Source organism: Gigantopelta aegis, chromosome 6 (assembly GCF_016097555.1).
Source record: "Gigantopelta aegis isolate Gae_Host chromosome 6, Gae_host_genome, whole genome shotgun sequence".
Lineage (NCBI taxonomy): Eukaryota > Metazoa > Mollusca > Gastropoda > Neomphalida > Peltospiridae > Gigantopelta > Gigantopelta aegis.
Window position 1 is genome coordinate 77874523 of NC_054704.1, and position 72089 is coordinate 77946611.

Sequence of the window (72089 nt, forward strand, 5' to 3'; positions counted from 1 at the left end):
TCACTTTAAAATACTAGTGTTAAAAACTAGGGTCCGTCTGTCACTTTAAAATACTAGTGTTAAAAACTAGGGTACGTCACTAAAATACTAGTGTTAAAAACTAGGGTCTGTCACTTTAAAAGTCCATATGAAAATTATAGTACTCCAATATTTCTGCTCATTACGTGCTTTATAAAAATCTCGAATAAAAACTAAATTAGCTTATTTTGGTGATCCATTACTCTTATTAAAATAACAGACAATAAATATCAAAAAGTTGCTTTTAAGTTGGAATTGAGAAACTACCATATAAACAGAATATGCTATAAAATCCCTTATAAACATATTTTTATCCATTCAGATCACTGTTATTCTTGTACATGTTATTGTATGTGTGTTTTATATCTGAATTATATTAAAACGATAGCAATATATGTGGAGACCCTACCTGAACAACTCTCAGCTTATTTCGATGCCTGCATTAGATGGGCTAATTCTTTGATTAGTCCTGGAGTCTTGTAAAGACAAAAATAAATTACATGATACCATTAGATACCATTTATCTTAAGTGTTGTTTCAAAAAGTATCTAATGAGGAAAACTGATTTGAATATGTTCTTAACGACAAATTGTAACATAAATGGTATCTAACATAAATGAGTGAACTAGTTTTCTATTCCATAGACAATGACATCATCAAACATCAGGTGGAAATGAAATTAAAACGTCTTTTCCAACTAAAACTGATTTACAGAGTTGTGCTTGCAGTTAACTATACATGCTGGTCACAGAGCAATCAGTTTCAAGTTAACTTATACATGTTGGTCACAGAGCAATCAGTTTCAAGTTAACTTATACATGTTGGTCACAGAGCAATCAGTTTCAAGTTAACTTATATATCACAATCAATTTTTGGTCATGCTTATTTTATTGCATTTTATGGCTGTGGTGACTGGGTCATCACCATGGTGCAGTCAATCAGATGTCATCAAATCAAATTTAATGGGAGATCGCAAATGTGATATGTCAAACGGATATATAAACTGAACTGAATATAGGAATATTGTAATTAATACTGAATATATACTTCAAAGCACATGTATTTATTCTTAACATTGTTTTACAAAAGACACTTGAATCACAAACTGAATCTTTAAATTTTATTGAAACAGTAATCTGTGCTGCCACATTTGGTTCACGGAGAATTAACTAGGTCTAATCATGAAGATTTAGAAAAATGCAGATAAACCTAGTTAATTCTCTGCTGCTGATCTGTCCAGAGATCAAGGAAAGACCAACGATTGTTCGTTTTCAGAGACCTGTATCTGGTCTGTAGTCCATTCAGAACACACTTATCATCATCTGTCAACAAGACTTTTCATCATATACGGTCCTTCAAGTTCATATCCAATCTTCCGATAATAATTTCTCGTGCCAACTCCTGAAGAAGAAGAATGATTTTTATTACATACCTATTCAGTCTTACTATAGTGATAAAGACATTTTAAAACTGTGTGATAAATTTATATGTGTGATCTGGACCGGAACTTTTTAATGGAGAATTCCCTTTTTATTTTTACTGCAGTTAGCACCTTTTATTTACCGACTTCATATATGATTTACAAATTACGTCAATTAGTATTTGAAACATTATACAAGGCTGCCACAGAGTAAGATTCTTAACATTAAGTAAATTCATGAAAGGAGTTTTGATCATAGATTTAACAAAGTGTTGTTATGACGTTAAATTAAAAACTGTTTTTGTAAAACATAAAAGAAGGTATGTAATAAATACAGAACTTCACATATATTGTTTTCACTTCCTATTTATTGCACTCGTTTATTTTGAGAAAGAACATACCACTCGACCGCTACGCGGTCTCGTGGTATATATTCTTACGCAAATAATAAAGTTTTGTATATGTGCTCTAGTGATGTCATTAAACTAAACAAAAATTCGTTTAAAATATCAAGACATGCAATAAAACAAGATGATTGTTAGATTTTGAAATATTTTACTGAACACAGAACTAACCGGCAAATATGATATCTTATGAGGTGTAAAATATAAACATTAATCTCAGCCTACAACAAGATTTTAATTTTTTTGTTCTGTAAAACATATCAGTCACATGGCAGTCCCCTAATTGCTTAATATTCCAAACTCTTCTCTTTTTTTTGGAGGGGGGGGGGGGTTTGCCTACCTCCTCTCCCCGTGTAACCTATTCTGAAACGGCCCAAATTCAAAGTTGTGTACAAAGAATACTGCTTTAATACAGGTAAGACATGTTTATTCTGTTCAGAACGGACAGAAGTTCCTTCAGCTTTGTGTCAGGTCCCAGAATGACCCAAACCGAGTCATTCTGCATCAAGGACTAACAGTTCTAATCATTACAGGTAAACAAGTCTTACTGTCAGGTCTGACAAACTATTTATGACTATACTATTCATATGGATGCTGAAAGGATTTACCCATACTCCAACACTAGTACATCATTACCGTTTATTGTACAACATTACCGTCTATTGTGTACCGTGCAATGGTTTTGTAATAAATTATTGACCCTGTACAGTGTTTCTGCCAGAAAGAAATTTTTGGGTATGGCGCTATGGAATTGAATATTTACAATGTATGTGCTGAATGCAACCACAGTCGACAGAAAGAAAATGAGTTAATTTTAGGGTTAGGGTTAACAAAATCATACAGTAATGATCAACAGTTATTAATGTTGTCAATATTGGAAAATTAGGTGGATTCAGAGCTTCCACCAATCCCAGATGCTGGGTTGGAAGTGTAACATTATCTATATCGCATCCTGTTTATGATTACAACAGAATCCTAATAAAAATCCATAAATTCAATATCTGCATTATATTGATATCAGTAACAAGAGTGTCTTACATGGCATCAGAGGGTTTAACAACTGAACTTGCAGTAAAAGCTGATGAGAAATGACAGGCACTTCTTGTAGTTGGAGAGACAAGGACTGGGACGTGGAGATGGACAGCAAAAGACATTGAAAAAGAAGAGCTGATGGTAGGAAAAAAATAAAATGGAATTCAAAAAGAAAAGACAAGTGGGCAGTTGAGTGGGTGAGTTGACTGTCCTGTACAGCTGCCTACTACTGCTACTTAAAACAGGTACATTTGTACTATATTAGAATCTGAAACAATACGGTGGCCTTTCAACAAATGGATGTATAACATTAAGTTGTTTCATTGGACATTAAATTTGTACTTGACCTAAACAACACTGAGGACCTTATACCTGAAATAACTGCCAGTTTTTGTGAACCGTGTTCTTCTCGGGCGATCCGTTCAGCTTCCTCCATCAGTAGCATTCCAAAACCCTACAAGATAAAAATAATAAAAATGCCATTACCATATATCTCTCTGAAAAACATCATCACAAATTCAAATTATAATCAGTCAAATTCTAATGATGCTGATGCACTCAACACATTTTATTTACGGTTATATGGCATCAGACATATCGTTAAGGACCACACGGATATTGAGAAAGGAAACCCACTGTCGCCACTTCATGGGCTACTCTTTCCAATTAGCAGCAAGGGATCTTTTATATGCACCATCCCACAGACAAGGCCATAACTCTGTTAAAAATTGGTAAATCGCCATGAACGTCAAACTTGATCTGTAACTGCATGTGGTAAACCTATACACACAATCTCAACTCAATATCTAAAGGTCTTCTGAAACAAAAGTCCGGAATTTTTTTTTTTACATCTCCTATGAGTCCTAAATTCAAGGACCATAACTAAATCGTCATGAAAGTCAAAGAAAGAAAGAAATGATTTATTTAACGACGCACTCAACACATTTTATTTACGGTTATATGGCGTCAGACATATGGTTAAGGACCACACAGATTTTGAGAGGAAACCCGCTGTCGCCACTATATGGGCTACTCTTCCGATTAGCAGCAAGGGATCTTTTATTTGCGCTTCCCACAGGCAGGACAGCACAAACCATGGCCTTTGTTGAACCAGTTATGGATCACTGGTCGGTGCAAGTGGTTTACACCTACCCATTGAGCCTTGCGGAGCACTCACTCAGGGTTTGGAGTCGGTATCTGGATTAAAATCCCATGCCTCGACTGGGATCCGAACCCAGTACCTACCAGCCTGTAGACCGATGGCCTGCCACGACGCCACCGAGGCCGGTTGAAAGTCAAACTTGATCTGTAACAGTACATGATGAAAGTACACACAAAATTTTAGATCAATATCTCAGAACCATTCTGCAAAAAACATTCAGAAAACATATGTGGGACAGATGGATGGACAGACGGACAGACAGACAGACGGACGGACGGAGATGAAACCTATAGTCCCCTCCGGTTGGACCGGTAGGGGACTAATATTTTTTTATTTTTTTTACACATAATCTTTCTATTAATTCTTTAGCATCAATTTATGATTGCAATATTACCATTTACAACAGGCACAGACCTATTGTAAATAGTGATTGTAACGTATGACAATTGTAAGCTAAGATTTTAGTGCTAACATAGCTTTGTAAAACATTGAAGTATGTCACTCAACTGGTTTCTTCTCTCATTCTCTACTGCAATTACCACATTAAAACACCTATTAGCCACTGATTAAACAATGTGCCAGGATTCAACAAAACAAAACATTAATTTCTCAGCCTTATAAACAATTGTGACAGTACTCAGCAGTGCCCATGTAAAAAGCTGTTTCAAAAGTGTTTTATAACAGCATTTTTATCATTATACAGTATTTACTTAACCCTAAACTTTTCTTTCTGTAGGAGGCCCCCAATATCACCTGTTGACTGTGGTTACATTCAATTCCATAGTGCCATACCCAAACATTTCTTTCTGGCAGAAACACTGACAAGATACCAAGGACAGATTACCTGATGCTGGAACTTGGTTGGATCACGTGCACTGACTGGCACGACACTGCCGTACACGTGCAACTCACGGACAATGGAACACCCGCCCTTCAATTCGGGTCGGAACGTGTCAGCGGAACACTTCCTCAATCGAAGCAGTCCGATGAGAATGTCCTGTTCCGGGTCCTCATAGGACAAAAACGTCTCCCAGCCACCGTTAGCGGCATATTCCCGTCTAATGAGTTCAGCCTAAAATAGAAATAAAGACATCTTTAAAGCAAATTTTCTCCTCTACCATTATTTACTGTACCCCACAATGGTCAAGATAAATATAAAACAGTAATACTTACCCATTATAACGAATGTCAGCTGCTTACACTTCTAAATAGTTAAATAATATAAATGTATTCAATATTGCTGCTTTTGTTTTGTATGTTTTGTTTCTTACTATTACCAAATACTGAAAGTTTTATTTGTTTAACGATACAGCTAGAGAATAATGATTAATTAAACATCATTAATCATCTGAATGTCAAACATTTGATAATTTTAAAAATCAACATGAAGTCTTTACAGTGAGCCTACTACATTTTTCCATTAGTAGCCAGGGATCTTTTATTACATGCACTTTCCCACAGACAGGATGGCAACATATCACCACACAGATACACATTTGTTTTAGACCATTTTGAAAACATTCTAGATTTTGAAATACTATATATATATATATATATAGAGCAAACTGTTGTAGCACACGCCTGTCATGGGCACAGGTGTCGACTTGCGCCGGCACCTCCGTGCAGGACAGGATTTTATAAACAATAAAACTTGCATTTGTATAGCATTATTTTGCAGTCTACAACAATTTAAATAATATTTATTTCAATTAAATGTTATCCATAGTAATTTGAATGGAACAACAATCATGTAGAATAACAATACAACTGTCACAACAGTTACGTATGTTCACCTCATACGGCTTCACTTTGTGATGAATCTCCTGTATTCCCACCTCTCGCGTGCGCACGTCTCGACACTGAGTGCCGAGGTCCTTCATTCGGGCGAGAGCCAGCTCCCGCAGGTTCCCATGTTCCACACCAGATGTCACCAGCGGCATCGGGATGTCTCTACATATAGAGTAGACAATGTCTGACCAATCAACAAAACAAAACATTGACAATTGTTAAGTAAGCAATGTTAGGCGTACTTCACACAATGTAGATAACCAGACATAACATAATGTCCAAATAGGAGACCACATACAACATAGATAATGTCCAAGTTTGTTTTGTTTAATGACACCATTAGAGCACATTGATTAATAAATCATTGGCTATTGGATGCCAAACATTTGGTAATTCTGACTAATTCTAAACCCGCTACATTTTTCCTAATACAGCAAGGGATCTTTTATATGCACTTTCCCACAGACAGGAAAGCACATACCACAGCCGTGGTCCAGTTTTGGTGCACTGGTTGCAATGAGAAAAAACCCAATCAGCTTAATGGATCCACCGAGGTGGTTCGATCCTGCGACGCAAGCACCTCATGCGAGCACTCAACCAACTGAGCTAAATCCCGCCCCATAATGTCTGAGAAGAAGACTATAACTACTATATACATATTACTGTAGGTTTAAAAAAAATTAATAACAGGCCAGTATAAACAGAACAAAAAGCATGTTTGAAGATAGATGTTACATTCCTTAATAAATTGACTATAAAGATTTAACAGGTATGTAAAAGGCCATGATATGTGCTATTCAGTTTGTGGGAAAGAGCACATAATATAACAGATCCTTTGCTGTTAATGGAAAAATGCAGTGTGTTTCTTCTGAGACAAAATATCAGAATTATCAAATGTTTGACATCCAATAGCCAGTGATAAATAAAGCAATGTAGAGGTGTTGTTAAAGAAACCAACTTGACAATGTACATCTAAACTAGATTTACCTCTGCACTCTGTACACCCTCGTCCATGGAGGAACCAAGGCAAGGATTCTAGCAACGAGGTCAATCAAAACTTGACAATGGACATCTAAATTAGATTTACCTCTGCACTCTGTACACCCTTGTCCATGGAGGAACCAAGGCAAGGATTCTAGCAACGAGGTCAATCAAAACTTGACAATGGACATCTAAACTAGATTTACTTCTGCACTCTGTACACCCTCGTCCATGGAGGAACCAAGGCAAGGATTCTAGCAACGAGGTCAATCAAAACTTGACAATGTACATCTAAACTAGATTTACCTCTGCACTCTGTACACCCTCGTCCATGGAGGAACCAAGGCAAGGATTCTAGCAACGAGGTCAATCAAAACTTGACAACGTACATCTAAACTAGATTTACCTCTGCACTCTGTACACCCTCGTCCATGGAGGAACCAAGGCAAGGATTCTAGCAACGAGGTCAATCAAAACGCTGGGAGGATAACTCTTGTATCGGCCAGTTTTCCACAACTCATACAACCCTGAAGAACAGAAAAACTAAATTCAATGTTGAACAATGGCAATTGATTACCTGTGTTTTGCATTACAATTCAATGTTTAAGAATAATATTTAAAAACACAAACTGTTGATCAGCAGGATTCGAATCTTACTGCACTGATTCACATGGCATTTGACAAGGTATTTAAACTGTTATGGTTCAGAGCTTGAAAAAGATCATGTGTTGTTTTTCAAAGAATAAACTATGTGGATGCAGCTAGTGGAAGGAGGTTTTGAAAAAAAAAATTGGTCTTGAACTTGAACCTGTCACTATAATAGATGCTATGGGACCATTATGTCCTATGACCTTGAATAACATCATTCATGTAATAATAATTACCCGTTCCTCGGATAACCAATGTTGGATACAACTTCAACCCATCAGCTCTGAAGGCAGGATTTTCAAAAAATTCCTACAATGAAAAGTCAATTCCTGATAATACAAAAATTCTTTACTTCCCTTTAAAAGGTTATTTTTCATTGCAACGAGTTGTATAACTGGCATGTCAAAGGTTGGGGTATGTCTTATTCTGTCTACGGGACAGTGCAACAAAGATCCCTTGCTGCTAACTGAACAAGTTACTGATCAGTTACAGTAATATTTTGGACCTAATTCGATTTCAAAAACAAAATCACAGAATAAGACATCAAGACCCTGACTTGTGTCATGCCACAGCTCATGTTTAACACTGTGTCGGTCTGTTTTTACATCGACGTATGTCGCATCATTTGCAGTGCAGCCAAGCATTGTTATTTCTTAGGCGCATTCATTTCAGTAATGCCATTAAACACTAATTATTACTTTCATTTTACATAATGAAACAATAATTAAAAATTAATTATTAATTACTTAATAATACTGTGTTTTTAATGAAAACATACAATTGTTTTTTTGTTAAATGTTTTTACCGGAAGTAGTAGTATTTTGTATCAAAATATTACAATTTGAACCGAGTGTATAATTCGGAATGTTTCCGAATGAATGCAGAACCTAATGAAACATTACGAAAGGTACCAATAATGTTCACTTCGCCTATTTTTATAAATTTTCTCCTCTTTCTCCAAAGAAGTGAAAAGTCACTTCTCCGACTTTTTTCAATTCTTTATTTAGTTCCAAAATTGAAAAGAATGAAGTAAAATGAAATGTACAGGTACTTACTATAAACTGTTCTACATCTCGGTCCCAGCCAACATTTGGCAGGTCAGGCATCATGTGGACAACGACCTTGAACCCCGCATCTTTAGACATCTGAAAGGACTCGCAGACGGCCTTCACAGTGTGACCTCTGGAAAGACAAGTCTAAAACCATCAGAAACATAACAGCAGTATCTAAAACACTCAAAAACAAGATGTCAATATATAAACCTATGAACAACATGGCATCAATATTCAAAACTATGAAAAACATGATACCAATTTAATTGCCATATTTTTAATAATTATTTTAATTCAACCCTTATTTTTCTTAAATATAATGAAAATCAGTTTTAAAAAACAAACACAGTATGTATAATACAAATGTGAACCTTCTGTACAACAACTTGTGAAAAACATTACTTTCTGCACCAGATGTTTGTTTGAGGTTTTTAATATTTTCTGTACCCAATGTTAACATTTTGATCTATCATGCCAAAATATGTAATACAATTTTAACACAACCTTTGGCACCAATATTCCTTTCTTCATGGTAAACTCATGTACATGTATGAAGATTGGTTGACCTAGCAGATATACTTCACGAGAAAAAAAAAGAGAGCTAAATACAAAATATTTACATCAACATAAATGCAAAACAAGTTGATGCAGTAACATGTTCAGGAAGATGAGCATTTATAAGTTACACTATAATAAAATAAATATTAGATTTTCATCCCCACCCGCCCTGAACATACCCCCCATTTTTTTTAAACTTAGCCATGTACACATAAAAACATTTGGATGAAAATCTAAAAGTATTTTTATTATGGCTTTATAAAATAAAAGTTATGAATAAAATATGAATAAACTCAAACTGAACCTGTTTGTGTCTCTTGCGACATCTTCATAAACACTCTGCACCCCGATCTCCAAACGTGTACAGCCATATTTTAACATGTCACTGAAAAAAAAAAAAAACAATTGAGAAACAAAGTTCTCATTAATAATTCCATTCCATTATTCTAACCTTAATTTTTAAGAATTCCTGATTCTGTAATTATTATGCCATACTCATGGGTCAGCTCAAGGCACGGTTGCAAACCAGATAAGGCAGCGTGGCAAACCAGTTTCATGTGTAAAGCACTATGGTGGTTTTTTGCAGTCAACAATGTCCAATTTTCGGGACACAACAGCAAGTAAGGAGGGCAACCACATTTGCCATCGTTGAGGTGGTAAAATTCTGAACCTGTCATGCATCAGACAATGGCTTTACATCTGGGCTACGTTCCAATCCCCTCCCCCTCAGATAAAAGGAAGAAACAGAACAAACCTGATGTGTTTTCTTAGACAGTAGTCTGGTCGAGTTTCAATAGTGATACCGATACACTTTGTGGTACTTTTTTCAGAATATCTGAAAAGCAAAAAAAAAAAAGCTGTCACCATTAAAACTACTACTAAATAAGATTAATTTTAAGACATGAGTGTAGATAAATTAATTATTAAAAAAAAACCCACATGTTAAAAAGATAATCTTTAAAACACAATAAACCAGCAATACAGAATACAGTGTATTTTGAATTTTAAAACCACATTTCAGAGCAGTGACAAAAAACCGACACAATTTTATATTTCAAATAATAACTGAGCTAACAATTAAAACAATTATGTACAAGACAGAAGTTTGTTAACAGCAAATATGTTTGCAGAAGACAGCATGACATTGTTTTAAAAATGTATTTTCCATTTTTCAAAAATAAATTTCATTATTACAGTCAAACCTTTTTACAACGACTGTCGTTACTATGACATTTACACCATCCGACCACAAATTGTCGGGAACAAACGTACATCAGTATTATTCTGTTCATTACACCAGAATTCACACCTTCCGATGCCGACAGAGCAAATTAGGAACAAACAGGCATCCGATGTCTGAAAACATCTCTTTACAATGACATTACATAATCACAGATACCGTAGCACGTTGGCAGTACACACACAGCCACTTAGAATCCTTGATCTCGTAGTAAGCCGACTGTGTCACAAGTAGACATGTATTGCTTTTGCAAATAAGCCTTTAGTTAACCAATTAAAGGATTAACTTCGAACAATAAAATCTTCTATTTTTATGATATTTTGTAAATGAAACAGGTACCAATCGTAGATGTCTTGATTAGACTGACGGTGAATGTGCTTTTCAGCATGCAGCCAGACTAAAATCATGGAGGAAACACAGGTCTAACAGCAAGAAAACACTGACATAACCAATCAGTGACACCGTAACAAAACACTCACTTGACTGCTTCCTCCACTGAACTACTTGTATTTCCAGACAGGGCGTCATGAAGGTTTCTGATAAAATAGTCCCTGTATTCGTCCGACAGTGACATGAACGTTCCACCCATCACGATAAACTCCACTTTGTCTACACTGTGGCCCAGCTGTTTGAGCTGTCAAATTTTAACAAACTGTTAAATATATACGGCACAAATAGGATATAAGAATATCCTATAAAACAGGTTGTAATAGTGAAAAAAAACTATTGTTTTAAAACTGAAGATAGTTTCTCCAAAACTGGGTCTCTCAGACTTTTCATAAATAAATTTGAAGCAATGTTTTTATCATAAATAAATTTTAATAACTTTTTTTTAATGTATCTTTTGGTATAATATTTTAATGACTTAACGTGGAGTGACAGAAAATAACACTGACCTGTTCTACTCTGTGTCGTGTCTGCAGATATGGGTTATATCTGGCTCTAATTGCCCTCATAGATGTTGGCTAAAACACAAAGAAAAACTACGTACAGAGATCGTACATAATTTTAAAATTATGGTTTGGCCTTCCTGAAATGTGATATAAAAGGTTGCATACCACTATTCAATTTGCATGAAAAATATACCAATATCCACAGGTCTACATGACTGCTGTTTTTAGGAAGTACAATGGCTTGATACCATGAAAAAACAAAATCAATATAGGTTGACCATGATATTTTTTAGCTATCCACCCTTAAGCTGGAGCACCACATCATTTTGCTGTTTATAAGTGACAGCATACCACATGCAAAGTTGTTATCATTTAGAAATAAAAGTAACCAGTAACTTCAAACCAATGGGTTATATAAATACTGCAAAGGTTAAACTACTTGTGATCATCACATAAAGGTTTTTAAATGCATTTTCGTATTCTATAAACATATTTTAATCAAGACTATTACACTGCTTCACAAAGTAACAACTCGAGAAATTTGTGGTGTGGTGCCTAAATAATAACCTCTAGCCAGAGTTGGCATCTCCTTTAATTAATCAGGGCTTCTAGATTATGGTAGCTCCACTCCCATGTCTAGTGATATTCAGTGTTGGGCTAGTAAATAATTACTGTAACTAGCCCGGCGACTAGTGGGAAAAAAACTTGTCAAATGCTGTACTTCAAAAGGATTTTTAAGCTCAATCTCCCTCTTTAGGTGACACATCTGATTATTACTATTAGTCAAATTGTATTTATTTAAAGTAGGGCTAGTGAATTTTTATCATGGCTAGTAAATTTTTAAAATCACTGATCCCATGGCTAGTGGATTTTTATAAAATTCTAGAAGCTCTGAATTAATGTCCACAATGTCTAGAATGTTCAGAAAGGATATCCGAGTTTATCTGCAATCTAGACTAGTAACGATGGTATTAATCTGAACACCCACCTCATATCCTGTGTACGACTGTGTAGAGTATATGCAATCTAGACTAGTTAGTAACAATGGTATTAATCTGAACACCCACCTCATATCCTGTGTACGACTGTGTAGAGTATATGCAATCTAGACTAGTTAGTAACAATGGTATTAATCTGAACACCCACCTCATATCCTGTGTAAGACTGTGTAGAGTTTATCTGCAATCTAGACTAGTTAGTAACAATGGTATTAATCTGAACACCCACCTCATATCCTGTGTACGACTGTGTAGAGTATTCAAAATCAGAGTCAGGACCACCTGGACAATATCTAAACAAACAAATATCAGTGTGGACATCATATATAAATTGTATACCAATAAAAACATATTTCCAAGTGAGAAAAACCTAAAAAATAAATAAACGTTGGGTTAAGTTATAACATGGCAGCTATGTTGTTTTGGGCTTTTTGTTTATTTGTTTGTTTACTTTATTTGGTTTTGTTTTTTCAGTGTGGGGGGGGGGGGGGGGGGGGGGGGGGGGCTTGGTGTGTGTGTATGTGTTTTAATATTTTAAAAGTAAAGTAAAAGATCAATCAACTGATAACTTAAATTCTGAGGTGGATAAGACAAATCTACTTTTCTTTTACGTTGCCTGTATGTGCAGAAACTCTTCCTATGAAATAAAGCCCACCAGTGTACAATATTTCATGAACCGCTCAATTGTTGGTTAACTTTAATTTTTAATTGTATGGAAACTGACAAATGGTTATGTGTAGATATGTTACATTTTCCGAAATCAAAAGCTGCAAATTTTAGAAGGTTACTAAATTGAATGCAAGTCTGAGGTAACTGATTAGGTTACACAAATATAATTCATAACAGAAATATTTGTTATCTAGAAAATAATTCACATGCACCAAACGTTTGACATCCAATAGCTGATGATTAATAAATCAATGTGCTCTAGTGGCACTTTTCTTGATCCAGTAGCAGCAGAGATGGTTTGCAAATATTTATATATATATCATTTTGTATATATATATATATATATATATATATATATATATATATGTGTGTGTGCTCACGCCCACCCCCACCCCTCACACACATTTTTTGGCACCTTCCTATACCACTGAGTGGTGTCATTAAACAACTCTGGTCTACTTTGTAATACTCTGGTCTATTTCCTAAATCTCATGTAGTTGAACAGCAATAAAAATGTCTTTCTTATTTACTTACACACAGATATTTCCTGTCATGGCTATGTGTGGACAACGGTGAGGTTTACACATCACTGCTACAACTGCAATCTGAAGAAAAAAAAAATAAGAAAAAAATGAAAAATTAAAAAAATTGTATTCTTCAAATAAAATCACATACCTGTAGCAGCTTATTTTTAAACTCTAGTTCATAAGTTTAGATTAGCGGGTGCAACAGCTATGAACAAAGTGTATGCTAGACAATCTAATTCTCAATTTGTTTAACACATGTCAGACCTACTGTTTTCAGTAATCAGTAAATGCAAAAACTATCATTTCGTTCGTGCGTCGCTCGCACAAATCTAATTTTGCTTATCCCATTTTTCATTCACACATAAAATTTAGGAAACCATTTACAAGGTCAGTTTATGCAAATTTTTAATCCTCAGTGGTCTGCAATAAGCATATATAAATGTATATATTCAGGAATAAAAGAATGATAACTTACCCCACTTGCAGTTCTCACGGGTTTGGCCCTTAACTTTGGTAACAATACCTACAATAAAATAAAAACATCTTGAATGGTTCCATGTTTAACAATATTTATATCTTACTGTTGCTTATCTTTAATAAAAAGAAAAAAGAAAATGCAAGTGAACTGCCACAATAAGTAAAAAACAACAGAAGGAAAGGTATATTTTAATAATAAATGAGCATACTGATTAATGCAGTTATAAGGCATTAAAAATTATTATTAAATGAGACATCTGACATCACAAAAGGTTACTCTCTCCAATTAGCAACAAAGATTTTTTTATCTGCACAGACAGGAAAGCACATATTTATATTACTTTTCGTGCTTATATTCAATTACGGTTCAAACACATTGTCCTAGACACACACCTACACTATCTGGACTATCTATCCAGGACAGTGGATTAGTGGTTAGTAAGAGAGAAGACAGTGTAGTGGCCTTACACCTACCCACTGAGTTGTTAGTGAGAGAGAAACCAGTGTAGTGGCCTTACACCTACCCACTGAGTTGTTAGTGAGAGAGAAACCAGTGTAGTGGCCTTACACCTACCCACTGAGTGGTTAGTGAGAGAGAAACCAGTGTAGTGGCCTTACACCTACCCACTGAGTTGTTAGTGAGAGAGAAACCAGTGTAGTGGCCTTACACCTACCCACTGAGTTGTTAGTGAGAGAGAAACCAGTGTAGTGGCCTTACACCTACCCACTGAGTTGTTAGTGAGAGAGAAACCAGTGTAGTGGCCTTACACCTACCCACTGAGTGGTTAGTGAGAGAGAAACCAGTGTAGTGGCCTTACACCTACCCACTGAGTTGTTAGTAAGAGAGAAGACAGTGTAGTGGCCTTACACCTACCCACTGAGTTGTTATTGAGAGAGAAACCAGTGTAGTGGCCTTACACCTACCCACTGAGTTGTTAGTGAGAGAGAAACCAGTGTAGTGGCCTTACACCTACCCACTGAGTTGTTAGTAAGAGAGAAGACAGTGTAGTGGCCTTACACCTACCCACTGAGTTGTTATTGAGAGAGAAACCAGTGTAGTGGCCTTACACCTACCCACTGAGTTGTTAGTGAGAGAGAAACCAGTGTAGTGGCCTTACACCTACCCACTGAGTTGTTAGTGAGAGAGAGAAACCAGTGTGAGAGAGAAACCAGTGTAGTGGCCTTACACCTACCCACTGAGTTGTTAGTGAGAGAGAAACCAGTGTAGTGGCCTTACACCTACCCACTGTTAGTGAGAGAGAAACCAGTGTAGTGGCCTTACACCTACCCACTGAGTTGTGAGAGAGAAACCAGTGTAGTGGCCTTACACCTACCCACTGAGTTGTTAGTGAGAGAGAAACCAGTGTAGTGGCCTTACACCTACCCACTGAGTTGTTAGTGAGAGAGAAACCAGTGTAGTGGCCTTACACCTACCCACTGAGTTGTTAGTGAGAGAGAAACCAGTGTAGTGGCCTTACACCTACCCACTGAGTTGTTAGTGAGAGAGAAACCAGTGTAGTGGCCTTACACCTACCCACCGAGTTGTTAGTGAGAGAGAAACCAGTGTAGTGACCTTACACCTACCCACCGAGTTGTTAGTTAGAGAGAAACCAGTGTAGTGGCCTTACACCTACCCACTGAGTTGTTAGTGAGAGAGAAACCAGTGTAGTGGCCTTACACCTACCCACTGAGTTGTTAGTGAGAGAGAAACCAGTGTAGTGGCCTTACACCTACCCACTGAGTTGTTAGTGAGAGAGAAACCAGTGTAGTGGCCTTACACCTACCCACTGAGTTGTTAAACTCACTCTGGGTGGGACTGGTACTGGGAGGTGAACCCAGTACCTACCAACCTCAAGTCTGATGGCTTAACCATCAGCCCGGTGAGGCCTGTGACGTGCACTGTCTTTAATATGTCATCTATAGAGGACAGGTTAAATAAACAAAATAACACACCGATAAGGTTTGATGCTGTGATCCACTGGGGTGGCATTTAGCTCAATCTATAGATTGTGCACCCGAGATGTTTGGGTCAAAGAATCACTGCATTTTTCTGTCCCAACTGGTATATCACAGGCAATGGTATGTGCTGTCCTGTCTTTGTTAAAAGCAGATATGAAAATCCCTTGCTGCTATGGAAAAATGTAGCAGGTCTCCTCCAAAGACTGTCAGAATTACCCAAAGTGTTCCACATCCAATAGATAAAGCTTAATTAATCAATCTGCTCTAGTGGTACCGTTAATCAAAACAAACTTTAATTGTGACCCACTGAGACATGTGCTCAGACTCTAACACTGTGCTACAAATCGGGAAATTTTAATATTGGTGGTCGAGTACTGACATTGACCCTAGGATTAGAGTTGCACAATGGTCTGAAATTACAGCCTTCATTCATAATATGTGCAAAACATCAGCCGAAACCATATCATAAGTTTTGGATGGAGAATAAGGAAATCTTGGACAAACAGCAGAAAACCTGGAAACACTGTGGAGATGATTAAAAATCTGGAATCCCTGATAAATGCAGAAAACTTTCATCTCTGCAGTTTAAATACAACGTAGTACCTTTTTGTACTGCTGTGGTACTGCAGCTATGATGTCTACAAGTCGAGGCTGACTTGGCATACAGTATTTGCTGGCGATTTTCGTCTTCAATCTATATCAGAGAGTGTCACATAAAAATATTTGAATTAAATATATGTATTGAGTTAACAAATCTGTAGAAATACATTTATATGAATATGTATGGTAGTACAGGATGAGGTGGGATTGGGTAGGTTGAGTTGGAATGTGTGTGGTGGGATGAACAGAAGGGAATGATGGATAAGTGGAGGGGAGAGTGGTGGACTGGAGATGTGGTAGGATGGTACAGGATGGGATGGGGAGAGGATGGAGTGGGAATTGCTAGAGATGGGATGAGATAATGTAGAAATGTTGTGACATGGGGACAGGGATGGTGATGGAGATGGAGAGGTGTGGTATGTCTTGAGATGGGGTGGGATGGGTTGAGATGGGATGGGATGATGTTGAATGTTATAAGATGGGATGGGATGGGATGGGATGGTGGAGAATGTTTTGAGATGGGATGGGATGGGATGAGATAAGATGGTGTGGAATGTTTTAAGATGGGATGGGATGGGATGGGACAGGATGGTGGAGAATGTTAGAGATGGGATAGGATGAGATGGTGTGGAATGTTTTGAGATGGGATGGGATGAGATGGTGTGGTATATTTTGGGATAGGATGAGATGGTGTGGTATATTTTGGGATAGGATGGGATGGTGTGGTATGTTTTGAGATGGGATAGGATGGGATGAGATGGTGTGAAATGTTTTAAGATGGGATGGGATGGGATGGGATGAGATGGTGTAGAATGTTTTAAGATGGGATAGGATGAGATGGTGTGGTATGCTTTGAGATGGGATGAGATGGGATGAGATGGGATGGGATGGGGGGGGGGATGGGATGGGATGGGATGGGATGGGATGGGAGGGAGGGATGGGATGGGATGGGATGTAAGATGGAATGGAATGGGATGGGATGGGATGAGATGGTGTGGAATGTTTTGAGATGGGATGGGATGAAATGGTGTGGTATGTTTTGAGATAGGATTAGATGGTGTGGCATGTTGTACGGTGGGATGGGTTGGTGTGGAATGTTGTAAGATAGGATGGGATGGGATGGGATGGGATAGGATGGGATGGGATGTTTGGGATGGGATGTTTGAGATGGTATGGGGTGGGATGGGATGATATGGTGTGGAATGTTTGGAGTTGGGATGATATGGTGTGGAATGTTTTGAATTGGGATGAGATGGTGTGGAATGTTTTGAGATGGTGTGGAATTTTTTGAGATGGGATGGGATGGAATGTTTTGAGATGGGATGAAATAGTGTGAAATGTTGTGAGATGGGATGGAATGGATGAAATAGTGTGAAATATTGTGAGATGGGATGGAATGGGATTGGATAAGAGATGGGATGAGGGATAGGCTTAAGCTGGAGCAAATCTACTCATTTGGGGGGAAAAACAAGGGAAATACATGTATTTGGGAAAAATCAGCTGGCCTGAAACCTTTTCACCATGTATTTCCATCATTCTACTCACAATATTAGTGCTAACCCATGTAAAATTTTGTAGTGATTAATCTGCAAATCTATATCTTGCTGTTTGGTACTAATGCTAATATAAATAAATGTTGTTATCCAGATTCTGACATTTTTATTTAATTTGGGCCAAAATTAGCCTGCCCATCTACAAAAATGGGACCTATGGAAATAGAATGAGTGTTAGGATGGGATGAGATATGAATGGTGTAGGATTGGATAGGATTGAAAGGATTGATAGGATTGATAGGATTGGAAGGCAGAATGGATGGTATGGTATGGGATATGATGGGATGCTAATGTTTTACCTTATACTGTATTATAGTACTGTACCATTCATGTTTTATGATAACTGATAATTATATTACTATTATCCAGATTCCAAAAGGAAAACTGCCATATGAATATGTTATGAATTTGGTGTCTGGCAAAAAAGGGACCTCAATAAATTTCCCCACCATGGCACTGATAATGTTCAAAAATTGAAACTAAATTCTAACTGAATAAAATGAGTGAATGTTTAACAACCCCACCACAAAGAATACAACAAAGGTACGTCTAGATGAATTTGAGAATACCAATCATACTGAAGTTACTGATGTATAGTCTGACATGAAAAAATTATGAAAATCTAGTTTTTTACACAAACTCTTACCGATTGAGATCAACATCTTTCCCATCTTGGTGAGCTTTGATGAGGGCACTTACAATCTCCGTCACAGTCTTCACCATCAGCTCTTCCTTGGAGGCATCGGACACTGAAAAACAAACACAAAATACAAGTACAGTGGCAATTCCAAGCAGTCCCATCTGCCTCGTATGTGGCAAAATATTATGATTAAATCAGGGCTCACCCTGGATCAAAAATACCTGTAGCCAAAATATTAGCCAAATGGAATTTTTATTTGCCATATTGAAAATGCTTTAGCCAAAATTGTTTTACGCAGTACTGTATAGAGTATTTATATCTGAATATGAAAATACATCTTTTTCAGCTAATTATGTACAAACTAGAATAAATCTAAAATAACAAAAACCTCAATGGTGGTAGGGGCAGTTAATATATTACTTCAATTTTTCAGTGGGGGGGGGGGGGGGAGTGGGAGTGGTTTCTCGTTACTGGAAGACAGAAAATGGCTTAGCCAAAATTTTAGCCACTTGCAAATTTTATTATTACCACTATTTCTTGTTCCAGCCAGTGCACAACAACTGGCATATCAAAGGCCATGGTATGTACTACCCTGTCTGTGGGATGGTGCATATAAAAGATCCCTTGCTGCTAATTGAAAAGAGTAGCCCGTGAAGTGGCGACAGCAGGTTTTCTTACTCAATATCTGTGTGGTCCTTAATCATATGTCTGACATCATATAACCGTAAATAAAATGTGTCGGAGTGCGTCGTTAAACAAAACATTTCCTTCCTTCCTACCCACCCACACCTCCAGATATTGTTCCTATGGGTTTGCATTGGAACTGGGATAATACTTACTCAAATATCTTGCATGTCTCAGTGCTATAATAAATGCCAGAGCATTCTATGGATTTCTTAGTTAAATAAATTCAGGGATAGCTCCAGCACTCACCAAATTAGCCAACGGCAAATTTTAAAAACAATTGGCGAATTTTATTTTAATCTGGAGAACAAATTTCATGTATTAATTGATATTTTGTTATAATTAAATTTCTGTTACATTCATTACAATGTAACGTCATCCCATTGGTCCAGACGTAGCAACGGGAGTTTGTTTGTTTTTCGATGAACGTAAAAATTACGTTGTCAAGGAACGTCATATGTGATGACGTCATTTTATATGGGCAAGTTATCTTAATGAGCGTTATTGTTTATGGATAAGAAATAATTCAAAATAAAGTATGACGGTTTAGTGTTATTATTAGCATGTATGATTCAAATTTAATTATAAGTATTGTCTGTTATTTCTTTTACGTTCATCTGGGTATGAACAAAAAACAAAAAATCTGCAAACTTATGTGAGAATGGCTTCGCCGATTCACACAGTTTACGGATGATTTTTTTTGTTCATACCCCGATGAACGTAAAAGAAATAACAGGCAATCCTTGTGTGTCAAACAACTTGTTATCTATAAAAATTCGAAGTTTAAAAGATAATTAGGCAAAATTTTCTGCTGACCCTGAGCTAGACCTGAAATGTATTAATTGAGAACCCTTTGCAAACATGTCTGCTACTGCTAGCATTACTGGAACACAAAACAAGGGGAATGCAGTTCAGTAGTGGAGCAACTGCCCAAGATATGACGTGGATATAATAGGATCATTTAACACATGTACAACACTCACGGCTAGCTCTGGCACTTGTCAAATTAACCAATTGCAAATTTTAAATACAACTGGCAAATTTTATTTTAATTTGGCAAAATAATTTCATTAAATAATTGATATTTTGAAAGAAAATAACTGGTTTGGTGCAAGTTTTTAACTTTATTACATAATTTGGCGGTACTTTTTGCTGATCCAGAACTAGCCCACACACTGGCTGGAATGAATTAATGAACGATCAAGCAAAACAATTAACAACACCCTACACAAAGTAGGCCTCTGAGAATTAAATATTTGTGTAAACTATTTAATTATAGGTTAAGCAAAAATAAATTCAAGTATCCTGTTCTCTTTTTTTGTGTAACCCGTTATGTCCATGTAAATGTAAAGTGCTAAATTTAAGGTGCGAATGGAAAATAGATTACGCTAAATTAGATTTGCTTAAACAACACACGAATGAAACGATCGTTCTCACAATTTTCAGAGGCCTGCAAAGAAGGAACTGTTTTATTTAATGACACACTCAACACATTTTATTTACAGTTATATGGCGTCAGACATATGGTTAAGGATCACACAGATATTGAGAGAGGAAACCCACTGTCACCACTTCATGGGCTACTCTTTTTGATTAGCAGCAAGGGATCTTTTATATGCACCACCGGCCTCGGTGGCATCATGGTTAGGCCATCGGTCTACAGGCTGGTAGGTACTGGGTTCGGATCCCAGTCGAGGCAAGGGATTTTTAATTCAGATACTGACTCCAAACCCTGAGTGAGTGCTCCGCAAGGCTCAATGGGTAGGTGTAAACCACTTACACCGACCAGTGATCCATAACTGGTTCAACAAAGGCCATGGTTTGTGCTATCCTGCCTGTGGGAAGCGCAAATATAAGATCCCTTGCTGCCTGTCGTAAAAAGAGTAGCCTATGTGGCGACAGTGGGTTTCCTCTAAAAAAAAGAAACAGTGTCAGAATGACCATGTTTGATGTCCAATAGCTGATGATAAGATAAAAAAATCAATGTGCTCTAGTGGCGTCGTTAAATAAAACAAACTTTACTTTTTATATGCACCATCCCACAGACAGGATAATACATTCAACGACCTTTGTTGCACTGGCTAGAATAAGAAATATCCCAATGGGCCCACTGACGGTGATCGATCCTAGATTGATTGCGCATCAGGCGAGCGTTGTACCACTGAGCTACATCCTAGGCCTGCAACAATCTAATTAAAATTAGCTCCACTATTACATGTGGATCTAACACCAGCCAGTTGGAGCTCATGTTCACCAATCAAAACCTTACTTGCAGAATCCTGTCAGTGATTTAAAAATAATTTGAAAACATTCCGAATTATCCTGAGGGTATACGATATGTTTCATGTGAATTACGAATGCCTTATTTAGACCAGTAGAAATAATTTTATTCAGATTGCTAACAACACTGAGTAGTCCCCAATGTCCAGGTAACCTTTCATCTGTAAATAATAATTTAAATATTGACCAATCACACTTTGCCTTTTATAACGTTATTTGGGAGCATACAAATTCTAAAAATATCGGGCGAGTCTATTTTAGTGGCCGCAGTACAGCGAATCATACCAATACGTACGGGTGGGTTATCAGTCTTCAATTTTACATTAAAAATTATTTATTTATTTATAAAAAAAAAAAAAAAAAAATCAGTCTTACATTACAAATTATTTATTTTATAAAATAAAACATGTTTTATTTTATAAAATAAAACATGTTTTAAGGCATTTGTAATTCACACGAAACATGTCGTATACCCTCAGGATAATTCGGAATGTTTTCAAATTATTTTTTCTGCAAGTAAGGTTTTGATTGGTGGACATGAGCTCCAACTGGCTGGTGTTAGATCCACATGTAATAGTGGAGCTAATTTTAATTAGATTGGGCCTGCAAAGAATACATCTGCTTTTGGGTGTTGAAGGTGAGTATATAAATAAAAGTTAAAATTTCAATATAATACTATATTTATATTAAAACAGTGTAGGCCTAAAGAACTAGAATGGGAACAGACCAAATGGGGTCATTGGTTGACCTTTCTACGTCCAATTAGGACTAGGGTCATAGCAATCCATCACTTTTCAAACAAAAAGAGTTCTGCCTGTTTCCACCACCCACCCCTTCTCTCAATCTTATCCTCTAAACGGGTGGGGGGGGGGGGGGGCTGTGCAACCACCTGCCAGCCCACACCCATCCCACCACACCCCACTTAAATTACGAACCTGTTCTAGCACATAGGAACAACATCTTGGTTGAGTGGGGAAGGGGGCACAATCATTAGTGGAGGTCTCTAGTGGGCACTGTGGGGGGGGGGGGGGGGCACTGGGGGGGGGGGGGCACTCGGGGAACACGTGTGGGGGGGAAGCTGACGTTTCAAGCGTTTTACAATGTTTAGTTCACAGGGCCGTAGCTAGCGGGGGGGGGGGGGGCAACCCGGAAAGCATTATAGAAACTTAAAGAAAATTCTCTTCTTAACTGTTTAAGGAGTTTTAGACTATGGTATAATATCCGCCCGGTCCCCTCCATTATTATTTTTAGTTAGGGTTAGGGTTGGGGTTATGGCTGGGGTTAGGGTTGGAGTTAAGGTTAGGGTTAGGGTTTGGGGAAGGGGGGACCGGACGGATATTTTTCCTAGACTATTAACTACTCAGTTGCCTGTCCCCCCCCCCCCCCCCCACCCCAAACAAAAAATCCTAGCTACGGCCCTGGTTCAACCTCATTTTATTGTCGTACCATATAGTCTAGTTGACCGTTTGTATATTTACTGCCTTTAGCTTTTATCTATTGAATTCTACTGTTTATATTCAATCATAGACACATACAAACCTTTTTTCTTGGGATTACCCATACTGTGTTCTTTTACTTAGTGTATTTGCCCGTCAAAATACGCATCTGCAATAAATAAGCGGATTTTTATTCAGCAACAGTCTATAATGTATGTTTTGCTTCTAAAGACACGTGTATCAATGTGTTGTATATTTGTATCTGAATAAATGAATTCACGATAACTATAAACACTCTAAATTAAAAACTGATTTTGTGACTTAGACAAACATTTATGACAGATATGTTCAATGCTTTATAATATCGGCAATATGAAACAATTTTATACATCTGATGATATTCAAAGTGGATACCTAGGACCAGTCAACGATATTTTCATTTCCGGGGATAATCGTAAGATGGCATGTTTTGCGATTTTGAGGACTTGATATTAAGTTAATTTTATTTGTTGAAAAGACGTTTGTTCACAATAGTTTGAGTGGTGATCGGTAGCAGTAAAAATAAAACAAACATGTATTGTTTACAGTGGCTCATACCTGTTCTTTTAATACCAAAGCCCTTGAACCCAGCTTTTATTTATAATCATGCCATGTTTATTGTGTTGTATTTGACAAGTTTTTTCCTTGTAAGGAAACCGTGTACAATATGCAGTATTGTGTTTCTTGCTGCTGTTTGCCTCATATGCTACAGCTGCGTTGGTAACTGTATTCTCTGGCACTGTTCCAAGGAGGAATGTGAAGGGGCGGGTTGTCAAGATGGATGAATCGAGCTGGAGTAAATCAGAAATTTGAATTAAAAGAAAATTTGAATGAGATTAAACACTGCTACATTCTTGAGTTCATCATCATCATCATCATAAACCAATTCCATGCAACATAAACTTTTGTGATGATTAGGTGCTAGGAGCGAACACCTTCAGGCACTGATAATGATATGCAGAAATGACAATGTGGTAGGATTTATCTTGTGATATTGCAAATATTGTCTTTCAAACACAGACACATTCACTAGTCCAAGAAAAGAAGAAAAGAAATGAAGAAAAAGCTTGAGCAATATTAGAATTAACTATTTTTGGCAATTGAGAGAAAATTGGAATGTGATCAAGAAAGTATGTGACATGGAGTCTACTTTGAATGTGGAATATTTATTACCAATTTTAATCTAGCAATAAAATTGTTATCCATTTTGACCCAGCAACAGTAATTTATGTTTAAAAATGCATATTTTACTATATACATTGCTGATATATGGATATGCAAATATTGTTGGTAATTTGAGAAAAGTGCTGTTATTGTTTTTTATGAATGTATAGATTTTAAACTACATGCATATTGTATGTTTATTACTTTGTACTGTATTAAATACATGTATTATTAAATGTATAGGGACAGTATTGTAATAATTTGTATGTTGAGCAAATCGCTAAGATGTTGAGTCGATTATGCAGATTGTTGAAAACAAGTGCTCAGTACATTGAACTACCTGTAATGTCTTATAACCGAGAGGTTGAACGATTGGCTCATATACCATTACTTGTTAAAACTAAGCTAAAAAAAAAGGTGACCAAAATCTTCTGGTCCATGGTATTTCGACTTCTACTTGTATAGAATATATACTGATGGAAAGAAATAAAGAAGCATTTTATTTTATTCACTACTAGAATATATAATACAGAGATGTAATTGTGGGATTGCATGTCAGCATTGTGCTAGTAAAAGAGTTAACTTCCTGATACTGTGGATGATGAATGTTTTGGTTGCAGTCAGTATTTGCTGTTTGAGTGTTGCCTTACTTTTTTTCGTCAGTATATTATGGTAGTCTTGGTACTTGTCAGTCGAATCTAAGGCCCGTTTTCCATATATGCAATTCCGCATGACGAATGATTTTTCCCGACAAGCAAGTTTTTCAGTTCGGTGACGTCATAATGTGAAGCATTTACTTTCAGCTTAAAGTACACACTGACAACATAAAATTTTCTAAAATAATCCGCTTGCGAAAACACATGTGGAAAAGCACATTTTCGTTCATGCAGAATTGCGTTAAGGGAAAGAGGGCCTAACATGGAATCGGATACTAATGTTGTTTTAATGGAAAATTACCTGTATGTGTAAATGGGCAGCTGTTATAAACAGGTATGTTCTGATTCTAAATGATTTTATTTTACAATTGTTTTAAGTATTTAAAATTTATCAGATATCTGTTGGGCACTATCAATGTACACTTTAGTATTGACAGGACAGGATATACATACTTGTACAGTATAATTTGATATATATATACAGAACTTCACATACGTTGTTTTCACTTCCTATTTATTGCACAAGTTTATTTTGCGCAAGAATATATACCACCAAGTGGTATGTTCTTTCGCAAAATAAATAGAAAGGGAAAACAACATATGTGAAGTTCTGTATTTATTACATACCTTCTTTTATTACCTATTTAAAAGTTCAGGTTCATATCGCACATATATGCGATACAAAATAAATTTATCACACGGTTTCAAAATAAATTTATCACTATAGTAAGATTGAATAGGTATGTAATAAATATAGTAGTCATAAGGCACTGGTTGGGATGGGTAAAATCAACCAGTACACAGAGTGAGATTGATCCTATGACTTGTTAGCCTTGGGTGAGCGCACTGGTACCAGGCTATATCCCACCCTACCATTTGGTACCATAAGAGTATATGTGGTGGGAATTATTTAACCATGTGCCTTTCATGAAATGATTTCCTACCCTGTGACTTTCAGGGATGGAAATTACATTGACAGAAAATGTGGAACATTTTGCAGGGTATTGAAAGTTGGACAGTTACTGCAAGGACACTTTTTACAAACATGTAATGCTAATAGTGTTTTCCCTAGAAATTTGGCAAGGCATGGTAGACAAAGTACTTTGGGGGGGGCAATTTTGACCATTTTCAGGGAACATTTTTTGCATTAAAGACAAAAACAATAATTGAAATAAACATAAATGTAATTAATGTTCTTGCTTTAATAAATGAATGGCAAAATATATAACAGATATATTTTTATTAATTAATAATACATTTTTTAAGTCTTTTATCAAGGCAATTTTAGAATTAATTATTAAAAAAGTTTTTTTTTAATCTCAGTGCAGCATGGCACTGATTTAAGGCAAGGTGATGCTAGACTAGTGAGGCATGGTGCTGCACCATGCTAAAACAAGCTAGGGAAAACACTAGCTAACAATTAACATCTGGAATTCAGTGGAAAGTTTTGAAATTCCCAAACTGTCATTTACTTGAATTCTTCCTAATTATACTTGTGTAGATTTGTACATGTATATATCCAGTTTAACCTCTTCAACAATAAAGGAAAAACACAGTCCTGGTTCCAATAAAACCTGTAGATGATCATCTGAACATCTGAAGTACTTGCCCCCATCCAGTGATTTTTTTACAGTATGTCTTTTTGGGTAGGTGTACGGCCATTGCACTAATTTCTTTCAAACTAACCTCTAATACTTAAGATAGCTGATAGCAGGACAGTGTGCTTGAACCTTAAATTGATGAATTAATGAAAAATATTTATAATAGGCCTCCATCCCTCATTAAGGGGCGAGATGTAGACCAGTTGTATAAAGTGCTCACCTGATACATGACTGATCTAGGATCAATCTCCATTGATGGGTCCTTGAGGCAATTTCTCATTTCAACCAGTTCTCCAAAAGTGGTGTACCAAAGGCTATGGTATGTACTGTCCTGTCTGTGGTGCATATAAAAGATCCCTTTCTGCTAATCAAGAGTAGTAGGCTTCCTCTGACACCATATAACAGGAGGCGGGACGTAACCCAGTGGTAAAGCGTTTGCTTGATGTGTGGTCGGTCTGGGATCGATCCCCGTCGGTGGGCCCATTGGGCTATTTCTCGCTTCAGCCAGTGCACCATGACTGGTATATCAAAGGTCGTGGTATGTGTTATCCTGTCTGTGGGATGGTGCATATAAAAGATCCCTTGCTGCTAATCGAAAAGAGTAGCCCATGAAGTGGCAACAGCGGGTTTTCTCTTAATATCTCTGTGGTCCTCGACCATATGTCAGATGCCATATATAACCGTAAAATTCCATCCTTCCATATAACAGTAAATTAAAAAATGTGTCAAGTGTAAATTAAACATTTCCTTCTAGGAGTGATTCCACTTGAGATGGTAGTTTTGTTTGGGATCGTTTTTTGTTTGTTTTTTTATCTTTAAATGTCCGACACCCCAGCATGGACAAAGATGTTTGGTGTCAAAGGTAAATGAATGAAATATTAATATTCTTTTATCTGAGGTCAGACTCCACTTTTACCCAGGTTAACTTTAACTCAGGTTTCGTTTTGTTCCCATGTTAACCTGGGTTAAATGGTTGTCTTGATTCCATTATCAAGACTGGTGATTCCTTGTTAACCTGGGTTAAATGGTTGTCTTGATTCCATTATCAAGACTGGTGATTCCTTGTTAACCTGGGTTAAATGGTTGTCTTGATTCCATTATCAAGACTGGTGATTCCTTGTTTGCGCCCACTTAAAAAACCCACTAAACAATAATATAAAGAAATAGAGGTGATAAAGAACTTTAATGGAACAGGACCCCGTAAATGGGTCTGTTTGGTTTTAATGGGTGTTTTGTTTGTTTTAATGGGCCTTTTGTTTGTTTTAATGGGTGTTTTCTTTTTGTATTTTTGAAAACAAGTACTGCTAATATGTAAAGCAGTTTTCTCGCCCAAACTGTTCATACATCATATAGACACAACTCTGATTTAAGCTGGGTTAATGTAGATGCAGTTACTTTTCAGTATAAAAATTCATTCCATTTCATTGCTCGATACGTTATATCAATAACAATGGTATGTGCTATTCTGTTTGAGAAAGTATTTAAAAAAAAAAGATTCTTTTCTTTTCTGATTAAATATGGTGTCAATATCCTATCTGTGGGATGGGTGCATATAAATGTAGCAGGTTTCGTCTCTAAGACTGTCAAAATTATCAAATGTTTGACATCCAATAGCCAATTATTAATAGATCAGTGTGCTTTAATGATCTCATTAAATTAAACAAACTTTGACTTTCCATTGTGTTGAGTTATGTTTAATGTCAAGAATTTTAGGGTTGAAAATTAACATGAAAACCATGGTCGCCATCAGGGCCAGTTGAGGAATTGAGGAAAAATCTTACTGGCCCTTCTCAAATTCAACTGGCCCTGCAATTATCACATTGAAATTTAACTGAAGAGCCAAAATCAAAACTAGAATGTTTTTTTTTTTTTTTAATAATAACCATGTGCTCACCGTATATAGTCCGTTTGCATCAAAATAAAACCAATGAATTGGCATTTAACGTCGTAATGAATAAAGTTAAAATTCATATAAAACATGTTATTAAGTTTTAAACTCAAATAAAAAATTGAAAAAGAAATCCAGTATAAATAAAAATGTTACTTTACAAAGTACCATTAAATTATACGTATTAAATATCATTTTGAATACAGTGGTGTAGACAAAATGTTGGAACAGCCAAGGTATGCTGCTTGACTTGCAACAAATGATTTGTTCGGGAGTAATGTTCTACAGAAGAGACACTAGATGGCGATTCATGGAATCATCCACTATTTTGCCAAATACCCATTCGACTTCGCTTTAATATGAATTTTATCTTTATTCATTATGGTGCTATCAAAATATAGATCATGTTCTATGTCTTCTACTGTCAGATCTAGTGTTTTGTCACATTCGATACTGTATCGGTGTGTTTCTCTTTTAACTAGTACCATACTCACCAGACCCTGATGCTAATTTTTTTAACCCTGGAATATCACTTAAGTTTAGACTCAAATTAGTTAAGAGCTGTCCCAGAATTTATCACGTGGTGGGGCATTAACAAATTCCCACCAATTAAATTTTATTTAAACCAATGATACCAAAAAAATAGTGGTTGCACCACCAAGCAAAAATTAATTATGGTGCTTTTCCACCTCTTGAGGCCTCTAATATGATTGGTTCTAGAAAGCCCCTTATGTTGGATACTAATACAAGTTGTGCACAGATTGTACATTTGAGATGGTTTACCCATCTATGTAAATATTTATTACAACCGTCATGTTAAAGAGTTATACTAAACTAATGATGCAATGTTTAGAAATGTTCAGATTACCATTGTTTAGGCATGAAGTTGCGTTTTAGTTGTATATTGCCTAGAAAGCTTACTAAATTATTGCTTTAATCATTTTAAGATCAGTCATTGTTTATTATTATTACTATTACTATTGACTGGTAGACTGGTGCGACTATCCTAGTTATCAAATTGATCCACTGCCAGTGTTAATTCATACCGATATATCAGTCATGACTCCGTAGACTGGTAGATTAGTGTTTTGGTGCATATCATTTATTTTTCTCAAATTTTGTCCATTCTGGGTGAATAAGTGTTAATTGTTGATGAATATGTACATATAATTTGTGTCAAATTTGAGACACGGTGTACAAATATTTAAATTAGGTTTACCACTGACAATAAATGTGCCATTTTGTAAATGTCTTATGTTTTGTTTGTTTAGTCAAACTGAAATATCTGCATTCCCTCTTCGATTTTCCACTAAAGATTATTTTAACAATTTTTTATCCCAGCCATGAATGTAATCTAATTGGTTTAGAAAAGTCAGTCAGTCACATTCTTCAAAATACAACCAAAAGATCAATCTAATCATTCAAATCCCCACTTAGCTCTAATGTACACCCCTACACAGCTCTCCAACCCAACCCACAAAAATCCTGCATTCTCATTTCTAATTGAATCTACTACCATTCAAATCAGGCTTGAAATGGCTGCTTGTAATATTAGCACCCCCAACCCAAATGTGACCATTCTGAGCTTTAGTTCTATTATGTAAATATTAAATTCTATGGAATCCAACCAACTGTCAATGGGTAGGTGTAAACCACTTGCACCGACCAGTGATCCATAACTGGTTCAACAAAGGTCATGGTTTGTGCTATCCTGCCTGTGGGAAGCGCAAATAAAATATCCCTTGCTGCTACATTCCCAGTCTGCAGCTCGACGTGGTAAGACGTGTTTGTTTCGCTTGTGCACACTGCACATGCTTTCACTGCTCGACTTGGGGATCCTTTACTTTGTTGTTTTTGTCAGCGAAGTGAAGTTTTCTATTGGGATGTATGCAGCCATTGGAACAGATTGAACGCTGGAATGCTTCTCGTTTCGACAGTCTGCACCACCAGGTTGGATTCTTTTTTAGCGAGATTCCTTGCCTCCACGTCATTTCTCTGTCTGACTATGTTGACTTTTTTTTTTCGTGACTTGTATGACGGCCATTCTCCAGAACGCCACGGTTGTTCGCGTTTAGTCTCTACATGTCTAAGCCTGTCCTAGCAGCACTGGAAGATTGACAGCCCCACTCTAAGAAGAAATAGTAAGCAGGGTCGGCCCCATCTACTCTTTTCTAGACTTTACTTTGTTTTATTGTGATACTATCTCGTATCCTCCCGAGTCGGGCCCGTCCGCACCACTATACCAACCCATGACGACTGGACTATACCCTAGTCTGATTCTCTCTCTCGTTCAGACGGATCTGGCTTCTCAAAATCTGTATTTCAGCACAGCACTACACCTTCAACGTGTATTGACTGTCAATCTAGGGGTTTTCTTGACGGGATGCAGCCCATCTTGTCCCTACAAGCTGTGCACCCTAACGGCCTTAATGAGGCCACTCACGTGGACATATAGATCGGACTTTAAACTTTTAGACCTTCATTCAAAAGTTTGTCGAAATTACTTTCTTTTTTTAATATTATTAAATAGTCTGATGCTCTCTTCTTTATTTATTTTTGGACTATCCTTTTAAAATGCTCCAACTTATATAAATATTCGACCGAGCAGTCAATTCTTATTATTTTTTGGCTTTTAACGTTGGTGTTTTCTTTATTTTCTTTATTAATTATATTAATTAGAGATGCACATCAAAATTTTAAAGGCCCACTATTTAATTTTTGGATGTAAATTTCAAAATTGTCCACATAAATTTGTTCTGTCCCGGGACAAGTCCCTGGCTATCCAGACAGGCCCTGGGACGGACATGCTCGAAACTCTAGTGGTATAGAAGCATGTAAAAATGATTCACTCGCACCCTTGCTGCTAATCGGAAAGAGTAGCCCATGAAGTGGCGACAGCGGGTTTCCTCTCAAAATCTGTGTGGTCCTTAACCACATGTCGGATGCCATATAACCGTAAATAAAATGTGTTGAGTGTGTCGTTAAATAAAACATTTCTTTCCAACCAACTGTAGTAAAGTTGCATAATTTTCTCCATTATGAATACTTTACCTGGCCTCAAACTAATAACATCGTCCCCCTGGAAATGGACTAAAAGTCTGAACATCAAATGGCTTGGTTTAAAATCTTCCAACAAGTCCACTGCTTTCCGTTTCGATCACATGATTAAATTTTCCTTCTTTCTCCTTTGCTGTAACAATCCTTTGTTTTTTCTTTTGCTCCCATAATATCTAAGCCATCATTGTTTTTTTATCTTTTTTTTTTTTTTTTAAACTGATTTTTTTTTTACCCCACCTAATGGGACGATTCTGGTATGGAGTATAAATCCAGTACCACTATCTTGGTCTAACTTCTAATTTTAGTCAGTGGACCAAAGGTAGTTCCTGTAAATTTTTTGTGCCCACACCACGAATTTCCTTTTAGAGCACATTGATTTGTTAATCAACTATTGGACGTCAAATATTTGGTACATTCTTCCATTAGTAGCAAAAATATCTTTTGTATGCCTCATCCCAAACAGGTTAGCACATACCATAGCCTTTGATATACCAGTCATGGTGCACTAGCTGGAACAAGAAATAGCTCAATGGGCCTACCAACAAGGATCGATCCTAGACCAACTTTGCATCAAATGCTTTACCACTGGGCTACGTCCCACCTTTTTCTTCTTCTTTTTTGAAAATTCAGATTGCAGCATTATGGGACAAAATATACAAATAGTGAATTTGACTGAAAGCACTTTCAAAATAACAAATTGTATTTTTAACAACCCATTAAACAACTTATTTGAACATCTGTACCCTCGGATGGACACTGAATAGTTTTTTTAAAGTACCACTAGCAGTCTAAATACTAAATATTAAGAATACTTATCCACTATTCAAGTAGTACTTGAACAAAAAAGCCAACAAAGTGTGTTTTAAAAAATAGGGTTTTTTTTTATTTCAATAATATTCTTAAAGTATTGATGCTCTGACAAAAAAGCAACGAAACCTGCTCTGGCTGTGTTTATACATACATGTACACCTAAAAGACAAGTCTCTAGTAAAGTCTTGTCCATACAAATAACAAATAGTCTTGACTAAAGTTTTCAGTCTCAACTTCAGTTTGGTAAGCAATCTTGAATAGTTTTCTTTAAACAAATTTCTTTAATAAAAACAATAAAATTGCTTACAAATACTTCTAAGTGTAGTATTAGAATAGGGACAATATCACTGTTTCGTTCTTAACTATAAAGATTTATCACAAAAAATTTGTCCACTAAATCCACATTTTGTGATAAATCTTTATAGTTAACAATGAAACAGTGATAATATCCCCTAAATGAATGAATGAATGTTTAACGACACCCCAGCACAAAAAATACATCGGCAGTTGGGTGTCAAATTATGGTAAATGCTAAAGTGATGAACCACATAAAAATAAAAATTTAATAGTTAAAACACAGTGTAAAGAACTGTGCAAAAAATACAAATATCACAGATAGATGAAATTAAAATTTAGAAAAGTCAGTACCACGAAGAAATTGCAACAAATTCAGGATGAAAATGAACGGATTCCATCACATTTCTTTGACTAAGTATATCTTTTCTAGTTTCTCTCGGATGATTACACTCCACCAAAATATGACACACTATCGGAGTACATCTCACTCTTCTTCAAGATAAATGAATGAGTCAAGTATGTATGACCGATACAAGCATGACTGAAAAACAGTTCATAGACAATGTTAATTCTGTAATTATTGCACAAGTATGTGGTGCACTTCACCACGAAAGTAGACCAGGAAAATAAAAGCTTAATTTAAATGTGATAAAATGCAATAAGCAACAAAGAAAACTAAATTAAATCAAGTGAAGTGAGAGAAACAGAGTTAACAGATTGCATTAAACACTCTAGCTTAGTAAAAACCAAATGCAGCTACAAAAGCAGTCGTGGCATTCACATCATTTAGGTAAACATGGCAAACGAACATTTTACGCCATCTTCACTATGACTAGCGTACATCTGTGTGACTAACTACAAGTCATAAATGTAAAAGAAATAGGATATTTAAAACTAATATTTCGTACTATAAGCATTTAAGTAAATGCATTAACTGTAGTGTGCAGACTTTTAATTGGAATAAAACTGGAATTATTTTAGTTTTCATTGATCCATTACAATCAAATAAACTGCCACACTGTAGTAGTCTACAACACTACTTGTCTCACTTCATAACAAATTTTACTAAGATACTGCTAATATTTATGCAATGTGGCTACCTGATTTACTATTTGGCTAGTCACATTTAAATTAGCTTTTTAAAATAATTTTCAAAGGAATAATCTACATATTTGAACACTGGCCAAAACTAAATTCTTTCCAGCAGGAACCCTGCATTACAGATGTCAGGCATTGCATGTGACAGTCATAAAACACTGCATGTTACTAGTGTGATGACAGCCACCTATTGTCGGGTGACCTGCCAGCTAGTTTTACAAACCTAGACTGGTATAATACTTGTAGGTGTGACATTGTTTATAGGAATATATACTGATGGAAAGAAATAAGGGAACACATAGTAAACAAAACCAGCAAACAATGACAGCAACCAGAACCCTCATCCATAGTATAAGGAAGATAACTGTGTTCCTTACATTCAATTCACATTACAGACAGTCAATCCCATATAACATATTTGTGTTATACAGACATTACTATGCTAGTAGTGAACTAAATTTGGTCTACAATACATGTTCCCATATTTCTTTCCATCAGTATTTATGTACTATATACACATACCATATACACGACTAATTTAATTAAGATCGTCTTGGATGCTAATCGAGTTTGACAGCATCTCAAACACAACCCTCCTCAACACAAAAAAAAACCCCTTCAAATAAAGGCATATAAATTAATTAATACAAATGAATAACTGTATTTATTATCCACATAGTTCAAGATATTCAGGGAAATATAACCAGTATGACCCATGTGTGTCATAATGATTTCATGTGCACAAAGAATGACATAATTTTGTGAAACGACGTCATCACTTTATGCGGTTTCTTCAGTGTAAACGTTTATCAAAATGACATCATTTCTGAAAATGACGTCGTTGCGTAGTCTCTTTTTAGTTACGTTTGAAACGTTTTGACATGGTCCTCGCTTGTTCTTCATGAAAATAATATTTTGGATAATGCGGATAATAAAGAAATTATTACACTGAATTATTAGTGTGAATCATACTGATTTTACGAAACTTGTGTCAGGATTCATGTATTACCCGAGCGAGATAATCCTGACACTTGTTTCATAAAAACAGTACGACACACAAGCTCGTATAATAATCTCTATATATATATAGGTGTAAAAAGCTGATCAGACATATATACTGGTAGTTACCAAAAAAGAAGAAGAGTATTTATGAACAATAGAATAGAATAGATGTTTAACGACACCCCAGCACGAAAAATACATGGGCTATGTATGATGATAAATACATGGGCTATGTATGATGATGATAAATACATATATTACAGATGTCTTAAATACACATTACATGAGTCTTAAAACTGATAGAAATGTGTTATTTCTTAAATGTTTTAAATCTGTGGTTTTAAAATCACATTATATTAAAATGTGACAATATTGTCACACTATTCACATCCTATATTTAACAGTCTGGTTTCTTCCGGTGAATCTGGTGACACACATAACCATATAGACTTTTTCCAATTGTTCAGACAACCCACAAACAGATCTGGTGTAATGATCAATCTGAAAAATAAATGAAAAAAAGAAATTCTGATGACTATTCTTAGATAATATAGTAGTTTAAGTTACATGTATTCTTATTTCAAAAAAAAAGAAAAGAAAAGAGCTAAATTTGAATAGGGATAACCTACTTTCTTAAAAATGTCAATTTTTACAGGAAATTATTTCACTAAATTAAAATAAAATTTGCCATTTCCAAAATTGGTAATTGGCGAATTTGGCGAGTGCCAGAGCTAGCCCTGACTGTGATTATACTACCATAAATGTTTTGTTTTATTCGCTCTGCTATTGTGAAAACAAAGAAATTAAATTTGAAATTTAACAAATAGTAAACAGTGTCGGATTATCCCCCTAACTGAAAGTTACTTATGAAAATTTAAAGTAGCAATATCCAATACAGGCCTCAGGACTACTGGGGACAGGACGATCTAGGATTGATCCCCGTCGGTGGGCCCATTGGGCTATTTCTTGTTCCAGCCAGTGCTCCACAACTGGTCTAACAAAGACTGTGGTATGTGCTATCCTGTCTGTGGGATGGTGCATATAAAAGATCCCTTGCTGCTAATGGAAAAGAGCAGCTCATGAAGTGGCGACAGCGGGTTTCCTCTCAATATCTGTGTGGTCCTTAACCATATGTCTGATGGCATATAATCGTAAATATTAATGTGTTGAGTGCATCGTTAAATAAGACACTTCCTTCCTCAGGACTACCATAAAGTTTTTTGGTTCAAGCATGAATGCATAAGTTCAACCATAAGCCAAGTTACAATGACCTGGGACTTAACACAGGTATTACAATGATATTACAATGAATGTTTTAATGTGTGCATTGTGCACTTTCCATGGCATGCAGACAGTACAGTACATACCGCACATATAACTGGTTGGTTTATGTGGTGTATATGTGTGTGTACATAGATAAATAAATACTTACAAGCGATCATTTATGGCTCTTTCCTCAAGAGTGGAAAATCCATTCACAACTCCACAAACCTTAAAAAAATATTTAGTCCTTTAAATAAATGCCAAAATATTATTGAAAAACATTGTGTAGGAGTGATATAATGAAGGTTTGAGAACTTTGCAACACAAACTATTTTTTGTCAATTGTGTTCATCAAATAATTTATATGAAAGCTTAGCTAACATGAATGAAGCAATGGATGAATGAATAAAAAGTATTGTTTAATAACACCACTAATTATTAATGTATTAATCATGAGCTATTGGATGTCTAAGAAAGATGGAATGAATGAATTAAATATAACTGGCTAGTGACAATGGAAATGAAAGAATTGTGATTTTATACCAACATTTAGTGTGATAATGTGATTATTTCAACACTTGGTCTGCTACATCCATGCCCATCAAGACAAAATACATGCATATAATCCTGAAATTAATTTATTTTTAAAAATAAATTACAAATGCTTACAATTTAATGATCAGTCTTGTTGATGCATTTTCTGGAGAAAATATGTTGCAATAATTATGCCAGAAAGTGCCAAGATCTGTAAAAACAAAAATTAATTAATTACACATACGACTCATATTTAAAAGCATTACAAGACAACAAATTCATTTTCACAACTCATTTGTACATTCATGCTACATGAAGTTTTGTTCAATCTCAGTTATCACCATTCCAAGCCTGTAAACAATTTTTATATAGACTTATTTATTAGCTGGTCCATGTCAAACCATGCCTTTTGACAAATTATGGACCCTTGTTTGCAATCATTTAAATTAGCAGAATATTTGTGTAATTATGAACTTGTTTCATTTTTTATTATTTTTATACAATTGTAATTATTTTTTATGTACATGTGTACATCTTTTAAAATTAAAATGAAAACAGATATTTTCCTACATATATACAAATACTAATCTTAAACAGATTTGGTTTTAAAGCCAGTTACCATAGTTTTCAAACAATTTGTTTTTGTTTCTCATAAAACAGTTTAAACAAATACATACATCATTGAGAACTTGATGAATGTTGCCAGCCTGTCTCAGTGGATTGCATCACGAGTTTAGATCACTGAGGACTTGATGAATGTTGTCAGCCTGTCTCAGTGGATTGCATCACGAGTTTACATCATTGAGGACTTGGTGAATGTTGTCAGCCTGCCTCAGTGGATTGCATCACGAGTTTACATCATTGAGGACTTGGTGAATGTTGTCAGCCTGTCTCAGTGGATTGCATCACGAGTTTACATCATTGAGGACTTGGTGAATGTTGTCAGCCTGTCTCAGTGGATTGCATCACGAGTTTACATCATTGAGAACTTGGTGAATGTTGCCAGCCTGTCTCAGTGGAGTGTATCACAAGTTTACATCATTGAGGACTTGATGAATGTTGCCACTATCTCAGTGGATTGTATCACCAGTTTAGATCAATGAGGACTTGGTGAATGTTGCCACTGTCTCAGTGGATTGTATCACGAGTTTACATCTTTGAGGACTTGGTGAATGTTGCCAGCCTGTCTCAGTGGATTGTATCACGAGTTTAGATCATTGAGGACTTGGTGAATGTTGCCACTGTCTCAATGGATTGTATCACGAGTTTAGATCATTGAGGACTTGGTGAATGTTGCCACTGTCTCAGTGGATTGTATCACGAGTTTACATCATTGAGAACTTGATGAATGTTGCCAGCCTGTCTCAGTGGATTGTATCACGAGTTTAGATCATTGAGGACTTGGTGAATGTTGCTACTGTCTCAGTGGATTGTATCAAGTTTAGATCATCCACAGGTGATCTTTTAGTCCGACCATTTTAAACACATTCCGATTCCCCTAATGAATTGAAACTCTAGCATGAAAAATACACACATGCTATAACAAAGCCTTACAGTAACTATATGAATGAATAGATGATTGATATCAATATAAAAATTCAGAACATAAATTACAGACCTGTGAAAAACAATATAACAGGTACAGTAAATATTAAAATTGACTTTGTCCTAAATTAATGAATAAATGAATGCCCAAGCATGAAAAATACATTTCATTTGTTACTAGGTGTCAAACTAAGGTAAATGTGAAAATGTGTAAGTAACATGCATGTAATACTGTATGCGATATTGTACATGTACAAACACACGTACATTTTTTTTTTTACATTTATCTATTTATGCATTTATCCACTACTTTAAGTTCACAAAACATGCTCTATTTGCTCAGTATACAAACACAAAATAATAAATTAAATGATAATATCGAGTAAGGAGAAATTAAAGTGAGTAAGAAAAATGTTTATGTCAAAAAACATGAAATTGTAAATCAGTAAATAGGGCTGTGATAAATATTAACAATATTACACACACATATTTAAATAAAAACCAGTCTCCAACAATGTAATGTAAAAAGAATTGTGTGTGGATTTAAAAACATTCCACATCTTATTTTCTCCCATCCCTAGCTATGCAAGACCGACCCATTCCACAACTTCAGCCCTTATGGAATAAATCGGTCTCGCATGGGCAATAACATCATTGGTTTCACATGGGGAGTATTATGTCACTGGTAATATATGACATCATATTAATGCAAGTTGATTTGTAGTGTTAATTTGTGGTGTTAAATTGTATTGAGTGCAATCATGAATGAATGAATGTTTAATGAGACCCCAGTAAAAAAAACCTAAAAAAAACCCACCCGAACAATTCAAACAACTGTTGGGGTGTTCATTTTAAGCAAACAAGAAAAGATATTTAGTAGGAGAAATTCTGATGTTTTGAAATTTCTCCAAGATACCAGTTTGTTTTCTTTAACAACATCACTAGAGCACATTGATTAATGAACTGGTTATTACAAAATGTCTTAGAGAGGAAACCCGCTACATTTTTCATTAGTAGCAAGGATCTTTTATATGCACTTTCCCAGACAGGGAAGTATATACCACGGCCTTTGACCAGTTGTGGTGTACTGGTTTGAACGAGAGAAAACCCAATCAGTTGAATGGATCCACTGAGGTGGTTCGATCCTGCGACGCAAGCATCTCAGGCGAGCATAACCAACTGAACTAAATCCCACCCAAATTTTATCATAAACTATGATTTTACTTACCTGAGATATTCGTATTTTTTGCACAGCTCTTTACATTGTTTTAACTTAAAACTATTAAAAAAGTCTACTGATGACATCAAAATATGTCTAATCAACTTGCGATAATGCATACGTAACATTTTCCTGCACAAAGAATTGAATTAATGGAAAGTGGGTCTACCAAGCTGTGAAAACATACTAATATTAATATCATTGGCTTCCTTGGAACTACATGTATACTGACGTCCAAAAGAAACTACACACATAAATATGACTAATTTGATCATATTGTTGCTCATCGAAGTGCATTGTGATGTGTAGATTTTGAACTTTGTGATTTTTCATATACCACCATACCGTTTGTTGGTTATCTAACAGAATTTCAAGCCCTGCCAAGTTTCTTCAGGAAGTCAGTATACATCTCATTTCTACCACCAAGTTACATCTCATTCCCTTAAGGAAGGAATGAATTAAATGAAGGAATATTTAATAACACCCCAGCATGAAAAATACATAGGCCATTGGGCATCTCTCATGATGTGCTCTACCACTGAGCTACATCTCTCATGATGTGCTCTACCACTGAGCTACATATCACTCTCATGATTGAGCTACCACTGAGCTACATCTCACTCTCATGATGTGCTCTACCACTGAGCTACATATCACTCTCATGATGTGCTCTACCACTGAGCTACATATCACTCCCATGATGTGCTCTACCACTGAACTACATATCACTCTCATGATGTGCTCTACCACTGAGCTACATCTCACTCTCATGATGTGCTCTACCACTGAGCTACATATCACTCTCATGATGTGCCCTACCACTGAGCTACATATCACTCTCATGATGTGCTCTACCACTGAGCTACATATCACTCTCATGATGTGCTCTACCACTGAACTACATATCACTCTCATGATGTGCTCTACCACTAAGCTACATATCATTAGTAACGTTCTCTATCACTGAACTACATCTCACTCCCGTGACATGCTCTACCACTGAGCTACATCTCACTCCCAGGATGTGAGCTACATCTCACTCCTGTTATGTGCTCTACCACTGAGCTACATCTCACTCCCATGATGTGAGCTACATCTCACTCCTGTTATGTGCTCTACCACTGAGCTACATCTCACTCCCATGATGTGAGCTACATCTCACTCCCGTGACATGCTCTACCACTGAGCTACATCTCACTCCCAGGATGTGAGCTACATCTCACTCCTGTTATGTGCTCTACCACTGAGCTACATCTCACTCCCATGATGTGCTCTACCACTGAGCTACATCTCACTCCCAGGATGTGAGCTACATCTCACTCCCGTGACATGCTCTACCACCGAGCTATATCTCACTCCCATGATGTGCTCTACCACCGAGCTACATCTCACTCCCATGATGTGCTCTACCACCGAGCTACATCTCACTCCCATGATGTGCTCTACCACCGAGCTATATCTCACTCCCATGATGTGCTCTACCACCGAGCTACATCTCACTCCCATGACGTGAGCTACATCTCACTCCCGTGATGTGAGCTACATCTCACTCCCAGGATGTGAGCTAGGGCTACATCTCACTCCCATTATGTGAGCTATGTCTCACTCCCATGGTGTGCTCTACCGCTGAGCTATGTCTCACTCCTGTGATGTGCTCTACCACTGAGCTACATCTCACTCCCTTGATGTGAGCTAGAGCTACATCTCACTCCCAGGATGTGAGCTAGAGCTACATCTCACTCCCGTGATGTGAGCTACATCTCACTCCCAGGATGTGAGCTAGAGCTACATCTCACTCCCATTATGTGAGCTATGTCTCACTCCTGTGGTGTGCTCTACCGCTGAGCTACGTCTCACTCCCGTGGTGTGCTCTACCACCGAGCTACGTCTCACTCCCGTGATGTGTTCTACCACTGAGCTACGTGATGTGAGCTACATCTCATTCCCATGTCAGCTACATCTCATTCCCATGTCAGCTACATCTCATTCCCATGTCAGCTACATCTCATTCCCATGATGTCTAAACCACACTGTTAACAAATTTTTGCCTATATTTTTAAAGAAATTGTTATTATTAACATGTTAATATTATTTATTAATTTGTTGTGGGTGAAGCAGCTTCATGCATGGGGAACATTTTTTAAAAATTTGGTTATCGCTTAGTATTCCTATTTTCGTCTAGTTTGTGCTAACCATTCCAACTTGGGGAAACATTTCCGGATGATATTCACTGTTGATTGGGGCAGCCTCTGAAGAACCTTTCAAAACTAAGCAGCCTCTGAAGAACCTTTCAAAACTAAGCAATCACACAATGCGCAAAAGTTTCCACAGCACTTGTTTGACACCCTCTTTTGTCATTGGTTAATTCCTCACTCACTTTTTGAATGCACCAACCATGTTGCAGTATGGTGCACACTTGTCCTAGTTGGCGCAATTCCATCACTTTTTGAATTACCTAGCTCACTGTTACACGTATCTCACAGCTGAGAATTGTTTTATATATACTGAATTAAGACTACACAAAGCCAAGCTCTGTTATGCAATTGGTGAACAGTGTGCAAAGACTATGGTGGAAGTTAAGACCTTTTTCCGATTGCCTGCTTGATACATTTTGATGGACAGTGAAGAGAAAAAGACTTGAATTCTACACGACTCGGACGACAAATGATGCAAAGGCAATGTGGGTATGCCTGGACTGTTCAGCCATGTGTGAAGGCTGCTTGTTTTGCGAGCTGGAACAATTCTTACCTATGTGCACATTCGGTCATGCATGTGTATCACTCCAGCACATGAAGCGTGAAGAAAACCGACCATCGTCGAACTGGAAACATGAGCGACTCTGACGAAAGTTTCCACGAGTTGTCCGATGTGAACAGGATAAAATTGTGGGGGCAGAGAAAAAACTTTCATGCAACACTGTCACAAATTTTAACATTGGGCTTCGATTCCATGGAAGCCCTGGCTCTTCTGACCATAGATGATTTGGCAAAATCAAAAATGCCTGTTGGCCAGATAAAACTGTTGCTGAGGGCAATATGACGAAACAACTTCTGACACAAAGTCTGAACTTTTCCCCCTTTTCTGTGCAATGACCCATATATATATATTGATTTATTTATTTGTTTGTAGACTGGAGTTTTTAGACAACTGTCAATCTGCTGGGGTACAAGTAGAGCCAGCATATGAATTTAGTATGACGCTATCACCAAGCAGCTCATACAAGGACCTTCATGGTGGGGAAACCCAGAATATACCTAATGTCACTGTTGCCAGACTGAAAGAGTATTTGGACCAGTTTAGCAAAAATCTGGATGAAAAGATCAAAGATTTGTACAAGGAGAGGTAAATAGTTGGCAAGCACTTAAAATGTATTATATTTATAATGTGAATGTATTTATTATTGAATTATTTATATTTGTTTTTTATTGCTATTGTGCTTAATGATATATATTGAAAATATTTCGTTTCTTACATTGTTACACAAACATTAAACATTTGGCACTCATTTGTGTGTGTGTGTATACATACATACACATACACACACACACACATATACATGTACATGTACATGTACAACTAGTTATAAAATAGTGGAAATGAATGTTGTGCTTATACTGTGATACATGCATGTGCTCTTATTTGTTATCGTAATGTGGGATTCACCATAGTAACAATACTTGTATAACATACATTTTAGGTTCTTGAGGTGTTTTCGAGTTGCTCATGATGAGCAGATGCTGTTTGTATCCTCGACAGTCTGGGCCGAGATGAGGAAGTCAACTTCCTACAAGGTGGATGTATCCCTCAATTCAGATGGAGTTATCCAAGAGGCTCAGTGCGAGTGTGGGGCGGGACAAGGACCTGCTGCTCACTGCAAGCATGTTGCTACCGTGGTGTTTGCCCTGACCAATTTCTGCCAGACCGAAGAAATATTGACAGAACTCACTTTCACTCAGGTAAATGTTTGAATAATTCATGTATAAACCAGTAAGCGATATAGCTTCTTGTATTCTGAATAATGGGTTGAATCTATAAATTTCTATAGCCCATAATATTTTCACTTATTAATAATTATACAATTTTGTGATTTCTGTTCTTTTTTACCGTACTCTTTATATTGTGCTTTATTTTATAATGTTTTAATAGTGATTATGTATCATTCCTAATTTGATTTACCTTTCATGCCCAATTACTGGTACAGCATCACTAATTAAACCCTTTTTTTTTTTTACATGTATTAACAATTATTCTTTGTTTTATAATGTTGAAAACAATTTCAGGTACTACAAACAGTTCACCAAACCAAAGTATTCAAAGGGAGTCCCTTGAAGTCATCTTAACTGCAGGCAATTAGAAGTACCAGCAAGGAACCAGCACAACTGGTGTATGACCCATTAAAGGCATACTGTCACGGATTTAAGGACCTTATTTCTCTAAAAATGGATAATAAATAAAAATTACATTAATTGTTGGAAACCAAATCTAGCTATCGCATCACCGTAACTGAACCATGATGGCCATAATTCAATAAATTTTACAAAGTATTATTTATAAATGGAGTATGGTTTGGTTATGAAGATGGTTGAATAAAGTACATTTTGGGACAAATCAAATTATTTTTGTTCAGGTAATACTTGTTCGACCATTAAATAGGTCAGTGTTCTGTGACAATATGCCTTTAAGGCCTGTACATCTACGGAACAGAACTGAAAATAGAAGCATTTTTCCAAATGCTTACCTCAACTTGACAACTGAGCCTGAGGTAATCTCATTTTTTCAAACTATATATTTTAGTCATTTATACTATAAAATATATTTCAAAATGCCACCTTGCAGGCCTTGAATTAACACCGGACCTGCAGAAAATTGCAGTGTTATTTTGCATACTAGTTACTAGTAATTAGTCATCATATTCGAACCAAACTCCTAGTTCTAGGTATGTGAAGCTGACTCTGGGTATTGTCTGGGTTTTGAAATTGACACTGGGAAATCAGACATCACAGACCTTTGCGAGGCTCTACAAATCGATGAAGAATATTGTGAAACTACAAAAATAGTTCTCAGTTTGTTAATCAGATGTGGGTTGCTAGAAAAGGGACACCATATTTATATGACAAACGAGATGTCATGCTAACTAATATCCACTCGGCAGAAGGGAGTGTGTTGAGCAGAACGAACAGAACAGAACAGCATGCATTTATGAATATTGTAAACACATGGGTGGTGTAGATTTGTCAGATCAGATAAATACTTACTACAGTGCTTAGAAAATCTGTGAAGTGTAGAGGCACTGATTTTCTGCGATTGCGGAATCGCAGAAATACCTATCTGAAACGGAATTCCTGATTTTTTCCCCAAACATTATTTAACTTTAAATAGCGCATTTGATTAATTAAAATTTATTTTTCGAACTAGAAACTATGGACACTGACATCTGCCTGTGCTACACTACGACACTAGTACCTTTGTATGTTACGCCAAATGTTTAATGTAGAGTATCTAGACGATTTACCAGTCGTGTTTTCTTCGCTTATTCCCAGTGATTTAACGGAAAAAAACCGAACATTGTGAGCTAAAATTGTCCGATATTTACTTAAGTGAAAGATATATTATGTTATGTTTGCTTATTAATTTTTAACATTTGCGGCATTGCCATATTTCCCATTTCACACAGGAATGCAGTAATTGCATATTGTATGCCAGGCTTTGTTCAAAATAAAATTATACAAGGGTAATGGTTTATAGTGTGATCGTTTATAATTATTTTCCCAATCATATCATAAAGAAAACCGTAAATGTCTGAAGTCTGAAGTCTGTGCCGTGGCGTATTCACAAGTTAAATTCCCGTGTTTTTTTCTCTCAAAATTACAAAATGCTTTCTGCCAAAAACGACGTCGCACTTTGCCCGTTCAAAAGATAACCCCAGATGCAAGAGTGGCACAATTTCCAGAAGATATGTATTCAGACGGATCACTTTTATTGTGTAAATTTTGTCACCACAGTATTGATTATTGGAGAATTGACACATTTCTAGTTTGTGCAAGTTCACTTTCCTGACAAGTTACTTGTTTAAATTTAAACCAAAAATAAATACAAACTACTGACATGTTTTGCCTCATTGCATATTTATTTATTTTATACCAGCAATTAATTGCAGTGTGTGTGTATGTGTGTGAGTGAAACAAAAACAAAATTTGTTTAATACTGAAACGGAAAAAACCCGGAATTTGTAACATGAAACGGAAAATGGAAAAATCTGAAACGGAAAATCAGTGCCTCTAGAAGTGGTACAAAAAACTCTTTGTTTTACCTATGTATACAGTAAATGCATATATCCTGTATGCTAAATATCAGAAATCCAGTTCAAAACCATTAAAACCATCATAATTTCATACTTTCTGTTGCTAATTCCTACTTGGAAGAAGCTTCTGCTGAACATGTTCCAAAACCTATAAATCCTGGAAGAAAACCTACTGGTGATGTCCCTGATCGACTAACAGCTCGACATTTTCTGGCTTATATACCAGCTGCTAGTGGAACAACGCGAAAGCACCCTACAATTCATCTAAAAAATGTAGATATGAAAAAGGTTTTTCACAATCTGGGCACCAAAAACAGGTTTGCTTCCTTTTTATATCATTTGTGTTTTTGGCCAGGTGTTTTGTATTTGTTTGCTAGGATCATATTATTTTAGCTAGTTTTGATCACAGATGACTTATTTTGGCTAAATTTAACGTATGATACATACCAAAATCTTGAATAGTGGGCTTTTTGTGTATTTATGAAAACCAAATGATCATTCAGCTCGGATTTGTTACATGTTGATTCATAGCGATGCTTGACATCTTGTTCATTCTAAATTGTTGCTTTAAAAAAAATATATTGTTAATATATATATATATATATATATATATATATATATATATATATATTAATATATATATAATATTCCTAAAATATCTTCTAGATATATATATATATATAATTTAAATTAAAAATTCCTAAAATATCTTCTAGCCCACAATTAATTTTGTAGAGTATAATCACTGATATCAATTTTCAGGTTAGCGAGATTACTGCACAACAAGCAGATGATGTGGAGAGGTTAACCAGGAGCCAGGGCCAGAGTAAAGTATGGACAGAGACAAGGCTGCTATACATCACAGCCTCAAATGTTGGCACCATCTGCAAAGCAACAGATAGAAGGAACATGGAGAGTTTGGCCAATTCATTGGTGACGAACAAAGACTTAAAAACACAGGCCATATTACATGGGTAGAAATATGAACAGGTGGCTATTGAAAAGTTTGAATCGAAATGGAGCATGAAAACCGAGCAGTGTGGATTGTTTATAAGTAAAAACCACCCTCACCGTGCTGCTTCTCCAGACAGAATGGTAGATGACAGCACCTTGCTTGAAATTAAATGTCCTTACACATGTAGGAATAAACATATTTCACCCCTCACTGTCCCCTATTTAAAAGAACATGGTGGTATACTAACATTGGATACAAACTTTGATTATCACTATCAGATTCAGGGCCAGTTACTGTGTACTAACAAAAAGGTTTGCTTGTTTGTTGTATATACCTTTTTGGATATTGTGTTGGTATGGGTGGAGAGAGATGATGAATTCATCAGAATGATGTTGAGGAAACTCCTCACTTTTTACACTATACATTTCCAATCTATACTGATTAAAAAAATTCATGTACAATACATTAGCAAATGAAAAGAGCACATCACCAGCAGGTAAACACAGTCAGAATGACCATATGTTTGACATCCAATATCCAATGATAAAATAAAAAAATCAATGTGCTCTATAGAGGCATCGTTAAATACAACAACAAACATTTCCTTCAGTTTACACTTTTCACTCGCTAATGTATTGACAATTGCTGTAGTTTTGGTCCTCCCACAGCCAAACACGTGTCCACTAGGTGGCTGTCCTTAGAGGAGTGCATGAAAAGAATGTTGTAAATGTGGATTCCCATGAAGGAATTCTACATGGCTCAAAAAGACACCAGTAAAAAGTCAAAGGAGAAAGCTCAGTCAGAAGAACAAAAAGAGTGAAGAAAGGGGAATGGTTCAAGCATCCACATCCAAAGGCCTCTCCAAGCATACTACGAGTGAACACTCATCCACATCCAAAGGCCACCCCAAGCATACTACGAGTGAACACTCATCCACATCCAAAGGCCACCCCAAGCATACTACAAGTGAATACTCATCCACATCCGAAGGCCACCCCAAGCATACTACAAGTGAATACTCATCCACATCCGAAGGCCACCCCAAGCATACTACAAGTGAATACTCATCCACATCCGAAGGCCACCCCAAGCATACTACGAGTGAATACTCATCCACATCCAAAGGCCACCCCAAGCATACTACGAGTGAACTACTCATCCACATCCAAAGGCCACCCCAAGCATACTACGAGTGAATACTCATCCACATCCAAAGGCCACCCCAAGCATACTACGAGTGAATACTCATCCACATCCAAAGGCCACCCCAAGCATACTACGAGTGAACACTCATCCACATCCAAAGGCCACCCCAAGCATACTACGAGTGAATACTCATCCACATCCAAAGGCCACCCCAAGCATACTACGAGTGAACACTCATCCACATCCAAAGGCCTCTCCAAGCATACTACGGGTGAATACTCATCCACATCCAAAGGCCACCCCAAGCATACTACGAGTGAACACTCATCCACATCCAAAGGCCTCCCCAAGCATACTACGAGTGAATACTCATTCACAACAAAGAAAAAGGGAAGTGCAGAGTCGGCCAAGGCGAAAACAACACAAGGTTCACTTAACAAGAGATCATGCAGGATTTCACTGTTTTGGAACGTGATTAATGGCGTCAACAGCAGAGATGAGAATTTCAACAAGCATCATCTGCACAAACAACTTCGCGATGCTATAAGAAATATTGCCCGAGTAAGTCTGGGAACAGAATACAGTCACTGGTGTGAACTAAAAGCCAGCATTGCAGGCAGACAACATTAAGATGTTGCAAAAAGTACTAATGATAGGTTTTTCTTTCCACTGAATCAGTCAGAAATAAATACTACTAGTAATAGTATCATCATCAAAAACATTAAACAGGGTTATTTTAAGGGTTGTTAGTCAATTCGTACAATGTTCATTTCGTACCATAGTAAGTTCGTACCTAATTTGGTCATTTTGTACCTTGGTTTAGAATATCAGTGTCTGTATATTTAATTTATTTCTGGTCATCTTTAATATTTGTAAGAAGCCCAAACTTGATTTTGTCTTAAAATAATTTCGTACATACGAAAAAATAATATTCCTGATTAAGTCTAATTTTGAAGAGGGAATCCCATAGAATGACGTATGCGCTGCTGAATTTCAAAACACGAGGAGTTGTTTGAATGAGACAAAATTTCTTGGAAAATTGCTCGATTTCACAGAGGCCAGAGGTCCGATCTTCAAATAGCTTGCACAGTAAGAGTTTTCATGTAGATTCTTGCCATAATAGTGTCTTTCCATGATTATTTTAAGAACAGGTGTAAAATTTGACAATTCTACGAGGCTAGTACAAACTGCCATAATCCCCTATGATCTGACCAAGTGCCGATGGTGCAATGAGTGGTGTCAAACAGCGTGAAAACACATGCCCAGTAGAGGTGGATGAGATCGAGGCCACCTACTTAGAATGATTCGGTGGTGTAAATCAGGACGTCAATCTGAGCTGCTTCCCTGCGCCCAGGCGTGGTCCCGACAATTTGGAAACGTTGAAACCTTTCACGGTGAAAGACGTGATAAAGGCACCACCGTGCATGAAACGGGACACAGCCTGTGGACCCGACAAGGTAAAGGTGGGTACTCTTCGTCAGAGTGGAAACGGCCCCATCTTGGCGACAATCATAACCTTCTGAGTACTGTGGCGAGATATCTCGCCTGACGTCACGTCAGTCGACATACTGTATACAGTACATTCCCCAATTCATATTTCCTGCCATTTTGCACACGACACTCATCGGAAACGGAAATATAATAACAGAATTTTTTTTATCTTCAAAATGGTGGCTTTTGTTTTGATTTTTTCAATTGAAAATACCTTGAAATTTTGAGTTAAAAAAGTGGTTTTCGGCAAGTATTTTCGCTTGACAACAATGGTGGCACGTCGTGGTCATTTTCAGGGATCGATAGCTGATTGTGACAGCTAATTTGATAATAAATTTGATTGTTTTACGAACAACGAAAATCACCAAATATTGCAATATGAATGGTAGTTCTGGTTTAAAAAAAAATTCTGGTCAGAAAATCACTGTTATCGGGAATAATGGACAAATACTGGACAGCTGGCCACAAATGCCTGTAAGTAAACACAACTTTTTCGATTTTTTGCCTAATTTTAATCACCATTAGCTGATCTAAAAATAATAAAAATGACAAAACCCTACAAAAATAATACTTACCAATTCACATATGAACTTTATTTCATGTATTTATAAAACATTTAAGTGAATATATGTGAGTAAAAATTATAAACTTGTACACACTCAACTTGGTTTTTGTTAAAAATTAATCCAGTAGTCTAAAGGTTAAACATCTTCCTAGACCGGCAAAGTGAGTAAACTGATCCAAGGCAACCGCAGTATCTTGCTCCCAAAAGGCGGAGACACATCTGACCTCGGCAATTGGAGAGACCATTAACAATTGCGTCTATTCACCAAATTGTTGGCAGCCCGGTTGGAGAAATCAATCTCTCTCAACCCGAGGCAAAGATGCTTCATTCGTGATGGAGGCTCTGGGTGCACCGACAACGTTCAGTGCCTGGACCAGATAGTCCGCAATGCGAAGACGTCCGGCAAAACTATTGCGGTTGCATTACTCGACCTGGCGAAGGCGTTCGACACCATATCCCACAAGCATATTCGGAAGGGACTACAATGCCACAGCGTCACAGGACACTTCGTGCAGCTGGTGGATGAGCTGAACGAGGGAATGCATACATACTCTACCATTCCAAAGGGCAAAACAGGCCTGATTCCAATGATGTGGGGTATTAAACAGGGCGATCTGTTATCACCCATCCTGTTTAACGTTGCAGTGGACCCTCTGTTCTGCCTCAAAGACCTATTCGGCCTGCCGCGGGTGACAAGCAAAAAGTGCAGGAACAGGGCCTGGCATAAAACTGAGGCTGCGAAATGGGCCTCACTACCCTCGCAAGGTAAAGGTGTGCAACTATGGTGTAGTTGTCCGATAAGCAACGTGTTCCTCACAGAGCTTTCCTGCACGAAAGGGAAGTGTTGGTTGCGCTAAGGCTTCGTACTAACACAGTTCCCACCAGAGAAGCCCTCCAAAAGGGGCAGACAAGAGGGGAATGTAAGCTGTAGAAGATGCGGACGGGCAGTCGAAACTCTTGGGCACATAACGGCTGCATGTACTTCAGGATGGTGCGCAATTACAAAAAGGCCGACGGTGGAAGGGTTAACTACCAACACAGCCAAGCGATGCCTACAATTAGGTGATGGAAAAGGAAATGTCAGCATCACAAGCAGCCAAGTATTATGGTGTCAATAGGAAGTCGCTGTTAGTCAAGAGTCCGAGGAGATATTCCTGTCAACGCCCATGTTGAGAATGAGTCTGCATTGCCTGCTATCTATGAGGACTTATCGGAGTGCCTCAAACTCCTGGCTGATTGGGATTGGGGTTTCAGCAAAGAAGAAGTCAAGGATATTGTAAGGGACTTTGTGACTAATTCATTGAAGGTTGTCCTGGACGTGATTGGTTGGAAAATTTCCTAAAGCACCATGATGATATTGTTCCCTGCAAGACAGAACACTTAAAAACATTAACTTCACTCCGTCAAGAACTTTAAAAAAAATAGCTGGATGAGCAGATAGATCAGCTTCCACCGAAAAAAGCAACAGAATCAACAGCTCATTCAAAAAAGGAAATTCATGGGCCACATCAGCAGAGTTGAATGCATTTTTCAATGCAATTAAGGGCGAAAAACCAGCATGCTTGGCTGTAAGAAGAGAGTACAATGAATGCTACATTCCAACAGGACACAAACCCAAATATCCTGTTATCCTAACTCAGATGACTATCAATCTGCATCCAAGTCTGAAATAATAACTCACTGCAAGTTACTGGTCAAGGACATTAATGTCACAGAGGAAGAAGATATTAATGTTGAACTGGCCACCAGAGAACAGGCCAGTTCAAAACTGTGGCTTAGATTTCGAACCGGCCGGGTCACAGCATCTCGAATGAAGGCAGTTTGTAGTACCTCATGTGAGAAGCCATCTATGAGCGTGTTGGGATCCATTTGCTATCCAGTTGAGGCAAACTTCTTTACTGCAGAAACTAGATGGGGATGTCAACACGAACCGACAGCAAGACACAGCTATCTGGAACAGGCGAGAACATATCACCATAATGTTCAAATAAGTAGTTGTGGACAATTTCTGAGTTCAAAATACCCACATTTGGGTGCTTCACCAGATGGCCTAGTCGAATGTGATTGCTGTGGTCAGGGATGCATTGAAAGAAAATGTCCATACTGCATGAAAAGTAACGGCATAGCAGATGTTAAAAATTCCTGCTTAGAAAAGTTGACGTTTTTTTTTACCTACGTCATAGTGCCAGAACTTGTGGGTCAGCTTTTCAGCAGGAAAGATACTACCTTGACAGATACCACTAACCAGGTTAACAAAAGTAAACAGCTGGTGAGAAAGAAAAAAGCATCACACAAAGTATCATCTGCTGTCCAGTCACTTGAACCTTGACTTAAAAGAAATGCTGTAATTTATTAAGAATTTACTTACCAGATATACAACTATAACCAATATAACTTAAACACAAGGTAAATAATGATAATTTTTATTACTACTAATAACATACTTTTTATTGAAATTATAAAGTAAAATTATTAATACAAATTATTTCAGGTGTTACATTCGCAAAGACTGAGAGAAAAGCCGTTGCAACCCTGGGTCATTGCAGAGAAGAGTGGGATGGTCGGCACAGCGCACTGTGATTGTATGGCTGGGTTAGGTTAGGCTTGCACACATATTGCAACGCTACTGTTTGCATTTGATGCAACTGTGAAGATCAGAGATTCCAAGACTGTCACCCAAGAGCCAGCCTATTGGCTTTTACCCTGTGCACTGAAAGACAAAGTACCAACCGGTTGGCGAGATTGATTTCACATCAGCCCAGACCAAATGCTTGAATTTGGACTATTCGATTGCAACTGGGACGCCTGCTGCATGTCGTATTCATCAGCCTAAAGAAATACCTGCTCCCAGTGCTAACGGATTGGAAAAGTTCCTGCAGGGAGCAGATTGAAACCATAGAAATGGCAACTAGGGGTCATTCAAATTCCTGACTGTGGCAGTGTTATTGAGCAGGTCGCATAACTGCATCAAAATTCCTAAAGATTTGTAGAACTGATCCATCACAGCCATCTCCAGGCTTGATCAAGGATATTTGCTGTTCCTAGAAAAACTGACACCATATAACCGTAAATAAAATGTGTTGAGTACGTTGTTAAATAAAACATTTCCTTTCTTCCTGAGAAAAAAAATGTAAATACACCAGCAACACGATGGGGTCTGCTGAAGGAAGAAAAAGCAAAAGAACAGTACTTCGAGCTGACGAAAACCAAACATGTCAACTTTAACATGAGAAATTCTGGATTTGTCATTGGTGAGGAGCACCCACAGATTGGAACACCACCCAATGGATGTGTAACATGTTACGTCTGAAGAAATGTGTTTGGTTTTAAATGAGGACGGTAAATGTATGTTGACAGAAAACATGAATACTTTTATCAAGTTCAATATCAACTGTTTGTTTGTGGACTAACTTATGGAGACTTATCTCTGGATAACCAAGTCCCATCACTGCGAAAGGATTTACAAAGGAGAGACATTCTGGCCAGATACTGTACAAGCAGTCCTATTAATTTTTCAAGTTGGAATTCTGCCAGAGTTGCTTGCAAGATATTATTCACGGATGCCTCTACTTGACCACACAAATCAGGCATAGAAAGTAAGCTCTCAAGCTGAAATTGCCGAAGTCTGGTGTTTCTGTAAAACTGCCCCCTTAAGTGGTTCCACTATGGGTGCGTAGGCATCTTGACAGAACCTAAAGGCAAGTGGTACTGCCCTGAATACAGAAAAGAAAAGACAGAAGGAAATCGAGAATGGTTAAGTGATAATAGAAATAACATATTATTAAACTGAAATGATAATATTAATAACATTTTATATATGTGGACAAAACCAAAACATGTTTGTAGTTTTCCATTGATATAGAAATTCAAGCTACACTGAGGAATCCTGGAGGGACGAAATATGTTTTAACTTATGTAGTGGCAAAGTATTCACTGTAGCCAATTCGACAGTGTTGAAATAACCATATGCTAAACATAAATTGACCATTGAACATTTAGGTGAGGCCAGGATACTTGGGTCACACAAACTGATGATGCAGCATGAACAATTAACTGATAGAAACATGTAGATGGATGACCATTTCGGACCTCTCCAAACTACTAAAAAAATTAATATTTCATTTATTTAAGCATTGAGATGAATAAAGTATAACTGACCATTACGGTCTACCTCGCCAAAAAGTGCACAAATATAGACCGTAATGGTCAGTTATACTTTATTCGAGGTATGGATGCTTTTGTACATTTATTTTACATTTATTACAACCATCACAAGTGAAAAGTGATTTTTAAGAGTGTTTTGGCGTTTCATTGTAATGGACAGTCAATAACCTGTGAAGTACCGTAAACTTAAAAAAAAAATTATGTGTGATCACTGGATGCAGCTTTTGCTGATGCAGATACAGTTTCAATACAGATAAACACTGATGGTCTTCCATTGTTCAAAAGTTCTAGTACCCAATTTTGGCCTGTATTGGGTAGGATAAATTGTTCCAACTATTACAGATCCTTTTATCATTGGCCTCTTTTGTGGAAAGTGTAAACCGTCTAATGTGTCAGAATATTTACAGGACTTTGTGACAGAAATGTCATTATTGCAACAGAATGGGCTTGATATTGAAGGTTTTACTAGCATTTTAACTAACAATGTCTTGCTTTATACACAAATGTATGTGATTCACCTACAAAAGCTTAAATGTTAACAAGTCAAAGTGCATAATGCTTATTATGGATGTGACAAATGCTGTCAAAGAGGCTTGTGGACTGGAAAGGTAACATTTCCTTAAGTTGATTGCCTCCGAGAACTGATATTCAGTTTGATGAAATGAGTAATGAGAATCACAACAATGGCATGTCACCAAAGAAAAACACTGAAGTTGGCAACAAATTCTTCAGTTCAAGCCCTGTTTTATAAGCTGAGGTTGTGACTGTCAAAAAACAACAAGTACAATTCTGGCTAAACCTTCCGATTTAAACATCTTGTAATCGTCCAGGCTTTTTAAACTAAAAAGATTTTTTTATTTTATTTAACGACACACTCAACACATTTTAATTACGGTTATATGGCGTCAGATATATGGTTAAGGACCACACAGATATTGAGAGAGGAAACCCGCTGCCACCACTTCATGAGCTACTCTTTTCGATTAGCAGCAAGGGATCTTTTATATGCACCATCCCACAGACAGGGTAGTACATACCACAGACTTTGATATACCAGTCGTGGTGCACTGGCTGGAACAAGAAATAGCCCAATGGGTCCACAGATGAGGATCGATCCCAGACCGACAGAGCATCGAGCTTTACCACTGGGCTACGGTCCAGCCCTCGAAAAGAAGCATCAGTTTTGCTAAAACATTAGAAAACAAACAATACAGGGATTGACGACATCACCAACTTCAGTTGGGAAATTGTTTTAAATGATGCATGGCATTTGTGCCATATATCTGCACTGACGGAGAAAGAACACTCCAAAACAATAACGAGAAGAAGGGAAAAAACAATTTCGGCTAAACCTCTTGTTGGGTCACTTCTGTGCATTATTGGTTTTGTTCGAAGCTACCAGTGGATGGTGTCATTATTGCTTTGGCTTGGGAGGATGCAAGACAAAGGTAATGTAAAAAAGCTTTAATGTTTAGAATCCACTTTACACTTGTGAAAAAAACACACACACTAATACTACTACTAATACTACTACTAACACTACCACTGTACTAGTGACTAATTCTTAAAAATAAAATAATCAAATTAAATTACTACTTCCAAAACTGCATTAGCCAACTCTTCCATTTTTTAACATTGCTTTGTATGAGACGGCCCCTGTAACTTTTATGTAAGGCGGAGTCGCCGAGTGGGCGATCATGCAACCTATGTCACGATATAGGTCAGCGAGCTTTGTAGTTCTTGCGACGGAGTGTCACGAAGTTTAGCTGAATGCGGGTATTGTCGGATTTCTTTCTGTAGTGCGTGTATTAGTGATTAATTATACTCTTAAAGACTGTGTACCCTAGTTTCTTGCCAATGAATGGTAGGAATGTTCATATGCAAACATTTAGGGGGATCGTGAAGTCTTCCTAGATGTCCCGGGGAATGCTATTACTTCCAGGTGAAAAAGGGTGTGATACAGCAAGACACGGTGGATGGATTAAAGAACAACCATGAAGAGGCAGACACATAGATGTCTGCATTCTTTATCAGCTGATTGTGAGAATGGAGACAGTGGTCAGAGCATCCGACACAGACAGAGCAGTAATATTATTTTATCATTGCTATAGATTTCAGTCAACATTGTGGTTGAACGTTGGATCAGCTTCAAAGAACAACAGTCATTACATCAGCGTGACTGCAATATGTAACTTGTAAGGAGCTAGGACCAGGTCTTTGTGCTGCTTTGCCAGCTTTCCATGCCTTTATGGGATTGGACTATACATCAGTGTTTTTCAGAAAAAGGACGATCAGGCCTTTCAAAACACTGGAAAAACAACCTGACTATATGTATTTGTGAACTTTTATCTGTGTGCGAACATACAAACTTCCATCAATCATCAATGTGATTTGTCATGTTTTGAAAATACGAACTTCAGGTATGAAAACAATTGCAAAACTGTTCCAGGTATAATGGCCTAAAGCTTATGGCCCTACAGAAGAAAATTATAACTACTAAAATATGAATACTCACCAGATTTCTGGTTTATTCCCTGTGGGGCTAAAAATATTGGGCACAAATTCGTTGGGGAAAAACAGCCCAAAACCAGGGGAAAAACAGCCCAAAACCAAACAGATCTGGTCCCAAATGCTGCCACAGGTTTTCATGGCGGTATTCATAAATTGATGCAGCAATGGAGAGGTCTCGGGGCAGATTTAACAGAATGGTGGCAAAGAAAGTGTTAAAATCGGGCGGGTGTTATGTAAAGTGCCCAGAAATCTTAAAAAACCGAAACTTTTATTTGAAAATGATAGTGTTTTATTCCTTTGTTAACATTATTTATCTACAGCTCATCTTCGCTTTGACCGTCAGTCATAATACTTTGATGAACTGGATGGTTGTTGGTGTAGTTTGTGGCCTTTCACCCACCATTCACTAACACGTACAATTCCAATGACGCAAAATGCCACAGAAATTGCTTAATTGTTGAACGGCTCCTTAGAGTGAGAAAGCGCAGGAATACTCTGTAAAACAGTGTACACGTGACGATCACAAGTAGCAGGCCTGATTTGCATTTTCAGTGATACCAACATTTTGTCTCATGTCAAATTGACCCTACTTAGTACTACTAGTTTGTCCCTATCCGGATTATTTTGCCACCAAATACATATTTTATATTGACTATATTCAAATGAAAATTATATATAGTTAGCTGTGTATATACGATTCAATTGATTGTTATTGTGTCACCTGCATTTACGCAATAACTTAGGCATTAGTTAATTAGGGGATAGCAATCAGTCCAATTAGTTTGAAACTACATTATAGCAATTAAGAACACTATGGCTTTTAATCGTTGCCACCAGCTTATCTGCTAAGGACTAAAACCCATGGCAATTACGAATCAACAAACATGTCTATATTATAAATATTTGTTTTTCCATACATAAAAATATAGAGACCCAGAGATATAGACTCGGGGAGAACAGATACATTTCACACGTCTTGAAGTTCTCTCACAAAGCACAAACTCTACTTGAAGATCCGAGAGACAGTTTTGTGATATAAGCAATGTCAACTCTATCGGGAGACGAATGTCAACTCTATCGGGAGACCAATGTCAACTCTATCGGGAGACCTGTGTGTCATTCACCCAAGAGCTCTGACTTGTATATTATCTGTATCACCATGTTGTTAACTTATTAATAATGTTTAATGTTGGAAAGTAAAATATCAGAAACTGCATCACCAACTTGAGACTTCTGTTCATTCATTCAAATAACATTAAAAACGTTTTTTTTTTTATGTGTTTTAAAACTTTTATGATTTTCTTGGTTGCCCATCGGGCAACTGTTTGACATAGAATGGTTGCCCGCAACATATTTTGGTTGTCCCGGGCATGCGGACAACCGAGTTGTGCACCCCTGTGATGGGGTACATTTGTCGCCTACCAGAAACGCAATTCTGGTGAACACAATTAAGGAGGCCTTCTGCACATTTAAATGGGGTGAGAGTCCGGTGCACCCATGAATGACTAGGCAGTAACGAGTCGCGGCTGTGTGAATTGGTCTGCTCCACCACGTTTGTGGCATTGGGCAAGAGGCGATAAATTCTGAAGAATTTGTAATTTCTGGCCCATGTGGCGATTATGCGGACTGCCAAATCAGTTGGCATAAGGATTATTTACCAATATTATTTTTCTTTGCCATTAATTTTATAAAGGTGAAGTCAATTGTTTACCATTATGCCTTACCATTAAGGAAAAAAGAAGCATGAAAAAATATTTTCATGTACATTTAAAATAATTATACACCTCTAGCTTTGCTACATGAAATAATGCATCACTGATCTTATCTGCTTTAGATTTTACTATTAAAGAGATGAAAAACTACATTTTATTCATTTAAACGTTGTGTACTGAAGTGTATACTAGATGATAACATTGTCTCATAACATTGTTTAGGTTTTAAATATATCTACATTTGTATATAGCTCATATGTGCATTTATTCCTTTATTCTGTAATGGAGTTAATTAACCTTCACTAGTTAATGCAGGGAACATTTTGTTCAGTATTGCAATTCTCTACACAAAATTTCAAAGATTGCTACGTAACTTTAAAACATAAAATTTTGAAAACAAAATGTTCCCTGTAATGTATTTGTACCCTGTCAGGTTTTTTTCTCTCAAGTGTGGTTTTATTGTCACAGGAAAGGATGTCTTTACAGACGACAAGGAAATAGCAGTAATACCAGCAACCTGGCAGGATGGGAACAGCTGTGCTTTGTGGCCAAACTACCAGTCGACACTGAGGATCACAACAGCTGTGCGTTGTGGCCAAACTACCAGTCGACACTGAGGATCACAACAGCTGTGCTTTGTGGCCAAACTACCAGTCGACACTGAGGATCACAACAGCTGTGCTTTGTGGCCAAACTACCAGTCGACACTGAGGATCACAACAGCTGTGCTTTGTGGCCAAACTACCAGTGACACTGAGGATCACAACAGCTGTGCTTCGTGGCCAAACTACCAGTCGACACTGAGGATCACAACAGCTGTGCTTCGTGGCCAAACTACCAGTCGACACTGAGGATCACAACAGCTGTGCTTCGTGGCGAAACTACAAGTCGACACTGAGGATCACAACAGCTGTGAAAACTAAAGAGGTTCCTGCTCATAATTGGAAGGCATTTCCGATTAAAATGATGTTTAAGTCTGGTAAGTAATTTTATAAGTTGGCTACTTCAGTTTAAAAGGTATAACACTATAGGTAGATTGCAATACTTGGCTTGAACATAAATTGTTTTTATGGCAATTTTGAACATGCCTACATGGGTACAGAAATGGAAAATATTTCGCTAGTCTGCCTGGCCAGAATCAGAACCAACTAAAATTTACCAGCCTGCCGAAATGTCTACCAGTCCGCCAGCCTATAGAACAGCCTACTTTAATGACTAAAACATGGACACTTGGGTAAGTGATCAACCTCATGTAGCAAAAGAACAAAATCAAACCCCAAACCTTTGACAAATCAATATATTTTGAAATTTTCTGGTCAAGATTGTTTTTCACATTTCTTTAATATAGATTTATAAAATTTAAAATTAAAATTGTTAATGTTAAGTAATTAACATTTTATTAATATGTTGTAGATCGCCTGCCCACAGATATTCTTAAACGGTGGCACGGTTAATTGTCGGCGAAATATGCATGTCTTTGTTTACCTTCCGGTGACCGATATCATAAATTGTTACGCATTGATTTGTAAATTGTTACGAGCAATATGTAACATGTCCCGTCTAATTGTCTGGCACGTCTTCCACCAATCGAAGGGCACATCGCATGTTCTGTAGTTTGAATGAGCCAATCATAGGGCACATATAAGAAAGATCCTTTATTTACTGTAAATCATGAAATTAATGCGAGCAAGTAATTAATGCGAAAAATGCAACGAACACATTTAGTCTCATTCCCAATACAAAAAATGTGCAGGATTTTACTATAATACTTCTAAATAAAATAAAACTTTTATAATATAAAGATAAAACAAAATACAAAAACTATTTTTGTTAGTCTTTTTGTGAATATTTCAAGAATCTTTCTTTCGTTTCGATGTTGCCATTGTATTTTCACTTTCCTGGAATATCATAGCGGTTATATAATACAGTGATGTTCCAAATGTTTTGTTTTTTAAAAAATTCTTACACTTCTGGATTACTGTATACATTTAAACTGTTTTGAACATTTGTAAAATTATAATCAACAAATTTTATTACTAAATATATTCCTTTAAAAATGAAACAGTAGAAAAGTATATAACCGTAACCAACAATCCGTGCGTACTTCTTCAAACCATTTGGCTTGACTCTATACATGGCATTTAATTTAGACTGGTCGCAAGTTGTCACTGTTGCAATATATCGCATTTGTTAACGTCTATTCCTGTGCTGCGCATCAAGTATATAAAATCAGTCTAAAACATTTGTTAGAATAATATATCTGCGTTCGCGTGAAATATTGTGCCCTGTAATACCGACCCGTTTACCTTTTATTCCTATTGGTGGATTAATTAGAAGCAATCACCACACAAAAGTGCGAGGCATACCCTTAACAATAAGGTGTAGTTATATAATTACACTACTTTAAGTAATTAGGGCTTCTTGGTCGACCCACCATGCGATTAGCTTCAGGTTATGTAGTAGCTGTGAAAACAACTACTGACTTCTTTTAACATGAAAGATGAAGCCCAAACAATATAACAACACAACTGTGGTTTTTATGTGATGTGGACTTTTGCCCGATGCATTAATAAAAATATGCATTTTTGTTCACTCATGTACGGATGCAATAATATCATGACGTACTACTGACATGATTTACAGTAACTCAAAAAGGCGGGCATTCATTTTCTGGCAGCGAAAGAGTAACACGTAATATATAAGCACTAAAGTTTTATCAAAAAAGTTCTTCACTCATTATTATTTTGATCATGGCTGACATGTGTCAGTTTTACAATATACCAGTTTGGTATGTGTTACAGAATGACGAAGTTCTATGACAGACTTTACATGAGGGAGAATCAAACTGCACAACAGGCGCTATTTTGTTTTATTCTGGACTGTTTGGCAATGTGCGATGGATGTGCTACTTTTGTTACCCAAATGATTTTGAGCAGTTTTGTTGGGGTAATGCGCCGCAACGCAGCAATTAGAGACCACTACACTTAGTCTGCCCCCCGACCCGGCCGGTCGCCTTCAGCAAACATGAGCGACTGAGAGTGAGAGTGATATGAGCCCATCTGAATTGTCCGACATGGACAGGGTTAAAATATGGGCGCAGAGGAAAAAACTAGCCGATGGTACTATTGCAGAAATCCTAAAACTAGGATTCAGTTCTATGGAGGCTAATGCGCTGTTGGAAGCAAGAGGTCCTGGTAAAGTCGAAAATACCAGTGGGTCAAACCAAGCTGCTACTGCATGCTGTGAAGCAAACATTCAGGACATCAGCAGAGCCAGTTCAACACACTGAGCCAGTGATAGACACCTGCACATTCCAACGACTCGGATCTGGTATCATCCCAACACAATGCTACTTCAGATGCCTCACCTGTAAATGGAGATACATTCTTGAGGGAGTTGTTGCAACAACTGGGGGAGGTGCAAGACCAGACCATCCAGAGTCTGCCACAGGGACCATCTCTGATAGGTACGTTGTCATGGCAGGACCCACAAATTTATTTAAAATTATTAGTAAACCTTAAAAGTCAAGCATCCCATTATGGCATTGTTGATTTTTTTGACACCTCTGGCGCTAGTTTGAGGGAGGAGGTTGTCTCGGGTTTCATGAATGGTCAGCTTGTTTTTAAATCTAGTCCCGCTAAGCCAAAGTTAGATCAGATTAGCCACAATCGGTGGTCTATGTCAAATTTAGCCATCATGTATCGACTGTTGCAGGATGGGGCCTTGGCACAAGCCGGTATTTTAGATTATCTGTCATATAGCACAAGATTGTATCAGCTTTTGGCATTGTATCAGCTTTTGGCAGTGTAAGATCAATCATTTTATATGACCGTGAATATCGACGACTTCACCATACTCACTTGATCCATGGTTTGATTTATTCACAGCATTTTCCACAAGTATGCCAGTTATCACACACATATATTTTAATAAACTATTTTAAGAGCAAGAAACTATTTTTATTCTCTGGCAGAAACCCTGATGGTAAATAATCAATTCCATAGCGCCAAGCCAAAAATTTCTTTCTGGCAGAAACACTGATTAACTATATTTCTAGACAAAATGTTCTTTGCCTCCTTTAGATACATTCCAAGTACTACATGTATTCCAAGTACTACATGTATATGTAGTTATTAATGGAAGTCTAATGCCCTGTTATATGTAGCATCATTTTATCTGTTGTTATCAGAATACATTTCAAAAAATAAATAAATAAAATAAAATAAAATCTTGAGATTCCTATGAAAAAGCATTGCAAAATTTGGCACAGGCAGAACAGGATTCAGATCTTCAAACTGCTGATTCAAATGAGAATGAAGACCACGGAATTAGACTGTCCAAAAGAAAAAGACAACGGTAAATTACCTACCTCACAAGTCCCATATGAGACTAATGTTTTGAAATTGGACTCTGCATTTCATGCACTTTGCCAAATATTAAGTAGTAATTCTCTTAAACATATCCATTATCCAGTTTTTAGGGCAACTTAATTTTACTTGGCAGTTGAGACTTAACTTGGGCATGCATTTCACCCTAAAAATACTGATACCGAACCTGAAATTTCAATACCGCCCAGCTCTATACATTATCTGCCAGTATTTAACATTTGTACATTTAAAATGTCTGTGATATGAGGCGATTGGCTCATTACAAATTATTGCATTTGACAATAGAGAAGATTGCGAAAGATTGGTTCCGCACAGCAGGTGACAGAGATGGTGGACGCCGAAGAAGAAACCAGAACAGAGATATGGCTACATAATTTATAACCACATATTTAATAACTTAATGAATATTTTAATGCTTTTGATGGAAAATTTAGTCAATTCTTTTGTCAATTATAATTTCAACTTCAATTACTGATGAACGTTAATAACATTTCATGAACATTGCAACCTTTAACGGGGTGATGTGTGTGTTTTAATGTCAACGTGGCAAAATGTTGAATTGAGTTACAATGATTTTATGGAAAATGACAATTTGTATGGTACGGAACTAAATAACTTTTCGGATGACCCAGTGATTGGATTCAGGAATGATAACACAATCGATATTTTGGACATTCATATTTCAACACCATCACCAGTAAGGAATTATAGCAGAAAAGAATTTATAACTAGCAATGAGAGTGATTCTGACGATAATTATGTAATGGCAAAGTCCTATTATTATTATTGAATAAGATTTCTTCTGACAATAGTGAAAGGAGGGTAGCTGCCTTCCATTTGCATTTAGAAGAAGCTGCATTAACATGGTTGTTGTCTCTGCCTGACAGACACACAATCGTAGAACACTGTGAAAGATGCTTTTTACGACAAGTATACTGACATTGACGCACAATGATATCCAGCATTGTGAGCCGAAGCAAAATATTTTCACAATTCAAAGTTAGCCCCGGGTCAACCTATCAAAGAGTTTCACAGTCATTTAATTTGTACTGTCAAAAGAGTTGTTACATATCAATTCGGGCCACAGCACAGCTTAATGAATTTTGTTTTACAGGTTTTTTTTAAAAACATTTTATAGTATTTCTATCTTATTTAAATAACTAATGTGGATATATTTATGTTATGTAATAGTTATACCCACACTTTACGAGGTGCATTGGTGAATATCCCTACAGTTTTGGTTGTGGGGCCTCCGAGGTTCTCACGACCAAAACTGTAGGGATATTCACCGATACACTGAGTAAGTGTGGGTATAACTGACTTATACCCTACTTAAGGTTGAGTTAATTATTATATTACCGTGTGTGTGTGTGTGTGTGTGTGTGGTTGTTAGATTGCTATTACCAATGTTGTTAATTATCATTTCAATTTAATACAAGCATTATTATGTACACCGTATCTCTTTTTTTTCAGTTGCTTACTAGATTCCACGAAGTGGAGTATTCGACTCTCTCACCGGAGGACTTAAAGTGTGAAGGATTTCTCAGAGATTTTAAACCAACACAACAACAAATTGACAACCTGGAGAAAGTGTCGAGGTCGCAAGCAGACAGTGCATTATGGCATCGACACAGAGAGGGAGGAATAACGGCCACAGTTGCCCATGATATATAGACTAGACCACACCATATATGACAAAATTATTCCCATGTTTTAAACTCTTAGTTTGGTCTTCAATGCAGGTGCGTTTCATTGCCACTTTCCACCGATTCCTACGATCAGTACTTCTTGGAAATCGATAAAAACTGATACCAGACTGCTTAATAAAATGATTAGTGCACCCTGGGGCACAGCAACTAGTTGGCATTGTTACTATAAACAGCTGGTCAACTCTCGTGTATTTGTCTAGCTTAGCCTACTAGTCAGTTAAAACCTCCATCAAAATAATTTTTATTACCAAACATAATATTGGGGGAGGAATGAACCAACAAATGGATGTAATTCATAATTATATTTTTTTTTAAACATTTGCTTTGATAGTAAAATATTATATAAATATGGTGTAGCATAATTATTTTAAAGTTTTATTATTATGATTTAAATATACTTTCTTTTATTATTAGTGAAATTAGCTGACATACATGTACCTTACTGTTGACTATTTTGAGGGCACATGAAGTACAGCCGAAAAAAATACAACTTGTAATTATGACTTAACAAAAATTTAAGAAAATATCAATTTCCGAGCATATGTGATTGCAGCATTACTTTGGTAGAATTTTTGTTATATTTTAAATTGGGCCTTTTGGCAAATATATACTCTTCAAAAAAAGAAACGCAAAAGGGTACAAATGGGTTATAACTCCGATTTTATGTTTCCTACCGGTTCATGCTTTGTGAATATAAGGTCATTGCATGTCACAAACACATTCCCACGGTTACATTCGATAAAACGCAGCTACTGTACAATAAAGTTCCAAAATGTGAATATTCGCAAAAACGCAGCCACGTGCAAACCATGTCACCACTGCACGTGCGTTGTCTGCACGTGCAACATGAACACCGACAGTATAAAAGTGCAGGGTGTTCGCTTGCCTGGCCTCTGTATCTGGCCGACAGTTGACAATCCAGGACATGCCACGTCTCAGTGAACTGCAGAGAAACAATGCCATCGGCCGACTAGACGCAGGCGAATCCAGAACGGCCGTTGCCAGGGCATTCCATGTGTCCCCAAGCACCATCTCCAGACTGTGGGACCGTTACCAGCAACATGGATCAACACGTGACCTCCCTAGATCCAGTCGACCACGGGTCACTACCCCCGGGCAGGACCGCTACATCCGGGTACGCCACCTTCGGGAACGATTGACTACTGCCACCTCCACAGCCGCAGCAATACCAGGTTTGCGCAGGATATCCGACCAGACCGTACGGAACCGCCTACGTGAGGTAGGAATTCGTGCCAGACGTCCAGTTCGAGGTGTCATCTTAACACCACAACACCGCCGACTCCGACTGCAGTGGTGCCAGATTCATCGACAATGGCCTCAACTGCGATGGAGACAGGTGTGGTTCAGTGACGAGTCCCGATTTCTGCTCCGACGTCATAATGGAAGATGTCACGTGTATAGGCGTCGTGGTGAACGTTATGCGGCAAACTGCGTGCAGGAAGTGGACAGATTCGGCGGGGGTAGTGTCATGGTGTGGGCAGCCATCTCACACACTGGCAGAACTGACCTGGTCCACGTGCAGGGCAACCTGAATGCACAGGGCTACATTGACCAGATCCTCCGGCCACACATCGTTCCAGTTATGGCCAATGCCAACGCAGTGTTCCAGCATGACAACGCCAGGCCTCACACAGCACGTCTCACAACGGCTTTCCTACAAAACAACAACATTAATGTCCTTCCTTGGCCATCGATATCACCGGATTTGAACCCAATTGAGCATCTATGGGACGAGTTGGACCGACGCCTCCGACAGCGACAACCACAGCCCCAGACCCTGCCCAAGCTGGCAGCAGCCTTGCAGGCCGAGTGGGCCACCATCCCCCGGGACGTCATCCGTACTCTGGTTGCTTCAATGGGCAGGCGGTGCCAGGCAGTTGTCAACACACGCGGAGGCCACACCCGGTATTGACTCCAGATGACCTTGACCTTGGTGGTGTGTCCTATCACTTACTCACAATGGACTAGAGTGAATTGTGAACAATCCTGCAACATTTGGTAATTATCGGACTCACCATTCAATAATTAAATCAATTCTCCAAATGTTACGACAATGTGGTTTTGCGTTTCTTCTTTTGAAGAGTATATGTCCTAAATATGCAATTAACAATATTTATTTCATTTAGGTTCTTCATTCACAAAGACTGAGGGAAAAACCACTGAAGCCATGGATACTTGCACATAAAGATTGTGTTGTCAAGGGCACCAACTGGCCGGCCTCAGATGTGTGTACCTATATTGCGGCTCTGCTGTATACAGAATTCAGCAACTGACTGAAAGGCCTGCCTACTGGATGTTGCAAGCTGCCATAAAAAATGTGCTATATAGCCAGCTTACTGACATTAATTTTACTTCAGCAAAAGGTTTAAAAAGAAAATTAGACGACAAAATTGCTCAGATAAATCAAACTCCACATGCATCAACTTTTGCCGTTTCTTCAAATCTACTTCCACCGTCACATGAACTGGACACCCTCTTCAAAGCACTGCACTCAACAGGAACAAAACCAGTTCTGTTAGCTACAATTAAGCCATACTTGAACTGTTATGTTCCAAAACCAGTAACATCATTGTTTCCGCAGATATTAACAGACTTGAGAGATGACAGCTCTATGAACATGGAGTACACAAAGTTACTTGAACTGTGTAGTAAGATAAAAGTAGAAACAAGTCCTGACCAAGCAAAGGAAGTAGAGATTGCCACCCGTAAACAGTTGCCCATGATATAAAGACTAGACGTGAAACAATACCAACAGAAGGGCTACTCAACCGAATTATGAAATATAATCCAACTGATATTTCAAAGATTGATGCGGATACTTTTGGCCCGAGTAACGAACCAAAGGCGAAAATGCTTTACTATGATATTATGAAAAAGAATCATAATCAGTTTCAATGAAAGGACAGTGGTCTGCCATCGATGCCACATGCCCCATATTTGCAGCATCCGCAGATGGTGTTAGGACCAGTCTTTGCCATGACATAGGCCTACTGAAAATAAAGTGCTCCTACAAGCACAAGGACATAGAAGTTAGTCAAATATCCGAAACAGATTTTTATCTTGATGTTGACCTCGACCTGAAGTCAAATCACAGATATTACACAAAAGTTCAGTTCCAGATGTATGTGACAAAATTATTGTTCTGTTATTTTGTAGTTTACACTACAAAAGGCATTGCTGTTAAAACTGTAAACTATGACCCAGACTTTGTGAAATATTTAATTGAAAAATGTAGTCACTTTGCATTTCACACTGTTATTCCACAAATATTGTGCCACAAGCTACAAGAAAAAGAGAATACTACAATTTGTACTTGTAAGAGGCCAGTTTAGTCATTTAATTCCAAGCTGAGACCAAAGTAAATAACCTTTTGTTAGTGTGTATGTATTTGTGTGGGAATGGCTTTTCTCGCTTGTTTTTATGTGAAACACATACATGTATACTAGAGTAGAAACTTACACAACTCTACATAATTAGCATAGCAATTTTTTTTTATCAGGATTACATTAAAGTCAAAATGATTTTCATGAGCGTGTTGTTGGAACACAGCCCTCAAGAGGAGACTTAACAGTTAATAAAATACACGAGGGATGTAAGGATGTTGGCAAATAGTAGTTCGTCCTGGCCGTGGTATGACGAACAATTTCGTATAAAAAAGGTTAGACACCCAGAATATTTGTGGGGGGTCATTGATAATGAGCTGTGGCTTATATGCATGTCATGTCGGGTGTGTGTGTGTGTGTGTGTGTGTGTGTGTGTGTGTGTGTGTGTGTGTGTGTGTGTGTTAGGCAATTGGGAGGGGGCCAGGCAAGCACGTTTGTTCGTTTCAGTTCAAGACTGAGCTCTTTGCGACAGCTTTTTAAGCTGGCCTTTTTTGCATTCCTACATCTGCTATCAAACAGGGCTGTCGGGGTACATGATGTTAGTTTAATTTTCAGATTGGGGGAACAACTGCCATATCAGTTAAAGCTTCTCGTAAGAAAATCTAAGAATGACAAAAGGGGTAATGGCTATTTACTGTACCTGGAACATCTGTCCAGTTCTGGGGGTATACAAATATTTGAAGTCAAGAAATAAGACCGGTTCTCCTCAGTTGCTGACCCATTACAATGGGGTATCTGTAACCAGATGCCAGTTTAACACCATTCTTAAAAGTACATTTCAGTTTATAAATAGCAAAGGCCAATGTTACAAATCACATAGTTTTAGAATAGAAGCTGCAACAGAAGCAGCGGCAAGGGGTGTACTCGAGGAAACCATGAAGCTGTGGGGCCGTTGGCGTTAGGGGCTTACAACAGGTATATTCAGTTTCCACACATGTAATTTATCAATGTAAATTTATTGATTGTAGGTAGGCATGAAGTTTGGATTATTGGATCATCAATGGTGCATTGGGTGGAAATCCAGGCACAAGCCAGGCCAGGTGGAGGTAACCTAGGGTTGCAACAGGTGGGTATAAGTGTCAAATGGTATGGGAATAGGGCAATGTGGTGGTCGCAGTTAGATCAATTTATTTTGGGTAAGTTACAACATCAAACCCCACCTAATTCCATGATTTTGCAACTGGGGTCCAATGATATGGTAACGGTTAAAAACAGGGTCCTTATTCAGGATATTACTTGTTCAGTTTTGCGACTGAGGTCACTACTTCCCTATGTAAGGATTATTTGGTTGAATATGTTGCCACACCTCTTCTGGCATGGAGTGGAACATCCAAAGCAGGTAGACAAAGCTCAGAAAAGGGTAAACAGTGCAGTGAAAGCACTAGTCCTTGCAGAGGGGGGAGCAGTTCTTGGGCACCCCACTGTGACTGTTAAAGAGGTGGAGTTATTCAGGAGTGATGGATTTTAGATATTCATAAATGTATAGAATTATTATTTATCATGTCTTTTACATTTTCACAAAAAACTAAATATCAAACAATAAACAGGCAACCTTAAATAAATAAGGTGAGCCATTTCTGCCAACATCCTTGTTTGCATGTTTTCTTTTGAGTGAATGGAGCTTCAATGCACGTTATATACTGTGAGGTAATACAGTTATTGCTAAAAAGTAAAAGGGACTCGAGTTATTGAAAGGCAAAAATAGCTATGTTCTTGCAACAGAAAAAATGGAGATTGACGGATAAACACCAAAAGGATGTCAATCAGAAACTAGCACGGATGGTGTGTCTTGATATGCAACCCATTAGTGTTGTAGTTGGCCAAGGATTCCACAATCTACTGTCCTCTCTGCAACCTGCATACAAGATACCTAGGGATTCCACAATCTACTGTCCTCTCTGCAACCTGCATACAAGATACCTAATCGACATACTCTTCGAGACAAGCTCAGGAATCATTCCTGCCATGCATTCCATACCACCTACCCGTCATCTCAAAACCAAAGCGAAATGATTGACGGGACAGGAAAGCAGATCATACAGTCCAACATTGTAGAGGAGATAAAGGAAGCAAAGATCTACACCATCATGGTTGACTAAGTTACTTCACATAATGTGGAACTGGTGCTGGAGTTGTTGGAGGTGTGTACATTGCCGCAGATAACAGGTCATCGGATTGCTACTAGAATCAAGGATGTGTGCATAGATATTGGTGACTGTCGAGGTCAAGACTATGACAGGCTTTCAAGCAAGATTTTGTGAAAAATAAGGGCTTTTTTTTAGGGCAAAATTCTTTAAAAATAAGGGCTATTTTTAGGAATTTTTTCACAAAAATAAGGACTGAAATTCAATAATCAATATAAAAGAAAAACATTCTGTACTCACCTCCAGGGAGAACATAAATACAAAAGCAAATTACCAACTCAGAAGATCATGCCAATGGTCATCAACAGCGATATTCAGCATATCAATATAACCAGATTAAAGTAATCTGATATGGTGCAAATCCATGCTTGATGCAGATAACCACCAAGATGTCTTCTGAGAAATACATTAATTCAACATATTCATTATCTGAAAGTATACTAAGGCTAGATTTAATTAATTCCAACACTTATTTTATGTTGCATTTATAAAAAAAATTGAAAATTTGAAAATTTAGGATTTTCACCAAAAAATTAGGGCTTTTTAGGATTTTGAATCTTTAATAAGGAATATTAGGGCTGCTGTCAAAAAATAAGGAAAATTAGGAAAATAAGGGCCCGCTTGCAAGCCTGCTATGATGGTGTCAGTGTCACGGTGTTTAACTTTTCATATTTGTTTGTGTACAACACCGTGTTTTCTTGTATACGTAAAAACTGTCGCACATGTTCGGTTAACCAACACACTTCGGCACTCGGCACAACAAGGAACTGGCTTCGACGACGTCCGCGTCTGGGGCAGACTTTATCACGGCTTTTGTGACTATTTTTTTTACCATAATTCTGTGTTTGTTTGCGACATGGCATGTGCTATAATGATGTTTGTTTATAATTCACAATGGAACGTTTTATATACATGCATTTGTAACCATTTCTCTTACGCTTTTTGGGTAAAAGGATTAGTTCCTTACTTTACGGGTTTTTATATAAACCATAGTTGAAAGTGTTTTTGAAACCTACTTTGTCTTGTAGACACCTTAAATGACATTGCTTAATTTTAAGTTTATGTTGGCAAAATTAAAAAAATACACACAGATGCCTTTTATTGCCAGCTTTCTAATGCACCTAATAAAACAATTATCGGGTTAGTAAGTAGAAAGTTATATATGATTTAGTGATGTTAACTAACACAAAATGGCCGTCGGGTAATCTTGAGCAAGTCTAAAAATGGTGGCTCCAGTGACGTTCATACTACTTCCATTAGACCAATCGGATAGTGAGTTGGCTGAGGTATTTAACAGTTGGCACTCAGTTTTTGAAAAAGAGCAGTACATTTTTGAAGTGCCCAAAAAGCATGTAGTTTATTTCGATTGGGTATTTCCCCCTCTGGAGTTGGATATTTTTTCTTTGTGCCAACAGATGGATATACACAGCGGGGTATGGCAAGATGCTTTTAGTTCTTGCATTTGCCTGGTATTTGTTGACAATGTAATGTTATAATTGTGTCATATTTCGAATCCCGATGTGCAATCGAAATGGAAACTACCGCAAGATAACCTCCAAAAAGGTGTTATCGTAAGTTGTAGTAGGTTTAAATTATATTGATCTTTTGATTATGAATCCAGGATAAAACCCCACTGGAAAAAAACCCACCCAGACATAACCACACTGGAAAAAACCCCACTCTGACATAACCCCATCAATAAATGAGAAAAATGGACAAAACCCCACTGTGACTATTTTACACATAAAACTGAAAAATATGAAATAAAGTTGAAATTTCTGTTTTGGAAGAATAAAATTATAAATAAAATTCACAAAATAGATTATGATAAAGAATAAAGTTTACATTTGTATTTTGATCAGTCAAGTGTTGCACTGATTGCATTGATCTCCATGACAAAGGATTATCTGAACTTTGTGATCAAGAGATTAAGGAGGCCAGGTTTTCTTCTGAGAGATCAAGGAAATCATGGATTTAGGGCTTCCCATTGTTGATTGGGTATGTCATAAATTCTACATCAGATGGACCCCTTATAAGGTTGAAGAATACTACGTCAGTATTCATTTCCTGAGAACTGTAAATACAACTATGGAAGTTATCAAGAACAACAAGGGTGGTCTCAAGCTAATTCACGAAGGCTACTTGTATACTAAGAGGTATGCCAGGAAGAATATTCGATGGGAGTGTTCCAGCAGAGCTGCATTTACTTGTAAAGGCGGTGTGACTTCAGACCTGGAGGTAATTATGTTATCATAACTAACTTGTATGTGTGTAGGTAGATAGATATTAATTTGACCACCTTTTCCCCAATACATGTTATATTTATGGTATGCACATGTATATGCTGTTTCTTTAAATTTAATATGCAACATTATTATTATTATTATTATTATTATTTTAGCATTGA

General features: G+C 37.3%; 1 protein-coding gene and 1 long non-coding RNA gene across 3 annotated transcripts; both read right to left on the reverse strand.

The window, feature by feature from the left end:
• Positions 1–1124: 1124 nt before the first annotated feature.
• Positions 1125–23225, reverse strand: LOC121375365 (elongator complex protein 3). 2 transcript variants are annotated; one of them, XM_041502782.1, is made up of 17 exons: positions 23123–23225; positions 18626–18728; positions 16430–16520; positions 13866–13913; positions 13398–13468; positions 12424–12487; positions 11200–11268; positions 10783–10937; positions 9818–9898; positions 9368–9448; positions 8509–8635; positions 7690–7762; positions 7212–7332; positions 5830–5986; positions 4881–5108; positions 3247–3328; positions 1125–1419 (listed from the first exon to the last, which is right to left on the reverse strand). In XM_041502782.1, the coding sequence occupies exons 1-17, from the start codon at positions 23142–23144 to the stop codon at positions 1337–1339; spliced, it is 1656 nt and encodes a 551-aa protein (XP_041358716.1). In that variant the 5' UTR covers positions 23145–23225; the 3' UTR covers positions 1125–1336. The 2 variants fall into 2 exon arrangements, with proteins under 2 accessions (XP_041358716.1, XP_041358717.1); XM_041502783.1 differs by lacking the exons at positions 12424–12487; positions 13398–13468; positions 13866–13913; ... (1 more) ...; positions 18626–18728; positions 23123–23225 and adding an exon at positions 12185–12283.
• An 11371-nt stretch (positions 23226–34596) lies between these two features.
• On the reverse strand, positions 34597–38988 carry LOC121376276. The gene is made up of 4 exons (XR_005958429.1): positions 37758–38988; positions 36564–36639; positions 36064–36122; positions 34597–35132 (listed from the first exon to the last, which is right to left on the reverse strand). It is a non-coding gene; the product is annotated as an uncharacterized LOC121376276 (long non-coding RNA).
• Positions 38989–72089: the final 33101 nt, after the last annotated feature.

Bases quoted from the DNA above. Each gene is read 5' to 3' on its own strand.
- LOC121375365 (XM_041502782.1), bottom strand. From the start codon at position 23,144: ATGGGTAATCCCAAGAAAAAAG. The intron at 5,987-7,211 runs GTAAATCTAGTT...CTCTATATGTAG, and splicing joins AGGGTGTACAGAGTGCAGAG to AGACATCCCGATGCCGCTGG. The intron at 3,329-4,880 runs GTAATCTGTCCT...TTTATCTTGTAG, and splicing joins CAACCAAGTTCCAGCATCAG to GGTTTTGGAATGCTACTGAT.